We start from the raw sequence: 72089 nt of genomic DNA, 5'->3' as shown, positions 1-72089 counted from the left end.
ACCTGGCAAACTCTCATCCATACTGGTGCTAAGAGCAGAGAAGAACTGCTGAGGCAGGGCAGAAGTACAAACAGCATAAATCTTGCAGGAGCAGTATGTCTGCTGTTGATCAAGCAACCCAAAGTGGCATGTCTTGCTCAGTGTGCCACAGATAGTTCAAAACACAAATTGGCCTGATCAGCCATTCACGTGTTCACAGAAACTAAACCAACAAGCGATGTTTTGGCCATCTGCAACAACAACATTTCCCACAATGTACTAAATGCACACCAAACATAGAGGAAGGTGTGGTCTCTTCTCTGAAGAGGTCCTAATGTAGGTCTGCTTGACCAGACCACAGGGATGGAGGTCAGATTAACGGGCATGGGAGCTGATGCACAGAAAGAAAAGGTTGGTTTTTAGCAGTATTGAGGAAAGTAGTCAGAATTGAATGTGGTGGCTGAAAGACTAGTTGATAAAAATGCCACTAGAAGAGAGGAGGGTCAAAGCTCAGTTTTAGCCATGCTTAATTTAAGTTGGTGATATGTATAGACATAACACTGCATACGATTTCTGTTCATAAGTCCATTAGCTCCCCACACTCAGTTTTCCTTTTTTAAATGCTTGCCTTTTCCTTGGGATATCAACTCCTGAGGCATTAAAATCCACAGCAATGCTCATCACTTGTTAGTTCTGATTATTTCTCTAGCATTAACAATAATTGCATGGCTGACACCAAATTAATTTGAAAACTGTCTTGTATAAGTAAGAATCAGCTCCCACTGCTTGCTATACAGAAGAACCTTGCAGCTTTCTACAGAGCAAAAGGTGTGAAAAGTTGTCAGATCTCAGGAAGAAAATATTTATCTGGACTGGAATTCGGCCAGGACTTCAGGTGGTTTGCCACAAGCCTAGGCTTATAAAAAGCAACAGTGCATATTCATGAACACCAGTGAGGCAGGGTGTTAGTTATGTCTTGTCGGCAGAGATCCGGCTTTTCCATTTGCCACAGAAAAACACAGTAAAACGCAGATTTTCTCATTTTAAGGAGAAAAGCGTGGATTTTCTCTTTTTAAGGCAGGTTTCCCCTTGCAGGCTGGCAGAGCTCCAGCGTGTGAGAGGCGGGGAGGGGTGGGAGAAGGGCGGTCAGGCAGGGGCGCCACACGCATGCACATGCTCAGCTGGGGTGGTGCATAGGGCTTGAGGCCCAGGGCCAGGGAAGGAATATGGCTACAAGGCCCCAGGCAGGGAGCAGGGTGCAGCCACGGGTAGCTTATTCAGAGCGTGGCAGGCGGTGGGGCTGGCTCCCTGCCACTGTGTGCACACCTGGGAGGGGCACATGGGGTACATGCCCCCCAGATTTGTGTCTATGGTGGGGGTAGATACGGGCTTTTCACTGCAGGCTTGGGGCTCCCCACCCTGCTGCCCTCCCCCTGGAGCCTCTGCAGCCCAGTGGTCAGGACCCAGCACAGCAGGACAGAGCGGGGAATCTTGGTGCTGCTGCCGTGAGCGCCCCTGCCACCATGGTGAGACACCCCCTGCCCACCTGGCAGCAGCAGGGGTGACAGTGCAGAATTGTGCCCCCCGCTGTTACCAGGTGGGCAGAGGATGCCTTGCCATGGCAGTGTGGGGCTCCCTTCCCCACTCTGCCCTGCCATGCTGGGTCCTGCCTGCTAGGCCATGGAGGCCCTGGGGGAGGGTAACAGAGCAGGGAGTCCCAAGGGCACAGCTGCCAGCCTGCATCCACCTCTGCCCATGGGCTCTGCTTCAGCCATGTGGCATGTGGGGGATGGGGAGTCACGCTTCGCGCCTCACTCCAGCCGCAGCAGCTGCTGTCTCCCATGGGCAGGACCCAGAGCATGGATGCTTCTGTGGGGCCCAAGTCCTTGGCCTCATAGTTCTGGGAGCTGGGGGTCCCATCTGGGGTATGGGGGGCTGTGGGTGGGGAGTGAGGGGCACCTGCAAGCCCAGAAGGTTGTGGGTTGGGTATGAGGGGCACCAGCAGGGCTGGGGGGCTGTGGCTTAGGAGTGAGGGGCAATGGCATGGGCAGGACACCGGCATATCAGGGCTGCTCAAAGCCACAAAGCAAGGGAAGGGAGGGCGGGGGTGGGACATTATTTATATTATTGATATTGTTTATATCAATAAAACATTGTGTTCAACTGATACCTATATATATAGTGGTGTTTCATTTTAATCATGGAAAAACATGGAGTTTGGGGTTTTTTAATCAGAGAATTTGTGATTTTTAAACAGAGAAAACCAGGATCCCTGCTCATCAGAAAGGCTGTGGGGCCTTTCTTACACTAAGCAGCTTGAGCGGTGTTTCTGACAGTGAGGTAGACAACACCTGGGTGCCTAGTACCCCGTCCACCGCGTGAGAATTATAGCTGGGAGGCCCGGTCACTGCAATGCCCTTCATCTTCATTAGTTCAGCAGGAATTTGAAGCAGTATGACCTTCTGGATCATTAACATCGCTTCGTGCAGCACAATGTTTTCCATCAGAGGTCTCCACTTGAAGTGCTTACTAAAGCCAAGCCTACTGGCATGGCATCAGGAAGCACCTAATGAAACCTATGCTGGGCTATACCAGAAGTGATGATACTGGTCTCTTTTTGCCTTAAAGTCTATGAATCTCTTCTTGGTTTGAGGCAAGCATTCCAGGGAGTGACATCTTTTATTGGACTGACTGTATGTTTGGGACAGACGTAGACAAGCTTTTGGCTATCAAGAGTACCCTTCCTCAGGCCTCCTTAGTAGGAGACAGTTGACAAGCTCACATCATGAGGCAATGTGGCTGTGCAGCTTTAATGAAGTCCAGTGGCTTTCTTATTTGGATTTCACTGCTCTGGATTATGTGTGGGACCAAAGGGATGTCAAACACAAAGGGAAATAAAACTCCAGACAGGTCTGAGTAACTAAGAGCAATAGGGAATGGTGAAAGAGAATACATGCTGTCTGATGTTCACAGATCACCTAAGAAGACTCTTCAGTTTCTTTTCAATTTAATATTTTTTCCACTCATAAAAGTAAAGAGTGGCTTTTGCTGCCAGATAAGAATATCTGTTTTTCTTGTCTGTTGTTTATGAGGTGATTGACATTACAAGATGGAAAGAGAGGCAATCTTGATTTTTACAAACTAGCTATTTTGGCTTTCTTCCCCATAAGATGGACAAGAAATCATGCTACTTCTTGCAGTAAAAACAGCATGCATAACCACTTTCCAACCCTTTGTACATGGGCACTTGTTAAAACTGTTCTTGTTCCTATGGAGCATGTTCACTATGTTCTGAAGTCCATGGAAACAGCTGAACACCTTGTTTTTCAAGTCTGAACCAAAGAAAAGATGGCAAATATCAAGGGGAGCATCAGATGGAGGTGACAAGATTTTAAGGGGAAAAATAGCACTGTTGGAAGAAGAAGAACAACAGTGCTACAGAAATACAACTAATAGTATTTCCAGACTTTAAAAGAAAATAATTCTTATGCAATATTGATTTAGCTCACAAATGCTATGGGACATTCTCTTTGACTATTTTTGGCCTAATTTGCTGTGTTTTTTAAATGTAATATATTATCTAGGAAGTTAGGGCACATTCCAATAGTTATATTTGCTTTTGCTTTGATCTTCATCAAATATATAATGGTGTGCTAGCCCCTTAGCATGTAAGTAAAGCTTCTTTTTTCTCTTTAACTGGAGAAAAAAATGAGTTGTGTTATATGATATGCCATACCATCTGCACCCCCCTTTTCAAAATCCTAAGTCTGCTCATGCAAACATCCTACTGACCAATGTTCATTTAAATGGAATCTGCTCCCCATTCCCAACAATCATGCCTCCTTGCCACGACCACATGGGGCTGTGGGGCATTTGGGTAAGTAGGTAATGTCCCACTATGAGCTTTAAAATTTCCCAGGAAAGTAAGCAAGCTGTGAAAGAAACAGCTTGCTATGCTGGGAACAGAGCAAAAGGCGTTCCTAAACTTTGCTTTAGAGGGCTGGAGGGTTGAACAAATTCTTCTGCAAAGCCAGCAAGCTAAGTACCCCTCACATACCCACATTGGAATTGGAAGGCTTTATAAATCACCTGTAGCCTTTGCTGCTATGAGTGTGCAAGGCAGGGTGGGGCACTAGAAACCCACCCTTTCCCAATCCCATGGACAAATGTGCAGAGTGGCAGAATCCAGGGGCTGAAGAGTTATGTACGGAGGAAGCAGAATCTGGACTCTAATCCTGTGCAGTTTTGGGAGAACATCTTAGCTTGTTCTCCCTGTCCTCAGACCTCTGCTTTCCTCAGTGCCACTACTTTGTGTGCTTCACTTGTCCTGCTGTGTGCCAGGCAGATGCATAGGCACCTAAACATGCAGGTGGGCTCCCAGTGAGACTTACATGAGTTAGGCAACGAAACATGAGTTACTGAGTTAGGCAACGAAATCTTATTGTAACTGAGTCCTGGCTGTAGGAATTTATGCTCTTAGCTCTGAAAACATGCCGCATTTCATTGTGGTTGCTCATACAACTGGGCTTCTTTAAAAGCTATCATCTAATTCCTGAAGCTTGTAAGCAGACTGAGATCCATAGGTGAAAGGTGTGATTCCCTTGCTCTGTGCTATCATTTACACTTAGAGGAAATGATATTAAATATAATTAAATCAGAATGGTAACTTTTTAAATCCTGCTTTGCTTCGGTGCATCTAATAATACAAGTTACAAGCCAGAAGAGAGTCAGGCCCAAGGAACTGCTATTTAAATTACAGGGTACTATTATATACTAATATACTCCAAATACAGTCAAGTTACCAATAGGTTTCAGTATAACTATTAATCAAGGGAACAAAAGGACTCCTTTTGGGAATGAAGTATAGCAGAAAGCAAGCTCTGTGCCTCCCAACTCCAACTCAATACGTGATTGTAATAACAGTAGTGAGAACAGGTGAGAGCAGTGGAAACATCCACAGCAGAGGTAAGTGAGGAACCACTGATCATTCTCCTGAAGAATGACAGGCAGAAATTCTTCGTCACCGCAGGGACCTGGGGAGCAAAAGATGAGAGTGTGTCACCCACTCTGGAATTACAGAGTACTGCAAGGGACAGAAGCGTGACTGTGAAGCCTAACAGAATAGAAAATACAGCAAGCAATTTACAATAATAAGAGATAAAAACAAACACAAATATTAAGATGGGTATGAGGGGGGTATCAATCACTTGCAAATCCAGAGAACTGATTCTTCTGCTTTACTCAGCGCTGGTAAGGCAACACTTGGAATGCAGCTTCCAGTGTTGTGTCCTTCACTTCAAGGAAGATGTGGAAAAATTAGAACTCGTATAACAGAGTGACAAAAAATTATCAGAGGCCCAAAGAAACATGACTTAGAAGGAAAGGCTGAAAGAACTAGAATTATTAGGCTGGAAAAGAGAAGATGAAGGAGTGGCAGAGATTTGCTAAGTCTTCAAATACCTGAAGGATGGTTATAAAGAGAATGAAGACAGACTATTTCCTATAGCAGTGATTCTTAAGTAGGCTTCCGCAGGTCCCTGGAGTGCCTTGAGGTCTTTTTAAGGGCACTACTTTTTAAGCGTAAGTAACTAAAACCCAGGAGTTAGACCAATTCTTAAGCCCCTTGTTTAACTAGTCTCAAGCAAGGGGGAGTTTGCTAGGGAGTTTGCCTGGAAACTCTCTCACCTTCCTTTGCTGTAAACTTAGTGAGAGGAAGCAGGTAAAAAAGAAACTTTTGGGGCCAACGAGCATTGAGCAGGCCAGCTTACAGTGAGTTTGCTAGAGAATGTCTGTTTGGAGGAGGGGCAGCAAGAGAGAGGCAGTGGATTAAGAGACCAGAGAAATGGCTGGAGGATGTTGCAATGCTAGGGCCACTGCCACTACCAGCTCATCCTCTGCTTGTACCTGTGAGGTGTCCACACAGGCAGGACAGCTCACTGTCAAGGCTTCCACCCAGGTCCTGGTTTGGCACTGTGGAGACTGTGGCCTGCAGTTTCCTTTCAGTGATACCCAGATGGGGAAGTGCCTGCGATATGAGCGGTGCCTCTTGGTGGTAACCATCAGGGAACAGGTGAGTGAGCCAGAGGAGGAGGTGGTGAGGCTCTGAAGCACCCTCTGCCATGAGGACTTCATTAATGTGATGCTGAAGGAGACCTCCAGGAGCGAGGAGGAAGGACTGCCAAAGGCAGTGCTAGAGAAAGAAGAGGATGTGGAGTCACAGGAAGGTGGAATCTGGAAGCAGCAAGCAGAAGTCTTCATCTCCACTTGCAGTGGTTTGCGTGGAGAACTTACCTAGAGACCCAGCAACAGAAGAGGAGGAGCTGGGGCATGTTCCAGTGGTGGAAGGGGACAGGCTAGGCATCCTCAAGGTTGGGAGGATCAAGAGATGGAGGGATCCATTGAATAGCCTAACCTGTTGTCTCAGAAGGTCTGCTGCTTGCCTGAAACCCAGAACTGAGCTTTCACGGAAGGATTACCGAGACTTATCTGGCCCTCTGACTACTACCCTATGCTGCTCATCCATGTGGGCACCAATGATAGTGCCAGGGGAGGCCCTGAGCAGATGAAAAGTGACTATAGGGCTCTGAGTGCAAGGGTGAAGGAGGCCCGGGAGTTCAGGTGGTGTTCCTGTCGATCCTTCTGGTCAAGCAAAAGGGCCCGGGCAGGAGCGGGTACATCCTGTAGATCAATGCCTGGCTGCATAGGTGGTGTTGCCAGCAGGGCTTTAGCTTCTTCAGCCATGGGATATTGCCAAGAATAAGGATTGCTAGAAAGAGACAGGATCCACCTGGCAAAGAAAGAAAAGTACAACAGACTTGCTAACCTAGTGAGGAGAGCTTGAAACTAGGGGTGGGGACAGAGACATATGATTGCTCAGAGCTCCAGTATGAAACTGTAGATAGGCCTGTTGAAGGTCTCTGGGTTAGGATCAAAAGGGAGAGCACCAAGGGTGATGTGTTGGGTGTCTGTTATAGACCATCCTATTGATCTGCAGATGAGGAACGTCACATGTGCAGATAGGGCTGACTTTGTGTCAGGCAATAAAGTTCTTCATTGCTGGGCACTTTGAAGCTGACACTGTGTAGGAATGGAAAGCAAGAAACCAACAGCTGTGTTCCAATATGATTGTGCCTAAGGTGGCTGAGGGTTTCTTCAAACATCTGATGGAAGCACCCCAGTCACAGCTCCTAGTCCTTATGGGGGTCTTCAATCACCCTGACATCTGCTGGGAGGTCAATACAGCAGTGCCTGGGCAATTCAGAAAGCTTTGGGAGAGTGTTGGGGACAATTTCCTGGTGCAAGCGTTGGAAAGACCAACTAGGGACCATGCTCTTCTTGACCTGCTGCTCACAAACAGGGAAGAATTGGTGGGGGATGTAGAAGTGGATGGCACCTTGGGCAGCAGTGACTATGGGATGATCGAGTCCAGGATCCTAAAGAAAGGAAGGACAGAGAGCAGCAGAGTAAGAACCCTGGACTTCAGAAAAGCAGACTTCGACTCACTCAGGGAACTCATGGGCAGGATCCCCTGGGAAGCCAGACAGAGCGGGAGAGGAGTCCAGGAGAGCTAGTTGTACTTTAAAGAAACCTCACTGAGATTCAGGAACAAACCATCCTAATGTGCAGGAAGACTAGCAAGTGTCACAGAAGACCAGCTTGGCTTAACAGGGAACTCTTCAGTGAGTTAAAGCACAAAAAGGGACCTTATAAGAAGTGGAAACTTGGACAAACAACTAGGCAGGTATATATAAGTATTGCTCAGGCATGCAGGGATGAAGTCAGGAAGGCCAAAGCACAGTTGCAACTGCAGCTAGCAAGGGACATGAAGGGTAACAAGAAGGGTTTCTAAAAGTATGTTAGCAACAGGAGGAAGATGAGGGAAAGTGTTGTGGATCCTTTACTAAGAAGGAAAGGCAACATAGTAACAGAGGATGCAGAAAAGGCTGATGTGCTCAATGTTTTTTTCACCTCAGTCTTCATAGACAAGGTCAGCTCCCAGACTACTGCACTGGGCAGCACAGTTTGGGGAGGAGGTAAGCAGCCCTCAGTGGTGAAAAAACAGGTTAGGGATCTGCTGGTCTTCTGGAGTTTGACTCCTTCCCCACTGGCTCTGGTGGAACCAAGGTGCCTCCCTTACCCTGGCTGGCTTTAAGGTCAAGTTGGAAAAATAAAACTAATCTTGGCTCTGCCCACTCATAATACCAGAATAAGATCAATCAGGAAGTTGTGTAGATCTTCATAAGAGTCATTGTCCCTCATCTTGCTTTCTTGGACCAGCAGTGGAATAATTAACAGATGTTATCATGTTTAAGCTCGGGAACCAAACCTGGCCATCAAGGCTAGAGGCACACATTCAAAAAGCCAGAGCCTGACCTGATTCAACTTTTGCAGGTTAGTCTAATCTGCCTAGGCTGAACTGGTTTGTAATGGGACAAACATGCTTGCTGGACTGAGGCAATGCGCGCACATGCCTACAGTGGCTCAGGCCAGGTGCTAGAGCCAGCTCTCGCCTGCAGGGAAGCTATGCTGGGGGGACTAGCCAGAGAGGGGTTTAATTCCCTCTCCCTGTGCCACCAGCAGGGACCCGAGCTGGGTCTGCGGCACTCTCCCCTCGCTGCTGCAGCAGGGGGCACCATGGCCCCTGAGGTAGAGGGGGGCAGGGAGCAGTTACTTTTCCCCCCTACACCACTAGCAGCCGGGTGGCTCCCTGCCCAGAATAGGCCCCTGACTGTCCCCTCCACCAGAGGCTAGAGGAATAATCCTTTCCCTGCCCCCCACCAGGAGTCCTGCCTGGGCATGCCTGAGGGGTTAGAGCCCTTACTGGGGGCAGCAGCCCCTGTCACAGCTGCAAGCTTGGGCTTGGCATGGGGTGTGGAGAGGCCTAGAGCCCTGCAAGCTCCCGCAGCACTGCCACGCTCCACAGCTGCTCTGCTGACCCCACAGTGCTGCCCGCTGGGAAACTGTGATGGGCTCCTGCCTGTCGGGCACTCGCCGCTCCAGCTGCCAGGCAGAGGTGGGGGTGGGGGTAGCCCCCCCAATGCTCATTCTGTGCTGGGGCAAGCCAATGAGGGGGTTTATTCCCCCTCAAGCTTCAGCTGTGGCCCAGCTGGGCAGAACCCGTGGCCAGCAGCTAAATAAGACCCTTTCTGCTGGGAGGCCCTCTCTGCACCAGGCTTAGATCCCCAGGGCAGCCTGCTAGCAGCCCAGTGAGGGGAAGCACCTCCTGCCACTGGGCTCAGCTCCCAGTGGATTGCAGCCCTGGGGAACTACGCCCAGTGTGGGGAAGTGGAGCAGAGCGCCGGGCTGCACTCCGCTTCCCTCCACCAGGCTCAGCTCCCAGCAGCTCCCAGCCCTGCGCAACTGAGCCTGGTGGGGTTAAGTAGAGCAGAGCACCCAGCTGCGCACTGCCTCCCACCACCGGGCTCAGCTCCCAGCCCTGTGGGACTCAGCCCGGTGGTGGGAGGTTGAGTGCAGCACTGGCTTTGCCCGCTTCCCACCACTGGGCTCAGCTCCATGGGGCTGGTGGAGCTGATGGGAGCGCAGCCCGGCAGCGGGAGGCAGGTAGAGCCAGCGCTGCGTTTCCATTGGCTCCAACAGCCCCATGGATCTTCGCCTGGCAGCGGGAGGTGGAGAGAGCCAGGGCTGTGCTCCCTGCCAGGCTGCGCCACATGGGGCTGCGGAGCCGCTCAGTGTGCAGCCCTGGCTCTCCCCTGCCTCCCACCACCTGGCTGGCCACTTCAAAATTCGAAACATTTCGACTGGCCTCGTTTCATTTTGAAACTGTTTTGAGGCCCTTCATTTTGCTTCGATTTCACTGTTTCAAGCTCAACACGAGTCAAAACAGTGTTGAAATGAAAAGCTGGTGAAGCTTTGCACAGCCCTAATGGTTATCACTACTGTACTGTTGAGCATATGTTGAAATGTACTGGAATATGAAGAGGATGTATGAGCAAAGGAAAATTGAAATATGGAAATGAAGAAACCCACTAAGTAAGCACAGATATGAACTCAGGGATGTTCTAGTAAAGCTGGCATTGGAAACACTTAGATGCCCCCTATTGCCTATTTTACAGAGAATTCATTTACCAAGAATAAGGCAGTGATTTTGGTCATATTCCAATTATTACTAAACCAGTAATAACAACAGATGGCAACTGCAGACATTTACTAACACAGAGATACAAGAGGTAGCAAGTGCTTGTAACAATGGAAAGAAGCAAAATTACAGTCTAATAAGTGTATGATGCTCTTCATTAGAGAGAAATGGCATAAGACAAAGGCTAAAGGACTGGAAAAACAAGACATGTCAACTGAGGCTGCAAGGGAAAGGACAGAAAGTGCTAGTAAATATTCTGATTGATGAAGTTTGGCCTCTCCTCTTACAGAACTGCTGCTCAGTGCTCCATGCTAAAATAAAATGGGTTTTAAAATTGGGCTATGACATATCTGCAAAAATCATTTTAAAATTTGCCTTCCCTTTTTTAGAATATATACATGCCTCCAGAATATTAAACAACCCCTTAAAATTTCTGGTGCCCCTGACTCTACCAGTCCTGTTGTTCCCTGTCATACAGAGGTTTTGTGGATGAAACGTTAGTTGCTGTATCGTGCTAGGCAGAGGGCTGAGTGCTGAACAGCATGGATCAGGTCCCAGTGATCATAGGAAGGCAGAGAAGGAAGAGCTTTTTCAGCATCTTCTGTGTGCTATTTCATTTTTGTTTGTTTGCTCATGGTAGATGTGCCCTGGATGGAAGCAAAGGAGGAAAGTGTGAACAAGTAATTCTGGGTCTCTGTCTAAGTTCTTCATCACTGGTGGTAGGCATTGCCTTTCAAGCCTCTTTCCCTGATGAGGGAACTCTTACTTTAAGAGCTCTCTTTAATTTCTAATCATGTCTCACCTGAATTTGAATGGTGGCCTTCTGAATTGGTGAGCTTGCTACCCCAGTCCCAGCTCAATCTACTACTTCTCCTAGGTTTTGACTGGATCAGAGTAGCTATTTCATAAACCTTCAAGTAGTTTCCTTGTGTTTCTTAGCAGCTAAGGTTTATGCCTTGATTGTCTGCGAAGCTGAAAAATGTGAGCAACAAATTTAACCTCAGTTTTTAAACCACTGTCTAATCCTTTTAATTTATTTTGATGTTCACTGGAGTGTGAATTTCAGAGTGAGGTGCTACCACAATCCCAGTGGTTTTGTTTCTACCTTTATTTTACAAATATTGTTAGAGATAAGCCTGAACCAGAATCACCAATCTAATCACTCACTTTCCCTGTACAATTTATGGTTTGTGGGTGGCCAGACCATAACGTGTACATCCTACTACTTTTTTGAGTACAGACTAGATTAAAATACACAAGTAGCTTCTGTTCTATTTCTGGTTCTTTGAAGTGTGATTGTGGGAAGATGTTTGTTATTCAGGATTTCTTCCTTTTAAAAATTAATCAAGTAGATATACCAAAAAATCTGTTTGGACCATGAGCATATGACAGTGAAAATCTGGCCCTCTAAACTCCCTGGGGTTTTAGTCACCAAAGTTATAGTAACACAGGTAAGAAAATTTATTTAAAAATACCTTGCAGGTTTTCTGCTACTTCTTGTTGATTTGGAAGCTTCCTAGTTGTCTGCAAAGTTTTTGATAAGAAATGTGTGTAACAGAGTTAAATTAAGAGGCTATGGCATAGATGTTTGTTTACACAGTCCGGTGGGTGGCAAATTGGCTTAGCGGTCACACCCAGAGAGTGATAGTAGACGGGTTGGTATCGACCTGCAAGGACGTGGGTAGTGGGGTCCTGCAGGGTTCGGTCCTTGTACCTGTACTCTTCAATATCTTCATCCGTGACTTGGATGTGGGTGTGAAGTGTACTCTGTCCAAGTGTGTGGACGATACTAAATTGTGGGGTGAAGTGCACACTCTGGAGGGTAGGGAACAATTGCAGGCAGACCTGCACAGGTTAGAAAAGTGGGCAGTACACAACAGGATGCAGTACAACAGGGACAAGTGCAGAGTCCTGCACCTAGGGTGCAAAAATATCCAGCACACCTACTGGCTGGGAAGTGACCCTCTCAGCAATGCAGAAGCAGAAAGGGATCTTGGAGTCACAGTGGACTCCAAGATGAACGACTTGTCAGTGTGACAAAATCATCAGCAAAGCTAACCGCACTTTATCATGCATCAGCAGATGCATGACAAATAGGTCCAAGGAGGTGATACTTCCCCTCTATGTGGCATTGGTCAGACTGCAGTTGGAGTACTGTGTCCAGTTTTCGGCACCGTACTTCAAGAAGGGTGTTGATAGACTCGAGAGGGTCCAGAGGAGAGACACTCATATGGTTAGGGGCTTACAGGACAAGCCCTATGAGGAGAGACTGAGGGACCTGGACCTCTTCAGCCTCTGCAAGGTAAGGCTGAGAGGTGATCTTGTGGCCACCTACGAATTCACTAGGGGGATGCAGCAAGGGATTGGAGATGCTCTGTTTACCAGGGCACCTCTTGGGGTTGGTCACAAACTGACAGAGAGCAGATTTAGGCTGGATATCAGGAAAAACTTCTTCACAGTAAGGGTGGCCAAATTTTGGCATGGGCTTCCAAGGGAGGTGGTGCTCCCCTCTATCTTGGGGGTCTTTAAGAGAAGGCTGGAGAGGCATCTGACCCCAGCACTCTTTCCTGCCTAGGCAGGGGTCGGACCCGATGATCTGTTGAGGTCCCTTCCGACCCTAGCATCTATGAATCACTAATGACTCTAATAGGTACAATAGCTCCTGCTGTTTTATCATCTGCCACATCATTACTTCTTTTGAAACGTGGTAGCAACAGTTGCTCTTCTAAGTCTTTGACAAAGGACTTGGTTTGAAGACAAAGGATTAGGTATTTAACATTCAACCTACTGAGACTTCAATTCATTTACCAGAAATTGGAACGCTAACAATGGAATAATAATGTGCCCCTCTCTCTCTTGACTAAGATATAAGTCTGCCAAAATTTGTTTGGAAAACTATTTGGTAAGGATCTAGTCCCAACAACGTAATAATCCCCAAAAATCACAACACAAACTCTTACTTCCATTAACAAAGTTAACACAGTAGAATTTGCATTGCTCAGAGCTATGAGCAGTCTGACTATTGTTAGTGTTCACTGGTATAAAATTATTTGCCATCACCAGGCTCTTAGGATTAATATATAGAGAGGCTGAATTTTCATCCATTGTCCAAAATGCTCTCTGGCAGACAATCATTCCTCTTAACTGTATAACTGTTTTTAAGGAGGCACCTAATAGTTTTAGATTTTCAATGATCCTAATGATAGTTAGCTGTGCTTATTCAAGAATGAACCCAGAAGCTTTGCTGTGCCTTTTGTTGCCATAAGACCACACTACAGTAACCATACACAGCTTGTAAAGCTATCAAGTGGACAACTAAGTTGTGGGGAAAGGCAAGAGCGAAACTGCAGTCCCTTCAAAGTCAGTGACAGTTGTGTCTGTACAGTGCTCAAGGAAATGGGTCCTGGCTAAAGGCTCTGGGCACTTTTGCAATACAGTAAACTGGTTAATTTGCCAATTGAGGGTAATGCAAATATGCTGAATTTGCCAACTGAGGGTAATGTAAATAATGGTTGTGACCAAATACCAGGAGTTATTAATGGGTAAGGTAAGGGGTGCCAACCAGGAATCAGAACAACGGTGAAATAAATCATAGACACACAAATCAGAATTTACTTTATAACTGTACTAATAAACAGCAGCAGACTGCAATGTGTGCAGCATTAAAGCACCAACATTGGTACAAAACCTATGTGTATCACAGTACATGTTAAGACTTCAGTATGAACCAGTCTGAAAGGACCAATTTGATTGCTGTACATTATATCATCTATTGTCTGATCAGACCAGAATTATTCCTAATATTACAATACATCAGATACTTGCTAAAGTATTTATTTTTTAATATGTTGCTAATGTATACATAGACTTCAATAAAAAATCATGTCAGACTTATTCTGAGATATGGCATGCCCAACAACATTTTTCCACTTCTCAAAATCCTTCCTTATAAGTGTCCTGAAGTCTATGATTCTGTCCTAGTTGAAAGCACTCTGCTTTTCACCTGAACAGTCAAGTAGTCTAAAAACTGTAAGCAACACTTGAAAAGATGTGCGGGTTCATTTGTTAGCTTACTGTTGTTTTGAACGGCTAAAGGGAAAAATCAATTCCTGTTTTGTTTCAAATGTTGAAAAGCAACTAAAATGTCTAAGGTTGGTTTGGTTTTGTTTTTTTCATTTTATCTATTCATAATTTATTCTGTCCGAGGTCTGATTTGTCTTTTGATTTGATAAGTATGATTTACAAGAGACAGCCAAACCACGGAGTTGCACTCATGCTCACTGCAGCTATGTGGAAGGAGCAGCAGGAGAGGCTGTTAGCACACCTTCCCAAAGGAGTCAAAGTGACTGCTGATAATGCTGCTGCCTACACACAGTAAATGCAAAGGCTAGAAATAAACATCACTGAATGAAGGAGATCTGCTGTGCCTCCATGTGTTGCAGCACAACTGATCCAGTTCATTAGCTGAAACATACAGCAACCTTTGTCCTGTCCTTGATGGCGAGGGATAAGGAGTGCTGCAAAGTGGTTTTGGGTGAGTAGGGAAATCACCTCTTTTCCCACTCAGCCAGACTTGTCCCCATCCTCACAGGGGCTGGGGCTGACTGAGTGTGGGACCATGATTTCCCCACTTATTTGAGAGGTGCCCCAAGATTCTCTGGGGTGCCTGTCTAAGCGGGGAAAGCCAGGCAGATTTTTTGGGCAGTCTTCAAGCCCTCGGAGCACCTGCTCAGGGTACCTGGAGAGTGCAAACAGGATGCCCATACTCTCCTGCTCCATAGCTAACAGATCTCTCCTGCATTAAAATGGCAGCCTATTACTACCTTTTGTCACGCCAGTCATTTTTCTTTTGATGTGGTGCAACAAAGGGTATCGACATCTATTTGCTAAGAATTTGTACTGTCATAAAAAATTTTGTGGCAGCACAAATAAGATGTTAGATAAAGTCTGTTTTCACCCAAAGAATCCATCAGGAAAACAATTCCTTGCAGCCCGGCAACACAATTCAGAATGTAGATCAGAACAAACAAAAGTCACATGACAAATGTTACAGGGGTGCAGGTTGTAGCCTTGTTGGTCTAAAGACATAGGCAGACAAGGGTCTTTGAGTGAATTTGATCTCTTTTATTAGACAAACTTAAATAGTTGGAAATTTTGTTTTAGCAAACTTTGGGGTTTAAAAACCCTTCATCAGGCTGAGGAAGTCTCTGCATTTGGTGTGTGCTCTTCCTGGGTGGAATGAAAAGTAAAGAAGCCAGAGGCTGGGCTGGTCTGCATGCAAGACAGGTAGTCAGTGAAAATGTAAATTGAGGAGTCAGTGGGTGAGAGACAGGCTGGGTGGCAGGGTGGCAGGGAGAGAAGGGGGATGAATAGTGGAGAGGTACCTGGGGAGTCAGACGTCAGGCAGGTTATTATGTGTCACAAATCCAATGTCTATATTTAGACCATGATTTTTTGTATCCAGGAGGTTGATGAAGTGAAGTTCATAGTCTCATCTCTGAAGCTGTAAGTTCCCTTTGAGGATTCGGACTGAGAGACTGGAGGGAGAGTGGTTTTCTTGTGAGTAATGTGCCCCCACCTGAATTGCTGCAGTACAGAGGAACCCCCCCCCCATGAATCGCACACCGCTGGTTATGACACATCACCCTTCCCTCGAACCCATACGGAAAATCCTCAAACAATTGCACCCATACTAGAAAGAGACCCTATTCTTAAAGACATCTTCCCTGAACCACCCATCTTAGCCTTCAAACAAGCACTCAACCTCACTAACCTCATCACCAGAAGCAAACTTCCTCAGGCCCAGAACATACCAAATGAATCCAGACAATGCCATGACAAGAAATGCAAAACCTGCCAACACATTTCCACCACCCCCACAATTACTACAACACAGAGGCATCAGCATCCCTGCATCTTACAGCTGCACCTCCAGAAATGTAATATAGCTCATCCAATGCACCAAATGCCCTGATGGAAAATATGTAGGAGAGACCAAACAACAACTGCGCACCAGAAGGACTGCACACTGGAAATCTATCAAAGACAGGAATACCCAATCACCGGTGGGGGCACATTTCTCACAAGAAAACCACTCTCTCTCCAGTCTCTCAGTCCTGATTCTCAAAGGGAGCTTACAAAACACTTCTCAGAGGTGAGCCTATGAATTTCACTTCATCAATCTCCTGGACACAAAAAGTCATGGATTAAATATAGACATTGGATTTATGACACATTATAACCTGTTTGACATCTGACTCCCAGGGTACCTGTCCTCTATTTAACTGCTACATTCATCCCCCTTTTCTCTCCCCCCACTCAGCCTGTCTCTCACCCACTGACTCCTCAATATACATTTTCACTGACTGCCTGTCTTGCATGCAGTCCAGCCCAGTCTCTGGCTTCCTTACTATTCATTCCATGAAGAAAAAGCACACACCAAATGCAGAGACTTCCTCAACCCGATGAAGGGTTTTTAAACCCAAAAGCTTGCTAAAATTTTTTTTCCCCCAACTAAAGTTGGTCTAATAAAAGATATCAGATTCCAAAGAACCTTGTCTGCCTATGACAAATGTCTGTTTTTTTCCTAAACATGCATGTCTTATTTTTATTTTTTTAAAAACCCTTTCAAATATTAATGTTCTTCCATTAAACAGTGTTTCACAAAAATATTCCACTTTCATTATACAAATTGTACTTATAAATATTCCACTCAGAGTTGAGCATTATTTACTTAATGCTCAACTTCGTAGGAATGCAAGTTGAATGAATGATTGATGCCCAGCTGACAAAAGTAAATTGTGTGTATTACTGTACAACCTTGAGCCTCTCAGCACAGTTTGTCACCAGTTCTCAAGAAGTCCCTGGCTCCGATATATTTTTTTAAAAGATTCTCAGCTTATGGCAATTTTCTGTGTGTTTTGCTGTTTTAAGGCAGGCCTGCTTATAAGAACGTAAGAACTGCCACTTACTGAGTCAGACCGTAGATCTATCTAGTCTAGTATCCTGCCTCACACAGTGTAATATGAACTCCTGGTTTCTCATCCTTTGTCTAAGAATTGAGTTGTTATACATTTAGTGCGCTCTCTCTGCTCACTGAGGGTTGCCTGTAGTTGCTGGTGGGCCTAGTCCCACTGTCACTGGGTGCATCTACACAAGTCTCAGCATCTACACATGCAGCCCTATTAAGCCACAGTAAATGAATTATCTCCGTCATAGGTTAGTACTTGCAAACACAAGTACTATCCCATGGCAGCATTCTTTAGTATGCAACATTGCATGTGTAGACGGCGATGGGGCTGGCTGGGGCACGAAGGTGCTTTAATGTGAGCTGCTAGCCCAACACTGGAGCACCCTCATGCCCCTCTGCAACATACTGAGCCAGGTTGGAGCAGCCCTGGACTGGCAGGCTGACCTCCCAGACTCCTGTCAGCCAGGGCTGCTCCAACCCAGCTCGATGTGCTGTGGTCCTGAGCGCACATGAAGATGCAGTGCCTGGGAGCAATAAAGTCCAGCACAATATGCACCAGAGCTTATTGTATCACATTAACTGCACACATAGATGCACCCACTGCGTATTAAATAGACCTGTCTCACGCAGCATTACCTGCACTCCTGTTCTTGTTTCCTTGTTATTTGTCCCACTTAATTAGTTGCACATTTAGTGGCTTCCCTCCAGTCATTGAGGGAGGCTTATTTCTTGGTGGACCTGGGCCCACTGTCAACATATACCAGATAGGCCTGTCTCCCATAGTGACAGTGTAGATGCTGAGGGAGAACAGGGCATGCCCAGAATTTCCATCCTCCTGCCAACCTCCCATCCTTCCCAAATGCAATGAGAAATCTTCTTTCCCACTGCAGTTTCAAGCATTCAGAAGTTTAAGGTCAGATTCACATTCATGGATTTGATTGTAAGGGGCTGGAAGGGACCTTGCAAGATCATTGGGTCCAGCCCTCCTGCACTAGGCAAGAAAGACAACTGGGGGTGAGGTGACCCCAGCAAGATGACCATCCAGTCTCCTCTTGAAGATTTCCAGGGTAAGTGATTGCTTATTCCACAGTCTGGACACCCTAGTTGTGAAGTAGTTTTTCCTAGTGTTAAGCCTGAAATGGTTTTCCAGGAGTTTGTGGCCATTAATCCTGGTTTTCCCCAAGGGGGCCCTTGATGTATTCCCCTGATGTAGCGGTAGCTACCAAATCCCCTCAGCCTTCTCTTTTTTTAGGCTGAAGAGGCCCAAATCCCCAAACCTTTCCTTGTATGGCTCACCTTGCAAGTCTCTGATCATATGGGTGGCTCTTCTCTGGACTTTCTCAAGCTTTTTCTCATCCTTGTTGAAGTACAGTGCCCAGAACTGGACACAGTACTTCAGCTATGGTCTCACCAATGCTGAGTAAACTGGAAGAATCACTTTCTTCGTTTTGCTTGAGATGCATTGGTTGATGCATACCAGAGTATGGTTTGTCACCAGATGGAGCACTTTACACTTCTCAGTGTTGAACTTCATCTGGTTCCAATCCATCCAACTTGCCAGCCTGTCTAGGTCCACCTGTATCTGCAGCCTATCTTCAAGCATGACCATGCTCCCCCATAACTTGGTGTCATCTGTGAACTTGGCCAGTAAGCTCTCCACCCCCACATCCAAATCATTGATAAAGGTGTTGAGAAAGCACTGGACCAAACACTGACACTAGAGGGACACCACTGGCCACTTCTCATCAGAACAACACAGATCCATTCATGAGAACTCTCTGGATCCTATCCCACATCCAGCTTCCTACCCACCTCACTGTCAAGCAGTTAAGCCCACAATCCTCCAATTTTCCCATGAGAACATCATGAGATACCAGATCAAAGGCATTTTGGAAGTCTAGGTATACAATGTCAACCTCTTCTCCTTATCCAGGTGGCATGTTACCTGGTCATAGGAGGAGATGAGATTAGTAAGACAAGACTTGTCTGCAATGAAACCATGCTGGCTGTTGTTCAGAACTGTACCTTCTGCAAGCATATCACAGTAGACTCATCAATTAATTTTTCCAGGATTTTCCCTGGGATAGAAGTTAGGCTAATTGGCCTATAGTTGCCTGTGTCCTCTCTCCTCCCCTTCTTGAAGATGTGCACAACATTGGCCCTTTTCCAGTCTTCAAGGACCTCCCCTGGATGCCATGAGTTTTGGAAGAGTTTCACCAGAGGTCCCACAACTACTTCAGCCAGCTCCTTCAGCACTCTCAGATGAAGTTCATCTGGTCCTGCTGACTTATAAATGTCTAACTTTCCTAAATGATCACGCACCAGCTCAATGTCAACAGTAGGAAGGCGGTCATTCCCACCATGCCCATTCTGAACCTTATCTAGTATGATTTTCCCTTTATTCAAGTGAAATACTGAAGCAAAGTACAGTAGTCATTCAGGAATTCAGTCTTTTTCCTGCGTGTCAGCAACCAGCTGTCCTGAGTTGCTAAGCAATGGCCCCACACTTCCATTTGTTTTCTTCCTGTTTCCTACATACCTAAAGAAAGACTTCTTATTGTCCTTGATTTCTGTAGCTAGTTTAAATTCAGTCTTCACCTTAGCTTTTCTAATCTGCTCCCTGCATGTATGGGCTGTTGTTGTATAGTCCTCCTTGGGAACTATCCCAAGCTTCTACTGTTTGTATGTCTCTTTCTTCTTTTTCAAGAGGACCATGATATCCCTATTAAGCCAAATGGGCTTACTAGCCTGTCTGCTACCTTTCTTCTGCATGGGAATGGACTTCTTTTCTGCTTCAAGGATTGTGTCCTTGAGGAACAACTACTCTTCATGCACTCCTTTCACCTTCGGTCTCTGGTCCCGCTGTGGTTCCCCTACTGTTGCCCTGAGCCTGTTGAAATTCACATTTTTGAAGTCCAAAACTTCTAGCTGATTTGTCTGCCTTGTGACGGATAGTGAACATGATGGTTTCATGGTCACTGTTGCCCGGGCTACCCTTTATATTCAAGTCACTCACCAGATCATCTCCTTTAGCCAAAACCAAGTCTAGAAGTGTGTTACCTCTGGTTGGCCTGTGCACTTCCTGAGTCAGGTATAGCTCTTCGATACAGGTCAGGAAGCAACACAACCAATCTGACTTAGCTGAGTTTTCCTCCCAAGAGATGTCTGGGTAATTGAAGTCACCCATGATGACCATGTCCCACATGCACGTGGCCTCTGCCAGTTCTCAAGAGAACTCCAGATTGAGCTCCTCCCCCTGGTTTGGTGGTCTGTAGTATACACGTACAGTTAGGTCTCTCTCACTGTCCCCTTCCTCCCCCCCAATAGTTTGACCCAGAGGGTTTTGAGCTGCTCTTCTTTGGAGCCAACGTCAGCCTCCAAGGAGGTGTACTGCTCCCTCACATAGAAAGCTACACCACCACTTTTCTTCCCTACTCTGTCCCTTCTGTGCAGGGTGTCCAATCATGTGAGGTGTCCCACCAGGTCTCCGTAATCCCTACCAGATAGTAATGCTGTCCAGTGGAGAGTAGAAAAATTGTGATTTTTTTGAATGCTTGAGATTGGTGCTGTCAGAGTTGCAGTGACAGAGGCTTAAGGTTCCCAGCCCAAGCACAGGTTAAAAGACTAGGGTGTGTCTAGAAGACTCAATGAACTGTCATGTACAGAAGCTCATGCTGGCTCTGGTGAACCATGCAAAGTCCTGCATGGGACTGACTGGCTAAGCAATAACTCTACAGAAAAATACTTGAGGATTACAGGGGTCAAGAAGCTGAATGTAAACCAACAATGTGCCCTTTTTGCAAAAAAAAAAAAAAAATGCCAATGGCATACTGGGCTGCATTAGTATGTGTGCTGCCAGCAGATTGAGGAAAATGACTATTTCCCTCTATTTGGCACTTGATGAGGCCACATCTGGAGTACTGTGTCCAGTCATGGGCTCCCCACTACAGAAAGGATGTGGACAAATCGAAGAGGGTCCAGCAGAGGGCAATGAAAATGGTTAGAGGGCTGGGGCACATGATTGCTGAGGAAAGACTGAGGGAACTGGGCTTATTTAGTCTAGAGAAGAGAAGTCCGAGAGGGGATTTAATAGCAGCCTTCAACTACCTGAAGGGGGGTTACAAAGAGGATGGAGCTGGACGGTTCTCAGTGTTGGCAGATGGCTAAACAAGGAACAATGGTCTCAAGTTGCAGCAAGGGAAGTTTAATTTTGATATTAGGAAAAGTTTTCTGTGGCAGGGTCAGGGGAGATGCCCAAGACTGGGCATCCCCTAGACTAAGATTGGCCAAGGGGTGTTGTTGCTTCTGGTATCTACTTACCCACGGCAACTTGATGTTGAGTTTATGATTTACAGAATAGGAGGCAGTTCACCATGATGGCACGTAATTCCTTTATAGGTAGGATTTAGACTCTCAGTAGTTACAGTTTAAAATCCAGTTCAAAATTAGGGGCCTGTCCCTTTAAGGGTTGGCCAGACTTGCAGGTGCAGTGGCTCTGCAAGTCCAAGCAGGGCGCTCCACCACCCCTACGCTCCCTCTGCAATCCACTGGATTTACAACAGAAATACACAACAAAAGAACAGGAGCCTTTGCACTGCTCTTATCCCCGTCCAGGAATGTTGTGCCCTGGCAGCTTCTCTCTCTCCTCTTTTCTGGTCTCCACAGCTGCTTCTTATCTCCCCACGGGACCTCTCAGTGGCCAACCTGCTGGCTTCCTCTGCAGCTGACAGTCAGATGCCCCTCCCAGAAGTCTATTCACCTGGAGCTTCCCTTAGTTCTACTCTGGGCCAGGTTTTCTCTCCCAACCGGCTTTCTGTTCCCTGCTGGGCTGCAGGGAGCAGATGGGGCTGGGGGCAGGGTGCAGAGCCTTCTTCCCCATTACTCTGCTACATTTTCTCACTAGGAGACTAGTAAAACACTGGATCAGGTTACTCAGAGAGGTGGTGGAATCTCCATCCTTGGAGGTTTTCAAAACCTGGCTATACAAAGCCTGTGCTGGGATGATCTAGTCCTGCTTTGAGCAGGGGTTTGGGCTATATAACTTCCTGACGTCCCTTCCAATCCTAATTTTCTATGATTCTGTGACTTGCTTTCAAAGCCTTTGGTCATCTTTGTTGCCCACCTCTGGACCCTGACTTCTCCATGTCCTTTTAAAATTGAGGAGCCCAGAACTGCACTGAGGCCTAACCAGTACTGAGTAGAGAGGCACTATCACCTCCCATGTCTTGCACCTAATGTTTCTATTGATACACCTGCATTTGCCTCTGTACAGCTGCATCACAGTGCAGACTCACTGAGTCTGTGATCTACCAAGGCTCCCAGATCCTTCTCCGTAATGCTGCTGTCCAGTCAGGTATCTCCTATTTTGCAATTGTGTTTTTAATTATTCTTCCTGAGGTGTAGCATCTTGCATTTATCTGCATTGAACTTCATCCTGTTAGCTTCAGCCCAGCTTCCCAATCTATTGAGATCCTCTTGGATTGCACTCCCATCATCCAGTGTGTTCATGATCCTTCTTAATTTTGTATCATCTGCAAACTTGCTTGGGAAGCTTTCCATACCAGTGTCCAAATCATTAAGAAATGTGATGAACAGCACGAAGCCCAGGACAGACCCCCTGTAAGACTCCATTCAACTTCCTACCGTTCTGACAGGGTTCTGTTAATAGTTAGCCTCTGCTTGCAGCTTTGAGCCAGTTATCTATTCATCTCTTAGTAGTTTTGTCTAGCACACATTTCTCCAATTTGTTTATGAGAAGGTCATGTAGGACTTTGTCAAAAGCCTTGCTGAAGTTTATATGTACTATATCCCCAGCATTGCCTTCACCCACCCAAGTAGTTATTTTGTCAAAGAAGGAGATCAAGTTTGTATGACATGATTTTTCATAGCTTCATACTGGCTGCTTATGATCGGCCTTTCCTCCTTCAGATGCTTGCAAAAGGTCTTCCTTAGGATATGCTACAGTAACTTCTGGGGTAGTGATGTGAGGCTAACTGGTCTGTAGTTCCCCAGGTCTCTTCTCTTGCCTTATTTAAAAAGGAACATAACATTGGCCTTTTTCCAGTCCTCTGGTACCTGGCCCATCTCCCACAACTTCATGCAGATAAGTGCCAAAGGCTCCAAGGTCTCCTCTGCCAGTTCCTTCAGTATCCTGGGATAAAGTTCGTCCAGTCCTGCTGACTTGAATTCATTCAAACCCAACAAAAGTTCTGACCATCTCTTGTTATTTTATCCCTCAGCTTGCCCCTGTCCTTATCGAAATAATCTTTATTAGGTGTGTGGTTGCAGCTTACTTTTTTTTTTTTTTTTTTTTTTTGAAGACTGAGGGAAAGTAGCTATTGAGTAGCTCTGCCTTCTTTGCACCTTCAGTTAAGAGTTCCCCCTGGCTAGTTAACAGAGGTTCCTTAGTCCGTCTTTTCTGGCCCGCATACTTATAGAACCACTTCCTGATGTCTTTAACATCCTTCACTAGGTGCAACTCAGTTCCTGATTTTGGCCCTGCAGGTGTTTGCTATTTCCTGGTATGCTTCTTTGGTGATCCAAAGGGGCAATGAAGTAATCAGAGACATAACTGTCAAGTTTGATGCACTGGACAAAACTTGGTGAAGGGCTGGGGGTGAGGGGGAGGAGCGGTTAGCACTAGAGATAAGGTCTTATCTGTTCTGTGAACTCAAAGACTCCTACTGTTCCTGCTGTGTCCCCATGCCTGGCTCCTACTTCCAGGCAGCCTGGGGCTGCTCTTGATATGGCACCAACTCCAGGGGGAGGGAGACATTGTTTTGGCACCCAGGGCCAATGCCTGCCTCCCTCTCTCCTGAAACTGTGCTCCTGGAAATGGCACAAAATTACATGTGAAGCTTGTTATACTGACATTGGGACAGTACAGCTCATGCAGTTCTAAGGTCATGAGCACCTGAGCACCAAGAAAATACCATGAATTGACAAGAATTGAAAATTAAACCAAAAGGTCTGAAGAAGTGGAGACAGTAACTTACATGGAAAGATTTGGAAGAACTAATCATATGATGGCTTCATTCAACTGCTTTAAGGGACATTAAAATCAACTGTCATACAAGTACAGGAAGTATTTAACTAATGGGTAGGGAGAATAATTCTTCAGGATGGCCTCTGGGAGATACCACTATGAGTAATAGGATAAAATTAAAGACAGAAAACTTTAGGAAGAATTACAAGGTAAAAATATTGCTCATATTGAGGAAGACTAAACTGTTATAGCCTCTGAAAAATATGTGGTGCAAATAATAATATTTATGTTGTTTATATGTAAAACTCTGTTCAATAGGTTGGGTAGAACTATTCTGCACTGATCTGTGTGTGAGACAACAGAAGACATAACCATCTGGTGGCAACCAGTGTTAGGGAACTGATTTCTTCTACTTAAAATGCACAAAACAGGAATACTAAATTGTAGTTTGTAATTTTGGCGCTTCTGACAGTTTATGATGAGATGCAGCATTATCCACAGCACAGTCTAGCAAGAATCTGAAATAGATTCCTTCAAGTGGAAAAAGTCTCACAATTTCTATAACCGAGGCAAGAATTTAATTAAGAGATGGCAGATTGCTACTCTGCAGGTGCATGTAAATGTGCAATTAATGTGAAGAAATAAACTCTGGAGCAGTTGGAGCCAGAGTAAAATGCTCCTGAGTGCAGCGTCTACATGTGCAACTGGAACAGCAGCAATTTGAGCTGGGGCAGAGCAGGCCCTGGCTAGCTGGACTGCCCAGGCACAATTTATGCCCACAGGCAGTGCTTACACATGCGTTCTGGATCAGTATATTACCCCTGCTGTAAAATAATACTGCTGGAGTTAATTAGTCTACTGCGCCCTAATGCTGGCGCACATGTAGACGGTAAAACTACAGCGAAGAGCTAATTAGTGTACTCTGCAGTAAAGTGCAGGTGTAGCTGCACCCTGGATGCATTTCTGATGGACCACATGATCCTTGAAGGGTCTATGGTATGGTGACGATGATGGTGTTTTTAAATGAACAGGACCCCAAAATTGTTTTATGACAAATACTGATATTTTGTTTTGTTATGTTCAATCTAAAATTATATTCCCTTTGTGTTCAGTATAATCAGTAAAAAAAATACCTTCAGTACTTCAGACAAGATTACAGTTGGGAAAAAGCTTCACTTAGCTACTTTTCCTCTGAAGCACAGAATGTAATGGCACTGGGGGATTGTGCTTACCTCCACACTGAATGGATCCCCTAGTGTTTTTCTCTTCTATTCATAAGAAAAGGAAAACAGGAGCAGAGCCTTCTTTAGCTTCAAAGTCTCCAGCAAACTCTCACAGTGTTAAAGCCCTTTTTCAATGACCCTGCCTCTCAGTGTAATTTCCTCCCCACTGTCTCACCTACTAATTTCAGCATTTGACAAAAGACACAAACTCTTACCTTCGAACATAGTATATGCAAACCCATTTCTGGAAAGGTCCCCTACCTCTGTGTTATTAGCTGCTTTATGGCAGCAGGGTGGTATAAAATAGGCTCTCTTTATCCTTCTTTTGACAAGTTGCATTTCTGCTGGTACCTCTTCACTTCAAATTCTCCTTACATCGTCAGTCTGGTTCCTGCCTCAGCTTCATCACTGCAGATTCCTAATGCCAGAGACCAAAGCCCCAGCACACCCCAATGTAACAGGGGCCCTTAGCCTGTTACTGAGCACAGGATGAAGACTGCAGCGAGGTGAATTGCAGAGCTGTAAGTCTGCTGGCAGAGAAGCATGCTTTATAGAAATAAGCTTGCTATTTAGGAAAGGGGAGCCTGGTAAGTGGAAGGGATGGAGTGAGGCAGTTGATATACACAGAGCTTTGAGGCTGAGGAGTCAGTTGTCATCCAGGCTACATTCAGAGAAGGAGCTCTACAAGTTCTACAAGGACAGTGAAAGGAAGTCCCATAAGAGAATAAGTTTGGTTGTTTCCTTGACGGTTTCTGTTTGCATTCGCTATGAAACATAGGAGTGGCTTATAGGGAGAAGAAAAACTTCTAAGAGTGCCTGGGGGAAGGTACTGAGAGCTTGCCTGAACCTGAGTGTGGGGATAAGCAGCCCCAGAGAGACAGACTGGGTTAGACAGAGGAGGCCAATAATGAGGAGGGTGGGGTGAAACATGGAAAGAGGTCACTGGAGTGGTCCGAGAGCAACCTGCCAAAAACATAATAATTACCAACAAAAGGCATGGCAGGAAGGTGGGAAGGAGGTGACCAACTGAGAGGACAGAGTGCCTAATAGGTCTCAGCAGACCACTACAGGGCATAAACGCTGCCGGAGAACAGGCATGTTTATACCCAGGAACAGATTTTATAAATTCTGATGACAGTTGCTTACATAAGCACCTAAAACTCCAGCCCTTAGCAGTTTGTCTCAACACAAGTTGGAAGGACTTTGGTTCTTATGTGCTAAATTACTTTCTAAAATAGAATTTAGGAGCCTTGTGGAAACATTACCCTATTTCCAAATCCTATTCCAAATTAAAAATCATATAATTTAGCATTCTCCTTAAACTCAGTTATAAGTTCACAAGATTGCTGGAGTCTATCACCACATTTCAAAATGATCAGGATTCATTTTAAAAGTTGATTATTTAAATATTCATTCCAAGTACTTGGTTTACTTTTCAGTGAAATCAGAGAAAGTGTTTAATACTGTCCATATTAAACTTTTATGCATTCATTTTCTTTTCTCTGCCTGTTATTGTATTCAGGGTCTTTCAGATCATTAACAGTTAGTATTAATTCCCAAAGGACTGAAAAGAAAAACTGCAGATGGAGGAAAAAGCTGTCACCCATTTAATTTTTCCATACAACTATATACTGAACCTCATTTCAGGATATGATGCATATGGCATTTAATTCTATTAATGACTAAAATAGTTGAAATAACGTTCTTGAAGGAGTGGAGAATGTTACACTAACTGCTTTCTTCTGTTTTGACAGACATCTCAGCTTGAACTGAAAATCTGGCAGAAATAAAGATATGGGGCCAGCTCCTCAGCTGTCACAAAATCAGCATACCTACACTGGCTTTAGTGTAACTGCCCATTTACACTAGCTGAGGATCTGACTCTAAATAGCCTGTCTCATATTCCACAAAAATTATGCTTCTTTTCACATGCTTCCTCCGAAGTGGTCTCTCTCAGTATAATCCCAGATAGGAGCATATATTTGTCGGGCAGGACTAGATCCACAGACTGTCTTGTCTGGCATCTGACTCCAGCACCTTGCCTACATATTGCACTTAGCCAATTGTACAACAAAGAACAGAATCCCTTGACTCCTTCAGGCAATCAAAAGAACATACCTAAATACTCTTTATTTTCCTGCTTTGCACACCTAGGAATGAGTCATCCTGTATCTCATTTCACAGACAGCCTGAACATGTCTACAGTGTAGCTCCTCATCAGGACATCTCTGAGGTCACCCCATCCATCTACTGCCTGAGCCAAATCTAGAAACATGCTAATGAAGACACTCCAGGGAATTCTGCAGCAGTTACTGGACAGCACAGGCACACTGCTGTCCTAGCCAGGATGCACCACCAGCATGGTGTAGACATGTCCATTATATCTAATTCTTCACTGCCTTGCACCTTGTGCAGCCATCTGTACTTCAACCATCACTGACAGAGCTTACTACACAGGTAAAAGACCACAGGGGAACAAAGCCCAATTATCTTCCAAGAAATGGTTGAACTGAAATTCTCTTAGCTCAATAAAGCTGTACCCACAAAACCTACAGGAAGTTTTGAAACATTCAGATAGATTTCATAGAGGTTAGGGCTGGAAGGGACCTCACAAGATCATCGGATCCAGCCCCCTGCCCAAGGGGCAGGAAGTCAGCTGGCGTCAGATCACCCCAGCAAGATAGGCATCCAAGCATATTTTAAAGGTATCTGGAGTAGGTGCTTGCACCACCTCTGGGGGGAGTCTTTTCCAGACTCGGACAGTGAAGAAGTTTTTCCTTATGTTCAGTTTAAAATGGTTTTCCAGCAGTTTGTGACCATTAGACCTTGTATTCCCTTGGGAGATGTTTATTCACCAGGGCACCCCAGTTCCTGGTGCACACCCCTTATATACTAATAGGCTGCCACCAAGTCACCCTTGAGTCTTTGCTTCTTCAGGCTGAAGAGTCTCATGCCTCAGCCTCTCCTCATAAGGCTTGTTCTCTTGACCTCTAATCAAGCGCTTGGCTCTAAAAACCACCAGGGTGTGACAGAGCTTATCCAGTGGCCCCGGTCCCTGCTGCCACATGGGTCCTGCTATGATGCTGCCACTGGTCCACAATGACCCACGGCACAGCTCTGCCACGTGACTTTTCTCTTTGTGTTCAGATGCCTTATATTTATGGTTCAGAAGAGTTTATTCTAATAGTATTTCAGAATCTAACTCTAAAAAGTGGTGTCAAAGGCTTCCAGGCCCATTTATCAGATACAGGGGGTCTGGGTAGACTTCTGTGAAAACTGCACACAGAAATTTGGATTTCCAGATTAATTGCATTTGCACTTTTAGCACAAGATATCTCTGTTGGAACAGCTCTATTGAAGTTCACAAAGGTTAGTTTCTTCTAGTTGAGAGTATTGTCTTATTAGGGTACTCCCAGCTAACTACCTGCTAGCACTTTACTGTCTTTATTTTCTCAACTATATTTTTTCTCTTAAACCCAATACTTAGCTTCATCCATTATTCCTTATCAGCCAAAACACATGGTCTCAACTATATGTTTTCTTACACCCTAATGGATATATCCATGGAGAAAAGTATATATTTACAGCTGAATTTGAATTGCATAATCATACAGGCTATAATGAACAAAATGGATACCTATATAAAAAGCCTTTGTATTTATTCTCACCTATGCTTTTATGCTTAGAAATTTTAATTATCATCTTAGTTGCAGTACAGAAGTTTGTCTTGAAAAGCAACAAAGAATCTTTCAAGTGGAAACTTCTGCATGCTAACAGAGAAAATCCAGCGATTTCTGTGTCAAGCCAGTCAGGCTTGCAAAGGTTTCTGAGTTACTTGGAAACAGACTGTTTTGTTTGAAAAGGAGGCAGTACAGGGCAGTGGATGCTATCAGGCTCTAAGAACCTATGTTAGAAAGAACAGCTATGGGAGTTGAGCATTTGCCTCTCAAAGAAAGATGCTACAGGTCAAAGACAAGAGGCTATAAAGGTTGACAGAGGTGGAAGTGTATTTCAATACGTCTGCAAGGACACGTTGAAGGCATACCTCAAGAAAACGGATGCTAACATTAAGAGCCAAGAGGTGTTGACTGCTAACCTACTCCACTGGCACCACAACTTCAACCAAATGGCAGCCTGTTTTGAGGTAGTGCCTTGCTCTCGAAGCAGAGAAGAGAGAGCAGAGGAAAGAAAAGGGGAGAAATCTCAGCTTGGAATCTGCAGAAAGTCCTGCAACTTCTGCAGACAGCTCTGCGGCTCAAGGACTGGACTCTTTAGTCATCTTGAGACCCGTCAATGAGCCACACTAGAAATCATCCTCAAATTGAGAGATTGCTGCCACTGAATATATATATTTTTAAAAAATCTAGTAGTAAAATCTATGGCAACCCAACATTTTAACTCACAAATGCAGTGTCACAAGCAAACATGGCAACACATAACAATACTTATTTTGTTAAAATGTCCAGAACTTACAGCCAGATCCCAATTAGTAAACTATTCATCTAAACATGACTTAAGTGGGAGGTAGGTGCCAAAATCACAAAAAGTGACCCTAATCAATCTACTCTCCCAGAACATAAAGAAACTCATAATTTTATAATATGTTTTTTGGATAGAGAAACCACTTACTTTTTAAGAAAATTATAAACCAACTCCTACAAGTCAATGATGCAAATACAAGAATGAAAATTTTTTGTTTGGAAAGGGTCTGACTGTGATTGTAAGTACATTAAATATCATAGTTTATTCCTCCTATTTCCTTTTCCTATAGCTCCACACAATCATCTGAAGGGGAACACTAAGTTAACACTTCAGGAGCAAAATGCTTGTACTAATGAAGTTCCTGGGAGCCTTACTGTTGAATGGAGCCAAGATTTCATTCTTGTTTTCTCTAATTGTAATTGCTCTGTTATCACATAAGCCAGCGCATAGTACCACCTACTTCTTACTGACAGAATAATGTGACATTGTTGACTTATAGGAGATGGCTTATAATTTCCCCAGGCAATGAATGCAAGTTTTTTTTAGAATTAAATGCCATTAACTTTCTTTCAAAGTTACAATAACTGGGATGCCAGCCTAGGGAGTGAGTGGGCATTTTACCACATGGATTAATTCAAAAAGGATTTTAAATCAAGTTTTTTCATCCCATGAGAAGTTACAACAAGTGCTAAAGCAGGCTGGTCACTGGCAGCATCACAGGGCTGGGCTACACCCTAATCTTTGATCACAGACACAGGCCTGCCAGCCTGTTCCCCCAGCCCAGGAAAGACTGGCATGACACCAAGATGTCTTTCAGGCCCCTTCCTTAGGACACAGTTCATTAATTTAGGGAAACAATTTGCAAAGGAGCATTCACCAGGGGTTTTCCCCTTGACCAACACAAGCTATGGGGAGTACAGGCCTTTCACTGCACAAACTAGCGGGCCTGTTACAGAAGCCAACCTCTTTTGGCATTTCCTCTTCCAACTAAACTCTCTTATAGACAGCTCCTGGCCCCTTCCTGGCAGAACTAGTAACCCGGGAACGCTGGCTGCCCCAGGCCCTTACAGGGGCAGCCTACCCACTAAAACAGGTGACATAGAGGATTTTCTTGTCAAAAAAGGGTAGGCCTAATTTTTCACTCCATTACACCAGTTTTCTTAGTGGAATTCCACTGATTTTTTGTAACGTCTACAACCATAGCTTCTAACCATCTAACATCTCCTGTTAACATCTAGTAATGATTTATTAATCCTTGGTATGTGACTTACAAGTTGAACCTTAATATGGAGTGCAATCAATTAAAAAAAATAGGATTGTTACTTCAACAGACAAGAGGTCTTGTGAGACTGTTTTGTGTGTTTTATGTTTCAGTTTCTTGTCAAGATATCATTGGACATATTTCTGGTAAGTCTTACCAGAGTTATGTCCTAGTATTCTTGGTACTTAGAAATCATGGATGTGATTCTCCTTTCATATGGGTTTCTCCAAATGCCTTCAGTAGAGCTGCTTCTGATTGAAGGAGTAGCAGACATAAAACCAGTGCTTTTGTTTTCCCAGCTGGCCTGTTCATCCTATAAGCATCAGAAAGCCTCAGTGAATGCAACACTTATGAAGTATTATAACACTGCTTTGTAGTCAAGGATCTTTTCCAGGTGGTCTGGCTCAGTTGCTGTAATAAACTGCATGATGGCCACTACTTAAATGCATTTGGAAAAAAATCTAACTTTCCAAGCTATTTTGCACAATAACTCAAATTTCAAATGAGACCTGGAGTCAGCCACACGGCTGTATTATGACGTGTTTCTGAGAACATGAATGTTTCTATTATGGGTACATTTAATAATCATCAATAAGTCTTTCCAATATTCAGCCAGACAGTGTACAAAAACCATGTAGAGACAGTCAAGTGCATTTTTCTCCCCCAGGGTCATACATTGTCTCCTGCATGCATGAGTGAAGGGGTGCTGACCTAGCGGGGAGTGAAAGGATCTGTCTTTGCAGCATCATTCACCTTTACCTGTGGGAGTCCCTCCGTGGGTTCTGGATGATCAAGGAGGCCTCTTCCCATCCAAAATGAAGAACCCACTTATCCACATCTAAGAGGGGGAACTGATGTAACTTTCTTATCACTTTCTTGCCCCTCCTGTGCTCTAATATGATCCCTATATTACTCTACCGTACCAGGACAATAAAATGTGAATGGTAAATATATGAACAATGTATCTCCAAGAAATACAGAGTGTCTCTCTCTATGCTGTGTGTGAAGTTTTCCTGTTATTTTTCAGTAGGTATGTAAGCTACAAAGATACATACAATGCTTACACAAAATTTACACCTGCAAAGGTTTACAGGTACAGCTGTCTTTATATCTGCTAGAAAAACCCAAACCAAAAGTAGAGTTTTTTTATAAGTCAGTGAAGCAATTATAGTTAGATTCCTTTAAAATAATGTTTAATTATACTCTGCCATACATTCAAAACATATAACAATAATTATTGTTCTAATTGTTGTGTAACAACCATCATGGTGTAAATATGTAGCTTATTCATTAAAATTACATTACATTACATTACATTATATAAATATAGTTTTCAATAAAGGTAAATACAAATGATTGTCCAAATGGCTTAATATCTTTATTCATCTTCCTGCCTGCTGCCCTGGGAATTGTCTTGTGCATGAGTTCAACAGCACTTCTACAGTTCTTCTCCTGGGACTTTGCTTCTTTGCTCAGATCCCAAGCAGAAGAAAAGTAAGACCTGCTGCAGCAGGCAGCGGGGAAGTTATGCCGCTGGGTCTGTGTGTATAGCTGTCATACAGACCTTTACTAGGGTGCTCAACCCTAGAAATCATAGGAGTGGAGGAATTTTTTGCATTGTTGTTTGAATCCTTCTGCCATCACCAAAATCTCTTGACTCATGACCAGTTTGCAAGAGTTACCAGTACTGCCTTCCCCTAGCTGCTTTATGAGCCCTCCCTTCCTCTAAGTCAAGAACCGCTATCCAGTCTCCTTCACTTCCCACCTCTTATCACTGTCTTCTGGACCTACAACATTCTCCGCAACCTTTGCGTCCCCGTTAGTCTCCTCTTCCCATTCCTCTACCCACCTTGACAGGATCTCTGCTGCTCCTCACAGGGTGTGTCTGCACATTGATTAATGCGCTTTTGCTACTGCACATTAAATTTAGCCCCTCTAATGTGAGGTACTAAATAACTGCGCATTAGGCTGCCCTAATGCACAGGAGCAAAAGTGCATGTTTTTTTTAGTGATGCTTAATGCACAGTAGCCTATTTTTATTGCACATTAGTGTATTAGCATGGTTTTTGACATGATGATTTAATGCACAGTAAAACAGGCTACCAGGCATTAAAGCACATGTGTAGGCATGCCCACAGTCTCCTAATATCCTACAGGATCTTTACTACTCCTCTGACCTCATAATAGCATAATATCTAGGCCTCCAAGTCATACAGTGACAACCAGTTTGCTTGTAGATGCAACTTCAGTCTCAATAGAAATGGTGGGAGCTACTTTTATTAAGCCTGGACTTATCTTCTTATGCCCATGGAATGAGATGGACATCTTGCTGGCTTCAGCCCAGTTTGCAGGAATAAGAGGTGGAAGCTATCTTGGCTAAGGGAAGATTCACACAACAGCAGCCTTCATCAGGAGGTAATCAAACCCATACTGAATCACTAGAGTTCCAATAAAAAAAAAAAATCACAAAACTCAGCAACACTGTAAACTAATTTCAGACTGAAAATGAAACATGCTGCTCTTGGTTTTGGGTTGTATTATTAGCTTTTTGCCATGTGGGAGGTTCAGATTAGAAAGGAGCAAAAATCACAACACGGCCAGTGGGAAACTGTGTTAGTTCAACGCTTGCTTTTGTCCGAACCTGAAATCTAAAGCTTATTTCTTCTTCCTTCCCGGCTTTCTCTGTTCAGAAGCATTTTTCTGTTGTGTTTCAGTTCCCCACCTGAAGGATCACCCTCCCTCTTCGCTCATGGCAGGATTATCATTTGTCTTTATGATTTATGGGGGGGGAGTAAGGAGGCACAAACTTGCCACAGACACTCTCCCAGCAGTTCATCCAGGTGGGCAGTTGCCACGCTGGGGCAGGTGCCTCAGGAGGACAGGGATGAATTACCTCGGGAGGACAGGAATGTATTAATATGGGTACATTAATATGAGGAGTGGAGAATACACCGACCGTCACAGCTGTGCAGTGAGGGAAAGAGAAATGATCCATGCCTGATAAAAGCTTCAGTTTAGCTCCCCAGGCACAGACTTCCTTCCTGGGAGCTAAAATCTCAAACAGCAGCTGAGAAAAAAGTTTAGGTAACACTTTCAGCAGTGCCGGAGGTCATTGGGACCAGGCTGAAATCACTTAGGAACTTGTGACAGGTTTCCCTGGCTGGCTCCCCTGGCAAACTAGAGGCTAGGACAAGCCCGGCAGCCAGACACCGTTTCCCTCCAAGCGGGGGAGGGAAGCCAGCACTCGCCACCACACAAAAAAATTCTTTTTTTCATTTTTTTTTTTTACATTTGGAAATCGTAAAACCTGCCCCCGTCCCCGCCCCAGGCCGGCAGAAAAGAAAGGCCGGGCACACAAGCTGGAAATGGGATCCTACGCAGGGCTGAGTCCTGTGGATAAACAGGCTGAAGCCCCCTGAGGCGGGAGGCCGGCGGGACGGCAGCTCCGGCCCGTGCATGTGGCCGCGTTCAGGGCACACGAGGCAACCGGGAGGAGCCGCTGCCCCGGCCGGACCCAACCCACGGGCCCCGCTCTCGTGCCCCCGGCCCGGCCCGGCCCGGCCCGCACTCACCCGCGCCGCCGGCAGGCAGCGGCAGCAGCAGCAACAGGAGCGGCAGCGGCAGCGGCAGCGGCAGCAGCAACCGCCGCGGGGCCCCGCGCGGGTCCCGCATCTCGGCGCGCACAGGTGCAGCCCGCGGCCCCGCCCCCGCCCCGCCGGGGGCGGGGCCGCGGGCCCCGTGCGTGCCCGTGTCTGTGCATGGGTGTGAGAGTGTGTGTGAGGCAGAGCGGGAGGGAGGATGCTTGTGAGGGCGGGTGCATGTGTGTGTGTGCCTGCACAGCTGAGGAGGCAGGGGAGTGTGCACACAGGTGTGAGAGTGTGCGTGCGTGCATGTGTGCATGCATGTGTGTGTGTGCCTGCACAGCTGAGGAGGCAGGGGAGTGTGCACACAGGTGTGAGAGTGTGCGTGCGTGCATGTGTGCATGCATGTGTGTGTGTGCCTGCACAGCTGAGGAGGCAGGGGAGTGTGCACACAGGTGTGAGAGTGTGCGTGCGTGCATGTGTGCGTGCATGTGTGTGCCTGCACAGGGGAGTAGGTAGGTGAGTGTGTGTGCGTGCAGGCAAGTGTGCAAGTGAGTGCACGTGTGCGCGCATATGTGTGACTGTGTGTGCTCATGTATGTGTGTGAGTGCTCAGGGCACAGCTGATGGCCAGGCAATGCCGAGGGTGTGGAGCTAGCTCGCTGCACCTGGGTGCCCTGCAGCCCCCCACAGACTCTGCCAAAGGGTCGGAGAGGCCCCCAAGGCCAGCTGTAGGTGTCATCCCACCAAGGATCTCAGCTCCCCAGGACAATTAACCCAAGCGCAGAGCAGCAACCTCTCACAAGGCCTGGGGCCAGCGAGGAGGGGAGATGAAGGGACCTAGTCAGCACCAGTGGATGTGAAAGGGTCAGAGCTGTGGATGTATACAGCTCACCCAGGGGGCTCCCTGTCCTTTTCACATCACACCCCACTCCTTCCTATCTCACTGGGATTCCCCCACCATCTAGCAGCATGCAAAGGGCTGGGAGATTGTGTTTTCCCATTTACAACACCATGTGGAAAATCCCAGAAGCTAGAGCTGGGCAAAAATTGGTCAGCAGATTAATTATCCCCTTCCCTCACCCTACATGGCAGTAAAAACTATTCTTGAATTCACTAAATAGTTTTAGCCAAAATGAAAGTGCCCCCCAAAATTCAGACCTGTCCAAATAGAGCAACAAGGTTGAGAGGGACTTCAAGGATCTTGTAGTCTGATGTCCTGGAAAAAAGCAAGGTGCGTTATTTCTCCAGTACCTCAGACACCTCTCCAGTGCAAGAGATTTTATGGCTTCCTGGGGCATCTTGCTCTCATCATTAAGAAGTTTTCCTAAGTTTTAGTTCAATCTGCTTCACTGCAGTCCTGCCCTCTGTTGCCAAGAGCAGTTGTTCTTCATCATTTTTTTGGCAGCCTTTCTAACTTTTGAACATTGCTGTCATATCTTCCTCTTAATCTTCTTTTTCCAGATTGAATATTCCTAATTCCTGCTAGAAACATCAGCACAAGCTATCTTGAGACTTAAAAAAAAATGTTTTGCAAAAGAGCAGGAAGCAAAGGACTGGGTGAGGGGGTAGTCGTGTCCTTTTACTCACTAATCTAATAATTAGGAAACTCACCCTTTCTTTCCCTGAAAGTACCTGGTCCCACATGTCCTTTGACAGTGCCCAAATCACCGTGCTGCTGGGAGTTGTGCTCTCTCAGCACTGTTGATGCTGTTCCAGTTTTCATGGAGTACTGAAACAGTCACTGAAGCAGAGAGAAAAAACAATCCATTAGGCTTTTGGTTAAGGCATTCTCCTGGGACATTGGCTTAAATCCCATTAGGCAGAGGAGGGTTTTGAAGGTAAATCTCCCATCTCATGAGAGAATAGCTGAAGGCTATTGAGTAAGAGGGCAGCTCCTCCTCCACTAAGTTTATGAACCTAGCCCTTAGATGCTGTGCCTTTTATTGCAAATAATTGAAAATGATGTTTTGTTTTACCATAAAAAAATCAGTTTCTGGTCTCTTAGTGTTTCTGTTAGCATTTTGGTTTTTGTGGGATAAACTCAGATTGACTTTTTGGCTCGTGCAGACCTTTTCTTTTTCCCATCAGCCACAAAACCAAAAGTTCAAATATTTGTACAGCCCTGCCCTGAACTATTCCCACAACCCCCAGAGTGCCGGCATAAGCAATCTCCCTCGAGGCTTCCCCATTAGACCATGGATGAGATGAGATACCTTGTGGCATTTCCTCCCGACCCACGGTCTATAGGTGAGGCATGCCTAAATCCACCGTTATTTCTTTAAATCCAGGGATTTGATAGAATAAAAAAAATGTCAAGAATATTTATATTTTGTTTTAGAACATGCATCCCATTCTCTGCTTGCTTCTCTGATTCCTATGTAGAGAAGCGGGATTGTATTGATAATATCTGTTACTGCACCCGGAGTGCAGGGGGGGGATAGATGAGAGACTGTAGGAGTGCACGTACCCAGCCACAGCTGCAACAAATTGAAGCCAGATTCTTCTGTCAACCCAAGCATCATCCAGCATTGTGCACAATGCCACTCAACAGAAGATGCTAGTTTCTTCCTTATTTATTTGTGACAGTCATTTCAGTAAGCAGCTGGGTAAGCATGTCGACTAATTCAAGCATTTGGGGATGAAATCATCTAAGTGCTGACCAGGGTACTGAAGTATTGGAAGCAGTTGTGTCTGAAGAGTGCCTCTCACGCAGCCCCCGAGTCCTTCTGCATGCTATGCTACATAACCACACTGCTAGGAAGCAGGAATTATGGTCAGATGTATACAATGAGGTAATGTATTTCTTTTTCTTCCTGTCTTTTAAAGGGACGATGAGAGAAGAAACCTGCCCTGTCTTGCCCTGCCGCTGTATCCCCATTGACATGTTATTTTAATTTCTTTCCTTTACTTAAGACTACCTTTTCAGGGCTAAGAAGTAAAATCATTTTATGGAGTAAATGTTTCTATGGAGTATTTGGCTGCTTCAGCCAAATGAAAAACAGAACTGTCTGTATCTCTAGGCAAAATGGCTGAGGCATCAGCAAATGGCTCTGAAGAGCCATTGCTTTACACTCCTGAATAAGTGTGCCCTGAGTTGACATAGCTGTAGAAGAGTACCTGGTCATTTGAGGTGGGGAGACAAAAGTATCCAGATATGATGACAGCTACTCCTTTGTGTGCTGGTGGTTACAGAAATAGACATGCCTTAATCAGACTAGCTGAATGGCATATTAGGCATGGATGGACTTTTTGACCCTTTTAGTTTTGATCATCCAAAGATGATCCCCTTCAGCTAAACAGATCATGGCCACTCTGCAGAGCCTCTGAGCTGTAATAGTCTCTCACCAGAATTGGACAGTGCAGCGCTCCCTCCCTTGTTTCCCAGAGCCACCATGAGAAAAATCTGATCTTGATTTACCACTATATTGCTCCAGCAAATCTCTATTGATATCAGGGGCAGAAAACTGGCTTAAAATAGAGACAGACAGTCTTTTTAAATCTTCCATAGTCTTTACTATAGTTACCTTTAATTCCTTCACTATCCTTTAGGTATGATCACTGTTTCCAATATAGGGAAGAGATGCAGGAATAACTCAGAACTAAGTGCCCTAGGAAGCTTTGGATTCCTTATAATAAGTATGGCTTTGATAAATGAAAAAAGTGTTTAAGGATTCATTTTTAACCAGTTAAGGCTCTCCCCAAGCTTCATTCCTCTACTGTAGCCCTTAATTTTGTGAGTGTGGACCCACTGAGACAGGAGCATAAACAGTGGCTGTGTTTACATGAGATGCTGACTACATTTGTTCCTATGCAGCTAGCACATTTGTTCCTATGCAGCTGTTCTGTGTGTGTACAAGTACAAAATGACTGTGCAGTAGCTGGAGTTGCTGCATAGTAGCATCGCCAAATAGGTTTTAGGTGATGCTGACTGCGCGGTAGCTCAATACTACTGTGCAGTAGCATCATGTCATGCTTTCTGCCACACGATGCTAATGTGCACTAGTAACAAGCTACTGCACAGTCAGCATTAAATGTAGATGTGGTCAATGTCTCCTACCAGCTTTATGCCATAAGGAAGTACTGCACATCAGACCAAAGAACCTCACTCAGTAAACTTGACATCAAGGTAACAATTGTTGCTGGAGTGATTGCTCAGCTTTAAAATGGATTTCTATTTTAATTTAAAGTTTGAAAGTGATGGAGAATCCATCGCACCCCTAGGAGAGCTGGTTCAATGGTTATTTTCCTTTACTCTTAAGAATGTACACCTGTGTTTGTTTAGTTTCAGCTTCCAACTGTTGGAAATCAATGTTTTTCCCCATTGATAAAAGAGCTAACTACCATCAGAAATCTCTTCTGCATGTTGGTACCTGGGGAATGTGACCAAGCCACCTCTGAATCCTCTTTTCAGTAAACGAAATAGATTAAGTTTCTTAAGACTTTATGAGATAAGATTTCCAACCCCTCCAAATCATTCTTGTCACTCTTCTCTGAACCCTTTCATAATTTATAATTCAAGGACACTCCTCCAGACAACAAGGACAACAAGGACACTTCTCCAGAGAGATAGATTGCACATTTGAAAGAGCCACCCAGATACCACTTGAAGAACAGCTGCAGTACACAAGAAACCCCCCCACAAATTGCACACTGCTGGTTATAACATATCACCCCTCCCTTGAACCTGTACAGTAAATCCTCAAACAATTGCAACCCATACTAGAAAGAGACCTTATTCTTAAAAAGATCTTCCCAGAGCCACCCGTCCTAGCTTTCAAACATGCACTCAACCTCACTAACCTCATCACCAGAAGCAAACTTCCTCAGGCCCAGAACACACCAAAAGGATCCAGTCCATGCCATGACAAGAAATGCAAAACCTGCCAACACATCACTACCCCCACAATTACTGCACCCCACAAGAGAGCCATCAGCATCCCTGCATCTTACAGCTGCACCTCCAGAAATGTCATATGTCTTATCCAATGCACCAAATGCCCTGATGGAAAATATGTAGGAGAGACCAAACAACAACTGCGCACCAGAAGCAATGCACACTGTTAATCTATCAAAGACAGAAATACCCAATTACCAGTGGGGGCACATTTCTCACAAGAAAACCACTCTCTCTCCAATCTCTGAGTCCTGATCCTCAAAGGAAACTTACAAAACACTTCTCAGAGATGAGCCTATGAATTTCACATCATCAACCTCCTGGATACTAAAAATCATGGATTAAATATCGACATTGGATTTATGACACATTATAACCCACCTGACATCTGACTTCTTAGGTATCTCTCCACTATTCATCCCCCTTCTCTCTCTTTCCCACCCCCCCCCAGCCTGCCTCTCACCCACTGACTCCTCAACCTACATTTTCACTACCTGTCCTGCATGCAGACCAGCCCAGCCTCTGGCTTCTTTACTATTCATTCCATCCAGGAAGAGCACACACCAACTGCTGAAACCTCCTTAGCCTGACAAAGAGTTTTTGAATCCGAAAGCTTGCCACAGACAGTAGAAGGGGGGCACTAACAGGGCTCAGCCCCGCCAAACACAGTGCAGCAGGTATAACTGTAGGGCCCCCCGGCTGCAGGGAGGAGGGGCATGTGTGCACACAGATACTTGCACACTTGCAGCCGGGATCACAGCAGGCTGACCTGTAGGCAGGTAAGTTCCTTTTAATCGAGCTTGGGGGAAGGGGGAGGCAGAGCAAGAGTGAGGTAGGGGCAGGGAATCATTCACCCCTGCCCTGCTCTCTCCTGTCTGTGGATTGCCCCATGACCCAGCCCAGACAGGGCCCTGCTCATGGTGAATCAGGCCCTGGCTGGGCTGGGCTGTGGGGCAATTGGAGGCCGGTGGCTCCTCCAGAGCTCTAGCGGAGCCACCGGGCTCTGACTGACCCACAACCTGGCCTGGCCAAGGCCTGATTCACCGTGAAGGCCTGGGCAGGTCATGGTACAATCGGGGCCCAGTAGCTTGTCCAGGGGCATGGTGTAAAAGAGACAAGGGGGGGCGTGCCCACCCTCCCCTGGCTCTCCTGTGGTGCGTGCAGCAGTGGGAGCCTCCCACCTGCACCCCTGGAGGAGCCAGAGCTGAGCCAGGTTCTTCCCAGGGTCGACTCGGGGCAAGTGCCAGGTCTCGGGGGCTCTGTCCTCTCCAGCCCGGTGGTGCAGCTGAGGCTGGCCCCAGTCCAGCCCGTACCAGGCGATGCGGGGCCAGGGCCGGTGTGGGGCACTGGCTTGTGGGAGCCACCAGCAACAGGCAGTGACCCCGGGTGCAGGGGAAGGGGCAGCCTCACAGCCACAGCAGGCTCCAATCCTGAGCCTGGCACAGCCCAGCAACTCCTTCAGAGCTGGCGTGATGCTGGGGAGCCAAGGCGGGGTACACATGGGCCTCCAATTTTTATACAGGGCAGGGGTGGGCCACAGCTGGGCTCAGCCTTTCTTCCCTGCACCCACGTCTCACTGCTGCCACTGCTTTGAAAGTGGCATGGCGGCATGTGCGTCCTGCCACTGGGTGGGCCAGGAAGCGAGGCATATGATGCCGCACAATGCCACATTCAAAGCAGCAGTGGCAGCAAGGCACAGGCACAACCCCTGCCCTGTGCAAAGATCGGGGGCACATGTGCCCCCCCAAACTCTGCTTCCTGCACCCGCGCCTCACTGCTGCATTCCCACAGCCCTTTCCCCTCCCCCAGCCAGTCTTCTCTGCAGACTCTCCTGCCTGGGTGGGGGGTGGGCGTTGTGCACGCATGCATACACTCAGCACCCCCCACAATTTTTTTTCCTCCCTCTGCCTATGTTTTTACAGGTGGGTGGTCTGTCCCTTTTAGAGGGAACAGTCAGCCCTATTGAAAGAGCCCCACTGCAGAGCATTTGGATAGACAGGGTGCCTGGGCCAGGGCAGGATGGTTTTGTTTGGTTTGGTTTGGTTTGTTTGCTTGTTTGTTGCTTAAATGCTGTTTTGAGAAGACTGGCTGAGGAGCTCCTCAGGGAATAACGCCCACATGTAGAAGATAGTAGTTTAGGCAACCCACAACCCCAGAACTGGACATAATTTTCCAGTAATAGTCTCACTAATGCCATTTTTAGAAATAATGGCATCCTCATGGTTAAAAAATACTGAGCCTAATTTGGATTTATTTGGCTTTAATTTCCCATGATAGTTCTTGTTATCCTTTTCTCCTCAGTTTAGGGAGGCTTTATTTGTAGTATTTTCTCCTTGAGAGAACAACATATGCTGTGTAATTAAGTCCCTTCTCAAGCTTCTTTTTTGATCAGATAAGCAGCTGGGCTCTCTAGCTCTCTCACTGTAAGTCATTTTCTCCTTGAATGATTTCCATGTCTTTCTTCCATCCTCTCCAATTTTTCAACATCCTTTTTAAAATACTATGCTCAAAACTGAACTCAGCATTACAGCATCAGTCACACTAGTACCCTGTTCAGAGGTAAAATCTGAATTTTCCTGTTCGCTGTTTCCTTTTTCTATGCATCTGAATATTACTTTGTTCCTTTTCATGCTACAGCATTTCACTGGGAGTTCATGTTGAGAAATTGTCTGTTATGATTTCCAGTTCCTTTGGCGAATCACAGTTTACCAGTGTAGAGTTTCTTATTCTGTGCCCATGGCTGGCACTCTTTACTCCTAAATATTGAGTCCTGCATATGGCTGTTTTAGTCCACTTTTCATATAAAAAGCCCAGGTTACTAACAAAATATTGCTGGTGTGCCATTTTTTTTCCATTGTCAAATTTTGTCCTAAATGGTTTTGAATTTCATTCCAGATAGTTGGTAAAGATATTGAATGATGTCAAAGTTAGAATTGATCAATGCAGAACTTCACTTGAAATCTGCTCCTTGAATGACAATTCCTCACTTACAATTGCTTTTGGAGATCTCTCTGTGCGCATTTACACAAGATGCTTAATGTACAGAAGACTAATTCTACTGCACATTAGCAAAGCGGGCAAAGCCTGTGCTAATGCGCTAATACACAGTAGATTTAGTCTAATGCACAGTAGCATCACCAAAAAATGATTCATCTGCGCTAATGCACTCTAGTGCTGATTACAGTGCGTTGTTAGTACCTGTCATTACAGGTACTAAACTTAATGAGCTGTAATGACAGTGCATTGATGAATATGTAGACGTGCCCTCTGTTAGCCATTTCTAATTAACTTATTATGGGCTACCTTGAATTTGTATAGTGCTATTTTTTATCACAATGTCATGAAAGACTAAATCAAATCCCTTGCAGAAGTCTAAATATATTAAGTCAACTTTATCAATAAAATTTGTGTTCTTAACAAAAGGCTATCAGGTTTGCTTGACAACATCTTTTATTAAGTGAATCTTATTGATTGGCCTTAATCACGCTAACATTTAATTTTCTTTACAGATTCCAGCCACATTGACCTTTCCATGTTGCTGCCTCTGATAATTGATAGCATAATTAGCCAACAATTTCTTCAGTCTTTCTGGTTCCTGTTTTAAATATAAGCACAAGTTTTGTTTCTTCTAGTCTTCTGAAAAGTCTCCAGTGTTCCAAGATGTGTTCAAAAATCAATACTAATGACTGAGAGAGCCACTCAACAGATTATTTTAATATTCCTAAATGCAAATTCTCAAGATGAACATGGGCCGGCAGTGTGGGGAGGCAGTCAGGAAGGCCAACCGCACCTTGTCATGCATCCACAGATGCACCTCGAGCAGGTCCAAGGAGGTGATCCTCCCCCTCTATTCGGCACTGGTCAGGCCACAGCTGGAGTACTGCATCCAGTTCTGGGCACCGCTCTTCAAGAGGGATGTCAACAGCACGGAGAGGGTCCAGAGGAGGGCCACTCACATGTTCAGGGGACAGCAGGGCAGGCCCTACGAGGAGAGGCTACGGGACCTGAACCTGTTCAGCCGCCAAAAGAGAAGGCTGAGGGGGGATCTTGTGGCCAGTTATAAACTAGTCAGGGGGGACCAGCAGGCATTGGGGGAGTCCCTGTTCCCCCGAGCACTACCAGGAGTGACCAGGAATAATGGTCACAAGCTGGCAGAGGGTAGGTTTAGGTTAGATATCAGGAGGCGCTACTTCACTGTCAGGGCGGCTAGGGTCTGGAACCAACTTCCAAGAGAGGTGGTGCAGGCTCCTACCCTGGGGGTGTTTAAGAGGAGGTTAGATGAACACCTTGCTGGGGTCGTTTGACCCCGGTGCTCTTTCCTGCCATGGCAGGGGGTTGGACTAGATGATCTGCTCAGGTCCCTTCCGACCCTAGAAACTATGAAACTATAAGTCCTACACATTTAAAAGGGTTTAATTTTGTCAGTTGCTCTTGAGCCTCCTCTCTAGTTACTGACAGAAAGAAAGCATTTCATTATCACTGTAGGATACCACCATACTTACTTGCATACCTACACATCCTTTTCCCTGAAAATTCGCTAGGAATTGGGTTGTGTGTCTTATGCAAAAAAACACAGCCAGTTGCTAAGGAGCCCTGCATGCTCACTCCACTATCCTTGTCTGGCATGTGTTACTTTCCCTTTTCTCTGGTTTTGCTTTGTCTCAGTGACACTCTGAAAGTGCTGCCAAGGAAGAAATTGTCCATGGCTAGCACCTAGGAATCTCTGCATGCTCACTGTGCTGCCCCATTTGGCACATGTAGGGTTACTTTCCTGTTCCCTCAGAGTTTGATTTGCTAAAAGGATATCCTCAGATTTTGCTGCTCCAGGAGGAGGTGTCACTGCAGCCAACAGCTAGAGTGTTAACAGAGCAGCTCCAGTTGTTGCTACCCTCTCCTGCAGCTGCAGGTAGGAAATTTGGTAGCAGCTGCAGTAGGATCACTTAAGAGGATGGCTGCTCTGTGAGCCATGTGAAAATATTGCTATTTTTAAGGAAAAATCATTTTTTCTTCATTCCATCTTCCAAAACAAGGTGTATATCTTATCAGGGAGAAGGGGAGGTATGCAAAAAAACCCCCAAACAAACAAACAAAACCCCAGTAATACAAAATCCTGCATCTCCAAAAATGGAAAAGAAATACTGACATTATTGAATATATCTGTCTTTTCTCCATGACTAAGTTACTTTTCTTGTCTTATATCAGACACATACTATCATTAAAGGCCCTTTTCAATTTCTGATATACTTTAAAGAATTATATTTTGTTGTCCTTAACCATGACCATAGCTATTTTTAATTTATATCCTTAGCTTCCCTTATCAATTGCCTTCATCTTATGCTTTGTTTTATATCCATGGAATTATAGGAAAAAACATAGCTTTCACAATTCATAGCTATATTTTGCCATTTTCCCATTCGTTATATTGAGACGATTTTTCCCTACTGCCGACTTGTAGGGCTTTGCTTAATATATAAAGAAACAGATATTTTACATCACTTGCATAGACCAAATTATAGGCTCTAATACCTATAGAAATCACAAGCTTAATCCTGAGCCCACTGAAATCAATAGGAATCTTTTCATTAACTTCAGGAGCATCTGGGACAAAACCACAGGGGTAGCTGAGCCTGTGTCAAGACTGCACAAGAATTATTAGTTTTGCAGACGTGCAACAGGATATTTGCCTTTTTCAGACATGTCCCTTTTATTGTGCCCTCTCCTTCAATCTGTTTGTTTATCTTCGTGACTCTTCTTCCTTTCTTTCAGGTTTTCACTCTGCTTCCAGTACTATAATATTAAAGCAACCAGGAGAACCTTGGCCTCTTGCCAGCTGGTCAGATACTGAAAACATTAAAATCACTGAATGCCCTATTTTGGAAAATTTAAGTGTACAGACAGGGAGTCAGATTGTACTCTGTATTAGACATAACATAATCTGCTTTAAAGTTACTGGAACTTCAGAAGTACAGAATCTGGAATGCATATGTATGAATGTATTAACTGGTAAGTCACAAGAAGGAAAGAAGTGGCTGAGTAGCTCCACAGCAGAGGCAGAAAATAACATTTGCTACAGTTGTTTAAGGGAGAAGTTGCTGGCTGGGCATAACTAGCAGTATGTATTCGATGGAGTCAAGTGTCTTGCAGTAGAAGCTATTCTGTGACAGAACACCTGCTTTGCACAAACACAAAGCACTTAGACGTACTTATTTCACCAGAAGCACTTAAAATCTCATTTATGCTTTGTTGCTTAACCCAATTAATATGTAAAGGAATCTGTTTCAAGGGGAAATAAGACACTTGTATATGAACACAGACCTTGTAATTTTTGTATGGTAATGTCTCTGTTTAAGATTGAACAGTTGCCACCAAATCCTGCTTTAATTTACACTGGTATACTGTCAAGAAACACCATTGACCTGGATAAAATTGCTCTGGATTTAACTGGTATAAAAGTAACTGAGATCAGGCCTTTTCTGTTGATTTTCTTCACCAGATGATTTTTATCTGAAAGGCATTTATTGCTATGAAATGAAGGCAATGATATTACATTCTACAAAATATTTGTGAGATATAAGGAAGCAGAAAATGATTTTTTCCTTAGACAGCTAACTAGTACAGGGTTTGATAGTTGTGACTAGTACAGGGTTGCTTCTGGGTTTGTTTGAATTGGGGGGGGGGATTGGTTGAGATTATTTTTTTTTTTTTGAGAATTTTTTGCATTTGAGGTCCTGGTATTAGACATCTCGAAAAAAAAAACATCTTAGACATTTACCTGACAGCAAGAGGGAATCTAACATTGCTGTTTGGATACAAGACCTTGTCTACCTTGATGTTTCTACAGTGTTTGCCACAACCGTCTTGGTCTTGCCTGTGTTTTCTAAGCACTACTGTGTAATTAAAACTAAATAACAATAATAGCAAATATCCTGCTGCAAGAACCATTAGGTTGAAAGGGATTGTCAAGTGTCATCTAGTCCAGCCTCAGGAATGGAAGGTTTCCTTCCCAGTGAACTGCGTTCATTCAAAGGCAGACCTATTAGAACCTGCTTTGCATTATTCTGTATCTTCAATCCCCAGGCTTTGGCACTTAGCAGGAATACAGTTAATATTTTCTTTTATCCCTAGATATGACATTCTGTTCATATGGATTACCAACAATTCCATTCAAGCAAAGTTGCACTGCTAACATTCATGAAGTGCCTGAACCTAAGCTTTAGGCTCAAAGTTTCTTCTCAAAACAATTCATGAAATAAAAATGAACGACTCTCATCACATGGTATTTCTGTGAACCTCTGACAATCAGGGACATCATTTAATTGGCAAATTTCTATCTTCTGTAGTCGGCCAATAATGAAAGTTCTCTTGTGCTAAGTCACCAAGCTGGAAGCTCTGCAAGAAATTACAGACATATCCTCATACCACTGAGTTCATCTAATGACTGTTATCAGATTTTCAGCATGCAGGGGAATTTCATTGTAATAGCGGGCCTTTGTGCAGCAACCAATTTAGATTTTCAGGAGAATGCAAATAAGCGAATGTTCTGAGAAGAACTTAAGTACCTGAAGCATTAGAAGTGTCCATGTTGTTCTAGTTGATGGTAGAGAGGATCCTAGGACTTTGTCCTTTACGATGATGAGCACCCTGGCCACAGCCAGCAGAGAAAGGAAGCATACTTAAAGCACATGCTTTACCGCTTGACAGGATCAGGACAGTAGGTTTAGCACCTAGAGGATCTTTCCCAGAGATGCGTTTGTTCTGCAGATACATGGAGATTCTCTTTTCCAGTGGTACACTTTTTAACAACAGAATAAAAACACAAAATAAAAGAGTTTGTCATTTTGCTTCTGATAGTCAAAAAGCCTTTTCTGTGTGACCTTTCAATAAACATCCAGCATGACATGATGCTGCTAATAAGGGGAAAGACGGATATTACAGGAGCAGAAGGATTGTGCTGTTGCCAGGGCTGTGGTTATATGAGAGTATAATTCCCTGTGGTTTGCAGGAGAGTATAATTTCAAGAAATTATACCATCTTGTGTGCTTCTGGCAGTTCCTTGATTTTTGGTGAGGGTTTCCTTTGTACCTGACCAGCATATTCCATCCTGATATCAACTGTAGAATAAGGGTTGCCAACTGTCTGTAATTTGCGGGTGGTCTGTAAAAAGAAAAGCTAAAAATGCTTATTGAGAAAAACTAAGAAACCATGAGCTTGATTGAAGATCCGTTGTTGAAATGAAGCTGCATGCAAGTATTGATGGACAGACAGAGCAGAACAGCACCTCCTTGTGTGTGAGCAGAGGCGCAGCACCCTGCAGGGAGTTCTCCATCAGGGCTTTGTGGCCCCACAAAAGCCTACAGTAACCCTGTCTCCCCCAGCCATGTGCTGCCACTGTGTCCTGTCAGCCATCACCTGCCTGTAATGGCTGCTCACTTAAAAGGTAGGCAGGGCCATGCAGCCCTGGGCAGTCTGAGTCACCCGGCAGGACAAGGATGGGGGAATGTGTGACTGGGACAGAGCTGCAGGGTTGGGAGAGAATAGATGTGGGTGAGCTGAGAGGGAAGTAGCGGGGCCAGTACAGGTAAAGTTTTGGGGGTAAGCTGGAATGGGTAAATCATGATGTGGGGTGGGGTTGGTGTATCAGGGTGTGGCACTGAGTATTGCTAATAAATTAGAATATAATTGCCTAAAATATACAGCTAAAAGACAAACTTGAAATAGGTTTACCCCTTCTTCAAAAAAAAAAATACATTTAATTATTTCTGCATATTTGGGCTGTGGTCACAAGTCATTCTTGTGCAACTCTTTCATGTGCACATATGCTGATTTTGCACACAACGGGCACATCAAGGCAAGCATGCATCTGCGGTATGCAGTGCTACAAACCACTCGCCACACATGCAGACATTCGCTGTGCTGCTAATTAGCACTGTGGCAGGTTTTTCTGAAACTGGGAGGTGCCACTCTCAAAAGACCTGGGCCTGAAAAAAGTGGGGCAGTGCGCATGGTAGCAGTGTGCGCCACCCAAAACCGGAACCTGGCCAGCTCCACACACCTAATCGCCACTGCTGCAGCCCTGGGAGGCCCCCAGGTAAGACTGTTGGGGCTGATTCAGGTGCTGGCTCCAGCCTCCCTTATACCACCTGGGGCAAATTGCCACTCACCTGCATGCGCATGCAGAGGTGTTCCCTCAGGGGACAAGTAGCAGCAGCACAACTATGTGCTGCTGCTATTTGTCCACAGGAAAACACAAGTGTGTGCTTGTCTGGATCTGTCCAACATATTTTGTGTTCACACATGCCAGTGTCTGTAGGTAACTATAGTGCACATCTCATGGCATAATATATAAGTACAGTGATCTAGGAAGGTCCTTACCCTAGGAGAAACCATTGCCAACAGGTTAACTGTCTGGGACTGAAGGCTGTCTGGTTCTTTTAGTTACTGCTGAATGCCACTAGATGTCCTCTGTTGCCAACTCTGTTCAAACATTAGAATAGAAAAATATATCCCCTTTGAAAAACGGATTCCCCAATGTTAGGCTCTGGGTTTCCTACCTACCAATACACAATAAGAGAATCATAGGGTTGAAAAGACTATCAGTGGCCATCTGGTCCAACTCCCCCCATGAATACAGGAATGCTATGCCTAAATCTTTCCTCATCAATGCTTGTCCAACCTCCTCTTGCAAATCTCCAATAAAGGAGACTCCACAACTTCTCTGGGCAGTCTGCTTCACTGCCTCACTTCTCTAACAGTAAGGAAGCTTTTCCTAATGTCTAATCTACTTTGCTATAATTTGAAGCCATTGCTTTGTGTCCTGGCAGCTAGTCAGATTATTTGAAGGCTGCTTTCATGTTCCCCCTTAATTACTTTTTCTGAAAACTAAAGATGCCTATTTCTCTCAACTTTTCCTTATACAGCTCGTCTTCTAAGCCCTTTATCTGTTTTGTCACCTGTCTCTAGACACTTTCTAACTCTCCACGTCCTTCTTAAAATGTGAGCCAATAATTGCATACAGTAGTCCAGATGAATACGGTACTAACTAAGCAGTATTAAACAGTTACATTGCACCTCCTGGGCACATCCCCACAAGTGGGAATGCATGTTTCCCCAGGGACAAATAGCAGCAGCACATAGTTGTGCCACTGCTAGTTGTCCCTGAGAAATGTCTGTGTATGCACACTCTGGTGCTCAGCAAATTGCCCCAGGTGGGGTAGGGGAGGTTGGGGTCGGCACCTTGGTGGTCCCAGCAGCCTTATCTGGGGTCCTGGGAACCTCCCAGAGCTGCAGCAGCAGTGATCTGAGTGCATGGAGCCTGGCCAGCAGCTGGAATGTAGTTCTGGCTGGCCAGGCTCCAGTTTCGGGTGTTACTTTGATGCCACATATGCGGTACTGCTTTTTTTTGAGTGCATTTTTTAAAATACTGGGATTTCCTGTTATCTAATTTTGTTGCTGTGCTGCAAATACGCAGTGCAGTGAATGGATTAACATGCACTGTTATGAGTTTTGTGCAAACCGCACATTCCTGCTCGTGGGGATGCAGTCCCTATGTTTTACATGTAATACTCCAGTTGATGCACCCCAAAATTGCATTTGCTTCTTTTGAGCTGCATCACATTGCTGACTGGTATTGAACCTGTGATCTGCCAAAACCCCAGGATCCTTCTCAGCAATGCTGCCATCCAGCCACATGTCTGCCATTTTGTATTTGTGGGCAACTGGCAGTTCTCTGGATCATGGTGTATGCACAAGAAAGCTAGTTAGGAGCCTGATGAATCTGCTTGTGGCTGACAAGCCCAATTCAAGAGTGACACAGATTGTTAAAAGTTTCACAGATCCATGTGTTGTCTGAGTTGGAGTCTAAGTTTACAGCACACTGCTCTCTTCCTTCTCACTTTGCTTCCATCCTCTGGATTAAAGCCACTTCATGGTGAGCTGTACCCAGTGCCAGATCAGATGGGATTCTGCACACTCCTCCCAGCTCTTTACACTGATATTGAACAACTTCATATCAGTTTTGCACATATCATGGTATCATCATAAAGGGCAACCCCACTTTCTAGAATTATCTTGAGTCTCACTGCACAAAATATTCTTGGGAATACCATCTCCTTCCATTCTCCTGATATGGCTGAGCCATTAAAACCTCTTTGTCTTGATAGTGGTTTCTAAGTGTGCACTCCCAACAGCTCTCTTACCACTCCCAGATCTCTATACTGTTTATTCATATCTTGCTTCCCAACAGGGCTTGCTTGGCTTCTTTTTCTTTGGGCTAGAATTCAGAATAGAGCTGGACTTGAGGGGACCCTTAAAAAGGACAGTGCACACTGAACCAGCACCCTTTTTGCAATGATGTAGTCCACGTACGTGCAAAGTACATGTTGAAGTAAGGTACATGTTAAGTAGTTTGAATTAGCAAGGTAGCATTTTACTGCCATTTTGCAATCATTTTACAATGTAGTCTATGTACATGCAGTGATGTAATCTAACATGTACATGCTCCTGTGTTCATGCCAATCAGCCTGATATGTAGAGGGGTGATTTAAAATATGAACTAAATACTTCATATTGGTGAGAACTGAAAAACAGGTATGTGCAGAGAAAAGAATAGCATTTGGATCTACGCAGAGCAATGTTACTGAGAGAACAAGCACTTAGCAAACTGAAAAGAATAGCAGCGACTGGGCGCCGCACTTCAAGAAAGGTGTGGAGAGGTTTGAGAGAGTCCACAGAAGAGCCACTAGAATGATTAGAGGCCTGAAGAGCAAGCCGTATGAGGAAAGGCTGACAGATATGGGACTGTTCAGCTTAGAAAAGAGAAGACTTTGGGGGATTTGGTGGCAGCTTACAAATGTATCAGGGGAGAGCACTGGGGGCTAGGCGAACAACTATTCACCAAAGCACCCAAGGGGAAAACCAGGAGCAATGGTCATAAACTCCTAGAAGAAGGTTTCAGACTGTATATAAAGGAAAACTTCTTCACGGTTTGTGTGACCAGATCTGGAACAGACTCCCAGTGGGGTGGTGCAGGCACCTACCCTGGAGATCTTCAAAAGGAGACTGGACGCACACCTTGCTAGGGGTTATTTGAGCCCAGCAGTCTTTCCTGCCCAGAGCAGGTGGCTGGACCCGATGATCTCGTGAGGTCCCTTCCAGCCCTAAACGTCTGTGAATCTGTGGATGAATGTTGCATCAAAGTTTAAGTTATTTAAGATTTTGTGTGTGTGTGCATACGCGTATAGTTACTTAAAATATCAATACAAACAATTGTGCTAACATAAACGGTGGCCCATTACGTCTGGAGATTTCTTCATTTTTTAGGAGTGTACATCAGGGTTTGTAGAATGGATTCTGTGTTGCGGAAAAGAAATATGTGCCACCTCTAGCACTAATTACCTGTTGCTTGTTTTATGATTTATTTTTTATTTAATTTTTTCTTGAGTAACCAATATTCTTTGGATTTATAATTTCCTAAAGATAGGAGATAAATAACTATTGTTATTATTATTATTATGGGTTAAAATTCAGTTATTCTCTGTGAGATCATTTAGGATTTATTGGATTTATTTATTCATAGGTTATGAAAGAAAATTTGACTTTGAATTGGTTATATTGGTGGATTGTGAGGAAAGGGTCTGGAATATAAAAGTAATTATGAATCACTGTTATTTTCAATTGCTAAGAACATATTTTCACATGATGAATCTTGTTCTATAAAATTGTTCCCCTGCCTACATATTTTTTTAATTTTCATTTATGTCAAATGTTTTGAAAGTTAGGAGGTCTCCTCTCCTCTGCTTTATACCTTGTGTGTTGATTTATACTTCATATTATTATTTATTATTATTCGTGTTGCATGTGTGCCTAAACATATTAGTCCCATTGGAATAAAGCATTGTTTAAACACTTACCAAATGAACAGAGTCTCTGCTAATATAACTTACTGCCTAAGATGAGAATTAAAACAGATGGAAGGGAACACAAGTTAACAATGAAATGATTATGGGCAGGATAATTAGTCTTAATTAGCAAGGTAGCATTTCGTAATCACTTTACAGAGATGAAAATGAATTTCCATGCTGCAAAGTAATATAGAATAAGAACTTTTAAATCCTCACTTCCATGTTATACCATATCCTATTTTGGGTAGATTATGACAATACTACTAGCAGCAGTGATTGATTTTAGCACTAACAGTAATGCATATTGCATGCAAATAATGTCCCAATATGGTGTTGTTAATGATTTCTCTGTATTTCTTAGTGTCTCACCTCACACTCCATTGTGCCGCAATCATACAGGTTAGCCACGACTCAGTTTATCCCTCTGAAGTCAATGATGCAGATTCTCCTTTTATTGTGTAAACACAGTGTACTTCCAAACTCAGCACCTTCCTGGAGCAGGGTTTACTGCCAAAAAAATCAAGAAAAAGGCAATACAATACTGTTGAGATCATCAAGCCAGGCTTGACTACTTCTAGGGTTTCTCCCTAAAGAGCGTTCAGTCCATACTTTAGATGTGTCCTCACATCTGTCTTGTGTCTGGATCAAGTAATAAGGCACTAATAACTCACTGAGTCAGAAGACCCCACTTAACTCTTTCTCAGCAGGATCTAAGGGCACTGCTGGGGGAGGGGGCTTTCAAACACACTGACAGCCTATTACAACAAAAGCTTTCAAATTAATCTCTCCTGTCCATTATCATCTCAGAACTGAAAGCATGGTGGTGTGGATATGCCTGGTGCATACTCACCTACTTTTATTTTTGCTGGGGGGCAGCTAAAATGATGGACATGTGGAAAGTATTACGCATTTCAGGTGACAGCCCTCTTCTCAAAGGGGGCCAGGGCCCAGGGGTTCCCACGCACTCTGTACCTCTGGCCTGATGGACCCTATCCAACCCCTATTTTAGTTCATTTTAATCTTTCTGTTGATGTCAGTGGAAGTTGAATCAGATCCTAACAGCACTATCCATTAAGATAAAAAGCAATACAAAAGCCCCGATCTGTTTGAATCATATGCTATCCCTATCTATTGCTGATTACCACAGCTGAAGTTAAACTACTGACATATAAATAAAATGGTATGTGCCGTAATGGTGCTATGCGTATATGAAATAAAGAACACTAATAGCTCCTTAAAAGTTATTTTGAGTAATAAGCAGAGTACAACTACTGTAGCCATTTGGCCATAAGTAACTCCTGCTGCAAGAAACAAACTGGCCTGAAAAAATGCTAACTGCATAGTTTGTACAAGTTGATACTTACATTCTCTTTTCCTTTAATCAGTGATTACATATTAGGCAGTCAAAAAAAAAAGTTGCCACGCCAACCAATTTTGAAAGGGCTTGAACAGGAAATGCTGTTGGTGGAGGACATAAGTTCATGAGAAAGGCTTTCCAACATTTTTCCAGCTGACAGGAAGCTACATTTGCCACAAAGGATTTCTTGACGCTTCTTGAAGGTCAGTAGCCAGGCCTCCTGCTCATGACTCAAGCAAGAATAATGCAAAACATTTGACATGGATCTATGGGTCAAACACAGTATGGAGATTTGTGAACTCAAAGTGAAATCACATTTGTTTCAGATCTAAACAGAATAGGCTCACCTACTACCTTTATTAAATATTCTGTAGCATTTCAGGTGCTTAACCCCTAGAGGAAGGAGAATAGTAAGAGGCCTTCATCAGGCTGGTAGGCAAAGGGTATTCTGCATTATAATAGAAATGGTAAAAATAGTCTATCCAAGCAAAAATTTCCACTATGTCACGTCTCAAACATGGTACAGTGGAAATGTACTTTACTGTGTCATTGTCATTGTAAAGCTTTCCTTAAGCAAGGACAGCATAATTTGGCTGCATAATTATAGCAATTAACTGTTGAAGTCAATCAGAATTTTAGCTGTATGTTCAGAGTATGTATACACTTTGTCATTGTAATATTTGAGCTTGCAAATTAGGAAATTATCTACACAATGTGCAATGAGGTAGAGAACTATTTATTATTAATATGTTAGAGACGGGAACTGAAGCATGGGTATAACAAATGACTTATCCAACATAGATTTCATAGACATTAGGTCTGGAAGGGACCTTGGGAGATCATTGAGTCCAGCCCCCTGCCCAAGGAGCAGGAAGTCAGCTAGGGTCAAAGAATCCCAGCAAGATAAGCATCCAAACGCTTTTTAAAGGAGTACAGAGTAGGTGCTTACACCACCTCTGGAAGGAGTCTGTTCCAGGCCTTGGCGGGTTGGACAGTAAAGACGTTTTTCCTTATGTCCAACCTAAAATGGTCTTGGAGAAGTTTGTGACTGTTGGTCTTTGTTAGCCCATGGGGTGTTCTGATGAAGAGATGTTCCCCCAGATCCTGATGCACACCCCTGGTGTACTTATAGTCAGCCACCAGATCTCCCCTGAGCCTGCGCTTATCCAGGCTGAAGAGTCCCATTGCTCTCAGTCTGTCTTCATAAAGCCCTCTGATCATGCATGTAGCTCTCCTCTGGACTCTCTCAAGCTTCTCTACATCCTTCCTGAATTGTGGAGCCCAGGATTGGATGCAGTACTCCAGCTGTGGCCTCAACAAGGCCAAGTACAGCGGGAGGACGACATCCTGAGATTTACTTGAGAAGCATCTATGGATGCAAGCCAGAGTTTTGCTCATTTTACCAGCTGTGACATTGCATTGGTGGCTTGTGTTCATCTTGTGGTCAATCATGACCCCCAAATCCCTTTCAGTCTTGGTGCTAGTGAGCGTAGCACTGCCGAGCCAATAAGTATGCTGCAGGTTTTTTTTCCCCAATGTGCAATGCCTTACACTTGTCAATATTGAAAGTCATCAGGTTTGTATCTGCCCACTTTTTCAGCCTATCCAAGTCAGCCTAGATCACCAGCCTATCCTTCGGAATGGGCACTCTACCCCGAAGTTTGGAGTCATCGGCAAACTTGGCCAGTCAACTTCCAACACCTATATCCATGTCATTGATAAAGATGTTGAAGAAAACAGGTCCAAGGATGGAGCCTTGGGAGATGCCACTGGTCAGAGAGCATCATGATGATCCACTTCCGTCAACCACCACTCTCTGTGTCTGACCTTAGAGCCAATTCTCTAGCCATTGGACTGTGATGTAGCCGAGACCACAGTTGTCCAATTTTTCCATGAGGAGATCATGGGACACCAGATCAAAGGCTTTTTTGAAGTCAAGATATATGATGTTAATATCTTCTCCCTTGTCCAGGTGATATGTCACCTGGTAGTAGAAGGAGATAAGATTGGCCAGGCAAGACCTACCCACAACAAACCCATGCTGGCTGTCCCTCAGGATGTTGCCATCAGCCAACTTGTTAAGAATGGACTCTTTGATGATTTTATTCCAGAATCTTACCAGGGATTGAGGTCAAGCTTATTGGCCTGTAGTTCCCTGTATCTACTTTCCTCCCTTTCTTGAAGATGGGAGACCTTCTTCCAACATCACAGAGTCCATGGCACAGCTGAGAAATGAATCCAAATCTCTTGGGTATTTGCCCTGCATTTTAACTTATAATTTGCTTAGGAATTCAACATTTAGCTCCATATGTCCCAGCCGCCTGTGGAGGGCTCAGGATTGAGAGTGTGGTCGGGGGTAGAAAGGTAAGAAAGATTTATTAACTTAACAAAAACACCACTATATGTAGTAACAAGACAAACAATGACAGACAATAATAATTTGCATTGGCAACTTATTGGCAGTCCCCTCTGATGCCTGATGTATGATAAGTTCCTCTTCCACAAAGCTCAGCGAAGTCAGGCGTTCCCAATCAGAGCTGTCCAAGGGGTACCGGAAAAGACCCTGGTATTCAGTCTTTCAGCTCCTTGAGATCCATGGGCCCACCAAATCCAGGCCAGCAGCTAATCTTAAATCAGGAGCTTCTTTTACAGTGCTGCATCTTCCTTCTAAATGATTTCTGTATGTGCCAGCCAATTTATAACTTCTGAGATAAGCTGATAATTTACAACCATCTAGATTCTTCCTACTTCAAACTGTCCTTACAACTGACCACTAGCAGTACAAGCCTTACATTCTTTTGATAAGGTTAATTTTTACTACGCCACAGGGCCTACTACTTCAAGACTTTGCTAAATTTGCTAGGCCTCACTACATACAAGGCCTTATGAATCTTTGACTTTAATTAGGCTCTTAGCAACAACATATAGCTTAATAGCTGAACAAATGACAGAAAAACACTTGGTCTAATCTTCATAGAGCCTTCAGCAAGCACCTTTATCACACAGACATAATTTTCAGCTGTCGCACTGTTAGAAATGCACAGTAAATGGAGTATTGTTATAATATTGTTAGAAATGGAGTGTTGTTAGAACTGCACAGTTTGCATCTCGTACCTGATAAGAAAAAACACTGACTTTTTTCCTTGGCTAGCTTTGTTACAGTGTTTTTTCTTATGCTAAATCACTCCCTCCCCCACACTCCTTCAGACTCCCCCTGATTTTCACATGCAGATTACAGAAGCTGGAATTCAACTGACTGTGTCCTTGAAAGGGGGGGGATTTCAACTCTTGGTGACCTAGAGAACTTTCTGAGCGTGCGCAATTAGCTGATGCATATTCACCTATCCACCCCGCACACTTAAGTAGTTAATTATAATATACATGCGACGGATGAAGTGACGTGATCACATACATGTTTGTATGAACCAGAAATGAGCTGTAAGAGTTCCTGTTTCTGCACACGTGCCCAGGAGGAAAGGGATAAAATGCCAGCTGAGAATTTCCTCAGGGGCGCGGAGTAATCTGAGTCCTTTGGCTCTGCTCCGACCCTATTTGCAAATACACCTTTTGTGCTGCTAATAAGTGTGTGTCTGAGATTCTTTTCACGAGCCTCCAAAGAAACGAACCGCTTTTTGCATCAACACTATGCATTGTACAGTTAAGCATACAGTTAAGGATACATCTTGCAAAACTGGAGCAAAAGGGGTTTTGTTCCTTTCCTACAATATACAATCCATTCCACAACCCACTTAGTCACAAGCAATTTGTTAACGGCACCAAGTCTAGACTTCAGGTGTTTATAAATCCCAGTCCCATGCTTGGTTCACTGGACCACATGGCTTCATGAAAAATAATGGAGGGTCAAAGCACTAGCGTAACTACTCCTTGCTACCCACTCTCCCCCTAGGCAAAGATCAGTAGTTTCTCATCTGAACTCTGGTTCAGTTTGGTAGGGCCTCATTTGTAGAACTGTCCCTTTGAGGTGTCTTGTGGAACCAACTTTTCATTTTAAATTGTTCTGGTAAGAGCAACTGGATAGATTTGTTAAAAAATGGCCATTTAACTCCTCCTAATTCTAGCTGTGCTTCCAGCCCCATAGAGTGAGAACTTGCATGGGTATAGAAGCATATGATTTTTAACTACTTAGGTAGTATTTTTATACATAACCAGGTGTCTTTTTGCTGATGGATCTTGTTACATTACTGAAATCATGTAATAAATAAATTCGTCAGAAATAAATAAGCACACCTAAAATACACCTGAAATAAACACATATAAACTAGCTCTGCATGTTAGGACCCTGCATGTTAGGACTTTGCTGCAACCTCCTGCATTTGTTTTTGGATAGAGGGCAGATTTATTTTGAATTTCATTCAGGAATGTTGTGCTAGATGATAGCAACATGCATCTTCACCAAGGATCTGGGTTTTCCATTTGCTATGGAAAAATGCAGTAAAACCTAGATTGTCTCCTTTAAAAGAGAAAAACACAGGAAATGGTGGGTTTCCCCTTGCAGACTGGCAGAGTTCCAGCCTGCAAGGGGCTGTGGGGAGTAGGAGAAGGGCAATCAGCAGAGGGCAATGCATGCATGTGTTTCATACACATACACTTGGCTCCCAGGCAGCAGGGAGAGCACACCCTGCAGCTAAGTTGGGTGGTGGGTGGGATTGAGGCCCCCATAGTGAGGGAGGGATGGAGGAGTTGGGCAGGGCTGGGGGTGCTACCCAGCTCGGGTGGTACTTGGGGCCCAGGCAGGGAGTGGGACAGTGCCATGGGTGGCTAATTGGTGGGGGATGGAGGATGGCTGGCTGCCGCCACACGACACACACTGCTGGAGGGCATGTGGGCATGTGCCCCCCAGATTTGTGCATGAGGTAGGGATGCACTGCCCACTGTGGGTTCAGGGCTCCTCACCCTGCTGCCCTCCTCTGTGGCCCAGCAGGGAAGACCCAGGGTGGCATGGCAGACTGGGGCAGGGAAGCTCGGTGATGCCGCCACAAACCCCACACACCCATAGCAAGGCACCCCCTGCCCGCCTAGCAGCAGCGGGGGTGACAGTGCAGAGTTGTACCCCTTGCTGCTGCTGGGCAGGCAGGTAGCACCTCACCATGTCAGTGCAAGGCTCCCAGCAGTGGCATGGAGTTTCCCTGCTTGGCCCTGCTCTGCCCTGCCATGCCAGGTCCTGCCTGCTGGGCTGCAGAGGCCCCAGAGGAAGGGCAGCAGGGTGGGGAGCCCAGACCCTCCAGCGGGCAGCCCGTATCTGCCCCCCGCAACTGGCTACAGCTGTGCCGCTCATGGGAGAGGGGAAGGTGGGCTCCACACTCCTCTCTGCCACAGTAGCCATCACCTCCTGCGGGCAGCAGTCAGGGTTGGGCTCTGCTTGGGGCAGGCAGTGGGCTGCAGACCTGGGTCCCTGATCCCATAGCCCTGGTAGCTGGGGGGCCCCTCTCCAGCAGGGCTGGGAGGAGTGGGGGGCTGTGGGTGGGGAGTGTGGGGCTCCAGCAGGACTGGGGGGCTGTGGGTGGGGAGTGAGGTGCAATGCCATGGGCAGGGCACCAGCATATCAGGGCTGCTCAGTGCCACAAAGCAGTGTGGGGGGGCCAGGGACAGTCACAGCTGGACAGGTGTCCTGGTGAGCAAAGGGGGCAGGGGCAGCTCTAATTTTCCATGATAAAAAAACCCAAAATCAAACACCAATATGTATAGGTATTTAGAAAGTATTTTATTATAGTGATTGAGGCAGTGGTGGGCCTCCAAATGGCTTTAAAATTATAAAGATATCAAGAAAATATTGCGTTCGTTGGATACCTATCTATATAGTGGTGTTTCATTTTAATCACAGAAAAATGCAGATTTGAGGGATTTTAATCAAAGAAGTTGAAATTTTTTAAATCACTGAATTTGCTATTTTTCAACAGAGAAAACGAAGATCCCTGATCTTTACCCTGGGGAAGTTCTTCTCCTCCTTCATCTCTAACAAGAAGTTGCTAAGCACCCTTAACTTCCACTGAAATCAATGCAGTGCTCAGAGAGGATAATATTCAGTATTTTGAAGGATCAAGTCCTTTGCCAGATGAGGGCCATTCTGTAATGCAAAGCTCTGCAATAGGGACAAATGAATTTTCTCAGATGAATTTTTCAGTAAGGTGAAATAGTCTTATGGGATACAGCACATAGTCTGTTCCCAGACTGAGAATGATGTGACTAAGGTTTTGGATTGGAGCACGAAGAATTGTTCCCAGTGTGTGATTCATCCTGTCTATGATTTCCCCTTGCAAAGTTTTCCCTACCAAATATGCAAAAACCATAGTGACACAGTGATACAAATGTCAGGTTGGAAGGTCTGTATTTCTAAGAGCTGTTTGCATTGCCTACCTTTTTTCATTTGTATAAAAAATACAAACAAATTCCTTGGGTTGGAATGAATGCTTCTTCAGGAAAAAAATAGTATTATTCATATATCTACATTTCACTTATGTTTTTAATAAGTGCCAAGGGGAGGACTGAGAAGAGTTCCTGACAGAAAGTAGAGCTAGAATCAGCGGAAGAAATTCAGATCTATATTAGCATCTGAATTTTCCTAAATTATGAGAGTACTTGGGTCTGATGGTTTAGTTTATAGTTAATTTCTAATGGCAAGTGAAATCCCATGCAGCAAAATCAAAAGGTATTAGTCCCATAGCAAAATCATGGAGCAGTTGTATGGTATGGAGGGATATAGTATTACCAAGATACAGAGTAGGATGCTTCCTGCTTCTCATGCTACCAGTAATGCACAAAATGCTGTCCCTGCTTTGTTCTGGCAAGATACTGCCTCTCCTAGGGTAAAAGATAAATCTCAACTGAGGGTGGTACAAATATCAAAGGACTGTATGAATGGTATCTAATTAAATATACCATTTAACATCTCAGTGTGCTAGATAAAACAGTGGGCCAGCCATCACACTTCTACTGAGTATTCTGTATAAGTGGCCTGTTGCAACCCTCCTTCCAAGTAGATTTCTCTTAAAGATAGGAACCCTATAATGTAAAACAAAACAACCCCCCCCCCCACAATCTATTAGCATGAATGGGTCCTTGCCCAGCTTTTCCTGCTCCATGTCTGAAACAGCTCAGAGCCTGACACGGGCAACCTGGCGGCACTGAAAGAAACCCTCTGTGCACAGGCTTTTCTCTAACATACTAGGCAAGGAAGTGACATTTGGACAGGTAGAAGCACAGGTATAACTGGTACATTTTGCTTCTGGGCAAGCTGCTGCTACAGAGGTTAATGCTGCTGAATTGTCTTCGGATAAGCAATTTAAAAGCTGTGGAAACCAAAGTTCAAAGTTAAGCATGCTACTGCCTCCTCTCCCCCCCATCCCTCAGCAGTGGCTTCTGCTTGGAGAAAACTCTGGCTGTCACAGAGGTGGCCCCCTGCCTCCGTTCCATCACCCCACCTCAGGCAACACTGGGGACTTGCACCTCACTCACCCACCTGTACGTATGCTGCTTAGTAAAAGCAATAATGGCCAGTCATTTTATTTTTTCTTTTACCCTTTTTCTCTCCAGGGTAGCAGACAAGTAGTGATTAATGATGTTATGTTATTTCACTCTTTAAAGAATTGTGCATTGCTTTGAGTTGCCGTTGCTTGCTGTAATGTCCACCCACGGGGAAAGCTGAAGTCTTCCTTTTATTTATTATTTTCATTATTTGGATTCCAGTAGCCTCTAGGTGAGATCAAGGCCCCCCCCAGTAAACGTACAGTGAATGACAGGTTTTGAATCTGAAAACAATAGTCTACAACAGCGGTTTTCAAACTTCCTAAAGTCACAGTAGCCTTTCATATCAAATCTTCTGACACAGAACCTCTACCCCGACCCTGTGAGCTGACATGGAGCCCAGTGACCCGAGCCAGCAATGGTGGTGCAACACTGGGCTATCACCCCTGATGACCTAGTGTTCTGCAGAAGATAGTTTGAAAACCGCTGGTCTTAAGTGCTAAGGAATGTGAGAAGGTGAGGGTTGTTATCACTGTGTGCAGCTACACAACATGCTACTACTGCACCGTCATTACTGCACATTGATTTAATGCTTGTATTAGCAGTAAATGCACAGTAACCAGTTACTGTGCAGTAGCACCAGCGAACGTCGTTTAAGTGATGCTACTGCACAGTGGCCTAATAATATTGTGCAGTAGAGTATTAGCACTCTCTGTGCTATGACATGCTACTGCGCAGTATTTTTCAGCTATTGTGCAGTTAACATCTTGTGTATATCCACTGTTTTATAGATAAGGAATTAAGAAATGAGAGGTGCATCTACACAAGATGTTTACTGTGCAGCTAATTAGCTCCGCGGTAAACATCTCAGTGTCTACACGTGCGTCCCTATTAGGACACAAGAAACTTGTATTTATAAGTACTACCCTGCTGCAGAGTTTTTTTTTGTGTGCAGCAGTGTACATATAGACGCTGCCTGGTGGCTAGCCCCTTGCTGAAGCACCTTTGTACCCTAGCCAGCCTCTCTGCAGCACATGGTGCTAGGCCAGAGCAGCCCCAGGCTGGCAGGCTGGCCCCCAAGTCCCCTGCTAGTTGGGGCTGCTCCGATTTGGCTCAATGCACTGTGGTCTGGGTGCATGTGTAAATCCTGCAAACAATAAACTCTGAAGCAATAATTTCCAGTGTTTATTGCTGCACATTGATGGCATGGGTAGACATGCCTGGGAAATTAAGTAGCTTTCCCAAGATCACACAGAATGTCTGAGACAAGAGTCAGAATTTGAACCCTCTTGAGGCCTTAATCAACCAACCATTTATATACACTGTCATACATCTCATACATCCATAACTATGTATGTCTATATGCATATATGTCATGTGTAAGTCTGTGTGCGAGATGGGATATTTATAGCTGAATAATAGGAAACACCTTCCCACCTTGCACAAATTTTTACAATTTCAAAAATGTTCACTTTTTTCACCAGGAAAAAACTAGCACTTTTCAGTTTGCACCAGGGGAGAAAAAAAGGAGAAGCAGACAGACCCTCACCCACCAAGGTGCAGCCAATAGTTCAGTGATACTGGCCTGACATACTGGAGATCCAGACACAGCCTCCTGCTCTTGCTCCATTCAGACCATTCTCCCAGGTGACAACTATAACCAACAGGTTAATTTTAATATGAGGCACTCTTGCTCTCTCCTCTTGCTGTTATTCCACTTCATATAAACAGTTAAACTTTTCCTGGAACAGAGACATTTACTTCACTCTCCGATATGCAAAGTAAGCCCCCACACCCCTAGGCCAGAGAATCAGTCTTACTCAGTGAACATGTATTTATGCAAAGTGGAATAACTCCAGCTGGAGATATTGCAGCAGAGTCTGTAATCCAGTGTTTGAGCTACAGGGTTTGGGATGTGAACAAATTGCAGAGGAACCTGCAGGCTATAGCTCTGATCACCAGCTAATTAGCTAGATGTCTTACTTTTCCTGGTTTGACCAGAAATTTCACCCTGAACCTAACACATTTTTCCCTGTGGAAATTTCATTGTAATTGATCTATATCTGAGAAAACTTTCTGTTTTACTAATCATTACTTCTCAACACAAAATTATTCTGCTAGAAAATTCTTGTTCACCTCTAGATATATTTTCTGTATGAGTCCTGAACCGCTCAGAAATGAGACCAGGTCAGGAGGCCTGAGGTTTCTGAGCTATTGCCAGCTGATTTCATGGGGAACAGAATTGTGTGGAGCTTAATAGCCTCCATATTTAGGGCATAGAAAATGTGGGAAAAGGGAAAGTTGAAACAGGCTTCCAGGTGTGATGAAAGAGTCTATGAAGAAGGCATGTGGAAGAGCTCTTAAGCTGCTGTTTTATGGAAAACCTTAGGAAAAGGACTGTAGGATGGACTCTCCCTCTAGCTCTGAAGAGCAAGATCATTTGGGGCTCTATTTAATCATGGAAAAATATATTTTTGGACTGCCTTCTAGTGTACCAATGCATGCACTCTCTCTCTCTCAATCATTTTCTGTTCAATATGAAGGCATATGTTGTAGGGAATGAAGGGGATGGCAGTATCTGAACTGCTGGCCCAGTTGGACAGGGTCTATCATCTTTTGATTCTCAATAGGCTCCTAGGATTTTTCCCTCTTTCTATACTAGCATCTGCTGCTAAACTCAATCCTCCTGTCCCTTAGTCTTAATTTTACTCTTCCAAAATGTACTATGTAATCTCCTCCTTCCAAAGGCTGGAGATCCAAGCAGCTTCTCATTCTGTGAGCATTACATGTACCTCTGTGCTACACATGGAGTTTTAAAAGCTTGGAGTTTTTTGCTCTGAGTCCATTAAATGTGATGAAAAGGTTGATGTTACTTGTGTCTCTCATGTGGCTTGTTTATGGGCAGCTGTCAAACTAGATGTGAAGAGGGCAGCTATACTGAAAGCATCCCAGGGAGCTACCACCCTAACACTCTCATCTGACAGCCTTAATGGGTGCATCCACATGAGCGTGGAGTGCCTCTTGCCCCACCTCAAACCCTTTTGAGGTGGGGCAATAGGCACGTGTGCAGCGTGGGGAGAAAATTAGACTCCTGGATATCCAGGGGTCTAAAAAAACCAAAGTTTAAAAAAGTGGTGCAGGGCATGGTCCCCGACTGTGCCCTGAGGCAACTGGAGGTTGGGTCCTCCAAAGAAATGCTCTGGCTGCCAGAGCGTCTCTATGGTTGCCCCTCGCCCTGGTGCTGAAACAAGTGGTCGGCCAGGCCACGTGTTTCAGCACCAGGGATCTGGTGCTGGTGAGTAAGGGGGGGCTGCAGCAGCTGGTGGGGGATGGGGCCTGGGGTGGGGCATGTGGGCCTTGCAGGGGGGTGGTAGCCCTTGGGGGGCCATTTGGCTCTTGTTGGGAGGCCATACCCCTTGTGAGAGTGTTGGGGGTCTGAGCCCCTTTTGTAGGGTTGAACCCCCTTTTGGGGGGTTGAACACTTTGTGTGGGGGATGAACCCCCTGTTGGTGGGTGTAGCCCTTGTGTGGAGATTGAACCCTCTGTTGGGGGGCTGACCCCTTGTGTGGGGGCTGAGCCCCGTGTTGGGGGGCCGTAGGCCTTGTGTGGGACACCAACCCCTTGTGTGGGAGCCATCACCCTGTGAGAGGGCAGCAAAATATGTATTCATGAATTCATGAAACCTGTATTTAGAGTTCACTTTATTATTATGTTAAGAGGCTTGATTTAACACTGTAGATATATCAATAAAACATTGTCAACTTTTTGCGTTCTCTGTCTCACTCTCTCTCTCTTTATAGTGGTCTTTTGTTTTACTTGTGGAGGAACATGGATTTGGGGGTATTTTACAGAGTGATTTGGGGATTTTTTTTTTATCAGGGATTTTTCAGTTTCCAATAGGGAACACCAGAATTCCTGCTAGGGAGGCCAGTGGCAGGAACTTGCCTGCTCAGAGCGGGCTGTGGCTGACCTCCTGAACAAAGGGGGCCGGGAGGACATGCCTTGACAGTTCAAAGTAGGCCACCACACCCGGAACATCTTCCGGGTGATAGCTGCCCAGATGGCCTGGCAGGGGCACACATAGCAGTAGTGCCGCACAAAGGCCAACCCTGCAACCACAGTCCACTGGCAGCTGGCCCAGAGGGGCAGATGCCTCTACTGGCTCTGCAGTCCCCATCCGAGTCTGGCAGGTGCATAGCAGGTCACAGCCAGGCAGCAGCCCCCACTGCCACACTGCTGCAGTGGGTAGAGGGTGTAGGGAACTCTCAGGGCTGCTTCAGCAGTCCAGCTGGCACAAGGAGTAGTGTCCACAGGTACCAATTGGTTGGGCCTAAGAAGTTCCTGACAGTGAAGTAGCTCTGAGCTACTTGCCAGGGCAGCTTTTATATTGCTGGGGCCAGGACAGGGCAGCTTTTTATACTGCTGGGGACAGTGCAGGCACTGGTCCCAGGCTCTAGCTCCCCCTGGCTGAAGATCTGGGAGGAGCCAGGCAGGGTTATTTTGCCCCTAGTGGCACAATTTGCTCCACAACAAAGTACATGTCTGAGCATGTGCACTGAGGCAAAAAGCTCCAGCTCAAATTTGCACCACTTCTATTTGAGCTGCTGCAAGTGCCTGTGCTTGCATGTGTGGACGCGCCCAATGGGTTTCGTCAGTTGAAGGTTCAGAGACTACTTCTCCACTGCTGCCAGTGTTTGGCAGGTAGCCTGCCTCTGGAAGCAGCAATTCTGTTTGACAGGTCTGGTTATGGTGACTCCTGGCTGACTTTACCCATGAATGCAGCTGTCATGGGCATGAGGGGGTGAGAATCTGAGTGGGCAGTCAGGCTACACTGCATTTCTGTTCCTCCAGCTTCAGAAAAAAGCAGATCCAGGCTGCAAGCCCTTGAACTATGGCTTGAGAGCAATGGGAGGGGGCATCAGCAGTGGTTCAGAAGACCACTAGTGGATCCAGTAGTGTTGAGTGAGGCTCCAAACCCTGCTGGCAGAGTTGGTTTTAGGGGTGGGCAAGATGGACAACTGGCCAGGGCATTGTGGTCGGGGGGGGTGCCACATGGACACACATGCACACACGTGTGTGAGCAGCCCATGATCACAGCAGCACTCTTTTCCTACCCCAGGCAGGAAGAGCAGTGCCCAAACCTGCCTACCCCCTTGGCTGAAGAGCCTGTCCTCCAGCCCAGCCAGTCTCCCAGCACCATGCTGGTCAGCTTCCCCACCACACTACGCCCCACACCACTGCCCACCCGCTGCAGTGCCACTGACTTGGGGCAGGGGGGATGGTTGCTGGGAGATGGCTTGGGTCCTGGGGAGGGCCCTGGGCCTGGGAGCACCAAAGCACAAGTTCACCCAGGGTGCCATTTTCCTTAAGGCTGGCTCTGTCTGGTGTTGCGGGGATTTGTTGGCCAGGTGGGTTACAGCAGCAAGTGGAGCAAAGAATCCAGGAACAGAAAATAAGCCAAGGGGCCTGGGGCAGTTGCCATTTCCCCCTCTATTTGCATCACCCAACATAGCCCATGTTAGCAGCAACTGTGGCATAAAGAGGGAAATATCAGCCACACTTGCACCTGGGTATCTGAGAGCCCTCCTGTCTCTAAGCACCAGTGATAGTTTGGCCCCTGGCATGAATTTTCTAGTGCTGTCTCTTCCTTCTTGAATGGCTCTCTGCCTGACAAGCTCTATGGTGAATGCCAATAAGAATGACTGGCAGATGTCTAGTATGCACCTGAAGCATTACTAAACCCAGTGGGGATGGAAAGTGTTCTGCACGTGGCAGGTCTGGGCTCCAAACGAGCATCCTGGAGCACTTCCACTTATGAACCCTAAGATCAAAAGATGCAGTGGGATGGGATGGGATGGGATGCAGTGGGGTGGGGAGGGCAGCAGAGGGTTCTGATGGGAAACAGTTTTTCACTCCTGTGCATTTTTTAAATTTCAAAACTATTCCCAGTCTGTATTTGGGCAAAAGTGAGTGATTCAGAAGTTTTTCATGAGAAATGAGACCAATCCCTCACCCCTGCTCCTGGTGGTTAGGACTCCCCTCAGAGGTAGGAGGTCCATGTTCAAACCATCTGGTTGGAGTCAGGCAGAGAAATAACTTAAAGATCAGTCTCCAACATGCCAAATAAGTGTCCTCACCAGTGGGCTATACTGGGGTGAATTGTCCCTCTGGTTTTGATCAAAAATGTCGTTCTGCACCCATGGGGAGTCTTATGGGTTGAAATGGGGTTTATTCATGCAAAAAATCTTCAATTGTGTCAAATCAGCATTTTCCAACAATAGAAGTCACTGGAAAATTCCTGCCCCACTCTAGTTCTAACCCACTGTGCTAAACAGCCTCCAGAATCGAAGGAAATCTTTGTTTTGCTCAATTTATATCATCGCTGAGAAATGTGATGCTTCTTTATATACCATCTGTTAAATCAGCTAAGTATTAGTAACTGAAATGCACAGCTGAAATCCCTGGGGAACTATAATCAAGGCCACGTTATTATATGTCTCTCTATTTGCATCCTTGCAGTGAATACTAAATACAACCATTCTTGAGTCTTAAACAAATGGTGTTATTTATTCTTCCTGATTTTGTGCTGTGAATGTAAATGCATAGACTTTTCTAAGCTAAACAGGAGCTATAGGTATGGTAGATTATGATAAAAAATCATGAAATAACAGATTGTGCACTTTGGAGTACAAAGCCTGCTGAGAGCTAGCACAGTGCTTATGTGCTGAACTTGAAGCTGTTTGCTTGGCATTAGGGCCAGCTGCCTTCTGAACTTTATCCAGTGATGTAAGGTTGTGCTGCTTAATTTTAACAAACATTCATTTTATAACAATGAAACGTTGCTCACTTAATGGAGCTTTGCTCACTCCTTGCACTAATACACTTCCTCCACCAAATTCCAGTAAGATTTTTTTTTATGAGCCAGGTATGTAAGGCATGCCAGGGGGTCACACACATCTACTTTTAAATGCTTTTTAACAACTTAACATGAATGCATAAAAAAGTAAGACAACTCACAACTGAAAAGAACTAAACACAAATGCATGTATTCAGGTTCACTATTAAGTGAAGACACTCTCTGTATAAAGCAGCCTTATTTCAGAAAGTTCCTGTTTTTTTTCATGATTTAATACCACACTTCTGGTAAATCAGAATCAAAATGGTTTTCACCAAGTTTTGCTGGTTCTTTTCTCACTTAAGTGAAAGGAACAGCTGAATTGTGTTCACCTGCCAGGCATTCACATCTGAATAGGTCTGTACAGTCTTTTAGTTCTGTACAAAAGCCCTGTTCTGCACAATTGCTTCTTGGCCTATTTTCCCTGTAAAATCAATGCGAAAATAAAACACTGAAATTGAGCTCTGCCTGTGCTTTCCATATAAGTGACCCTTGCTTCTCTTCCTTTTCTGTTCCACAGTACCTGGACAGCTGATAAAAGCCTCTTGCCATGGATCCATAATAATGGGTCCCATTAGTAATCCTTCACATTAGAATAAAAATGATGTTTCTCTTCATATAATTGTTACTCTAGAACACTGAAAAACCATTAAAACACTAACATGCTCACAGAAGCTTAATGAGCAAGTTCCTTATTATCAGTCACTGTATCCTGCCAGTGTCCTGAATGGTACTTGAGCTCATTGGGTACAGCCTGGGCAAAGCTTATCTACCTTGGAACAGTTTTTTTTTTAAAGACAAAGCTGGCTGCTATTAAACAGTGGACTTCAAACCTGCCCTAGATTTAAGTCCTTTAAAGTCAACAGAGCTCAGCAAAAGCTTTGTTCTTCTTGAATCTCTTTCAGATGTAGTGACTGACATGTTTTAACTACTTGCTCTAGAAAAGGGGTGCTCAACTCCTGGCTCCCAGGGCCTTGTCATCCGGCCTGTGGGGAACCACGTAGGCCATGTCCCTGTACACTAGATCTGGAAGGCCGAGTCTGATCCCAACACAGAGACAGCAGAGGTGGCACGGGGTCCCAGGGTCCCAGTTCTAGTGTGTGGAGCCCAGTGGAGACAGCATGGGATCCTGGGACCCCAAACCTGGCACGCAGAGCCTGGCGGAGGCAACTCAGCATCCTGGGGCCCCAGTCCTGGTGCACAGATTGGGGAGGAGGTGGTTCACAGTCCCAGGGCCCTGATCTTGGTACACAGGGCTCCACAGAGGTGGTGCAGGACTCCACAGTCTGATTCCCATATGTGGGACTGGGCAGAGGCAATGCAGGGCCCTGTGGCCCCAATCACAACATGTAGGACTTGGCAATGGCAGCATGGTCTGGATTCAAGTGCAAGCCTGACCCTGGGGTGCAGCATCTGATCTGACCCACGGACTGGCCTCAGGCCACGCATTTGCACAGTGAGGCCTGAAGGTTGAGCACCACTTTTCCAGCAGCATCTTTTCAAAGCAATGCACAGGAATTTAGCTGCACCACTCCTGTTAATCTTAAATTGCTTTAATGGGAGCAATCACTTGTTTCCCACACACTCTTGAAAACATATATGGAGAAAGTTTAAGGAGTTAAGTAGATCACAATGGGAACCGAATGACCCAACATAACTCAGCTGGCCTTATCCTAAGCAGTCTGACCAAAGCTCCAGTACCTAAAAAGCAAACAGAGGGGGCTGTATGAACATGGGAACATGTACATACACCCTGCTAATGGAAAACAGGAACACTGGGGAAGGCCTAGTATTAACAGAGACAGGTTCTTGACAGCAAAGGGTTAAGCAGGCTCCCCGCTCTCTCTCAGAAGCAGATGAGATCTAGCCACACACTTGTCTGAATAAACAGTGATCAATGGTGCTGATGTCAGTGATGAAATTATTCCCTAATCAGCCCGTGGCAGAAATTTAATCAGAAAGCAGTTTTTTTCTGAAACCATTTTTTTCTGAAACACCTTGTAATCTAGATATGAATACTGGGGATGCAATGCTTTCTTTCATATATAAGCAGAACTAAGAAGAAATTAAACAAAGCTGATCAATGAAAATACACTACAAAAAGAACAGAAATGGGGAAGGATTAATGCAGTGATTCTCAGCTAGGATGCTGCAGTCTTGATTCACAAGATAAACCCAAAGGGCTCCTACAGACATGCAGGAAGCCTGCTCCAACGCACTGGAAATCCAGCACATAGCAGCAGACTTGATTACGTGGAAATTGGTGTATCCTGGCAGGCTTCTGCATCACACGTATGAACATACCTCTGAGTCCCCACACTGAAAAAATGGCAACATGGTGCTTTGAATTAAAACATGTTCAATTAGCTTTAGTTCAAAGCACCCCACAGTCATTTTTTCAGACCAGTGATGCGTGGGGTTGCTAATACACTTGATGTGTGGATGCCTTTTATTAGTGCAGCTAACTAATTAAAGCACCTGGTGCTGCATCCCAGAGCACATGTAAAAATGCCCAGTGATTACAAATAGAAATCCATAGCATTAAAAACATTCTGACCTATTATGGTTTTTCTGAGTCCTTTGCAACAGAAGAGTTGTTCTGGTATTTTTCTGTAGTCAAAAAATAAGCAAAAATTCAGAGCTGTTATTTTCTGAGGGGTGCCTTGAGTCCAGTGAGGGCTGCCTTGAATCTAGAAAGATCAAGATCCACATTTTACATGGCACTGATAACACCTCTTCTGAAATATATACGTAGTGCTGGCTTCCTGTGTTTAAAAAAGGTCAGCTCAAACAAGAATAAGTACAAAGAAGGAGTCATAGGTGGATCACAGGAGTAGAGAGCCTTTCTTAGAAGAGCAGATCAATGGCATGTTTAATACTGCTAGCTTAGCATGCCAGGCAGTGCCATGCTTCTCTGCACACACTAATTTCCCAACCACAATTATGTGGCACTGCAGCCAGACTGATTGTCTCTCTCTCCCTACCAGCTGAACTAAGTATTTATCCCACAGTGCTGCACTAAAGCAGCTACACTGCTTCTGACGCTGGACAAAGGGCACGTGAAGCAGCACAGCAGCTTTCTGTATAGCATTGCCTGGCATAGTCGAGTAGATGTGCACACGTGTTTGAAAAGGCCATAGCTTGTTTAGCACAGGAGAATGAAGGCTGAAAGGAGAAGGGGAACTTTTATATTTTTATAAATATATTAGAGCAAATACCAGGGATGAACAAGAACCATTTACGTTAGAGGACAATGTAGGCACAAGAACAAATGGGTATAAATTAGCCTTGAATGAATGTAGGCTAGAAATCAGGAGGAGGCTCAAGAGGTCCTCAAGAGGTCATCTAGTCCAACTCTCAGCTCAAAGTGAGACCATCTCCAACTAGATCATCCAAGCCAAAACTTTGTCTATTGGGGTCTTATAAATCTCCAAGGATTGAGATTCTACCACCTCCCTAGGTAACCTGTTGCAGTGCTTTACAACCCACCTGGTGAGAAAGTTTTTCCTAATATCTAACCTAAATTTCCTTTGCTGCAACTTGAGACGGTTGCTCCTTGTTCTGTCATCTGCCACCATTGAAAACAGTCTAGTTCCATCCTCTTTGGAAGCCCCCTTCAGGTAGTTGAAAGCTGATATTAAATCATTGCCGCCACCCCACCTCCCCCTTTCCACAAAAGTCTTCCCTTCTCTAGACTAAATAAGCCCAGTTCCCTCAGCCTCTCCTCAGAAGTCATGTCCTCCAGCCCCCTCACTATTTTCAATATCCTCTACTGGACTCTCTCCAATTTGTCCACCTCCTTTCTGTAGTGGGGGGAAAAGGGTGTGCAAAACTGGATACAGTACTCCAGATGTGGCCTCACCAGTGCTGAATAGTTTCATAGTTTCTAGGGTCAGAAGGGACCTGAGCAGATCATCTAGTCCGACCCCCTGCCATGGCAGGAAAGAATACTGGGGTCAAATGACCCCAGCAAGATGTGCATC

The 72089-nt window shown here is 45.0% G+C and overlaps 1 long non-coding RNA gene across 2 annotated transcripts; it reads right to left on the bottom strand.

The window, feature by feature from the left end:
• Positions 1 to 40457: 40457 nt before the first annotated feature.
• On the bottom strand, positions 40458 to 71812 carry LOC149875352 (uncharacterized). 2 transcript variants are annotated; one of them, XR_016439651.1, is made up of 6 exons: positions 70664 to 71812; positions 53737 to 53995; positions 52742 to 52879; positions 48846 to 48947; positions 47033 to 47627; positions 40458 to 46862 (listed from the first exon to the last, which is right to left on the bottom strand). It is a non-coding gene; the product is annotated as an uncharacterized LOC149875352 (long non-coding RNA). The 2 variants fall into 2 exon arrangements; XR_016439650.1 differs by lacking the exon at positions 70664 to 71812 and adding an exon at positions 61266 to 64225.
• Between the last annotated feature and the right edge of the window lie 277 nt (positions 71813 to 72089).

This window comes from Crocodylus siamensis, chromosome 1, assembly GCF_052110815.1.
Source record: "Crocodylus siamensis isolate JL-2025a chromosome 1, ASM5211081v1, whole genome shotgun sequence".
NCBI classification, from domain to species: Eukaryota; Metazoa; Chordata; order Crocodylia; family Crocodylidae; genus Crocodylus; species Crocodylus siamensis.
Note: the sequence above shows the minus strand (reverse complement) of the source record. Positions and strands in the feature narration are given on the sequence as shown.